This window comes from Eublepharis macularius, chromosome 7, assembly GCF_028583425.1.
Source record: "Eublepharis macularius isolate TG4126 chromosome 7, MPM_Emac_v1.0, whole genome shotgun sequence".
NCBI classification, from domain to species: domain Eukaryota; kingdom Metazoa; phylum Chordata; class Lepidosauria; order Squamata; family Eublepharidae; genus Eublepharis; species Eublepharis macularius.
The window spans coordinates 34,764,462-34,836,550 of record NC_072796.1 but is presented as its reverse complement, the minus strand read 5'-3'; the positions used below and the strand labels follow the sequence as shown (position 1 = coordinate 34,836,550).

The window sequence follows — 72,089 nt, the reverse complement described above, 5'->3', positions numbered from 1 at the left end:
GCAGAAAAATACCACAACATTAAAGCTACTTTCCTGGAAAGTAGGCAAAAAGATGGCAAAATGATTAATCTTATAAGGGACGAAAAGGGCCAACTCCAAACTAGTTCTAAAATAATTATTGAAACCTTTTCTAAATTCTACTCTAAATTATACTCAACAGGTAACCCTCAACCAAATAAAATAAATAAGTTTTTGAGTGGATTCGGCATAAAAAATAAACTATCTCAGGAACATAAAATCTTTATGGATCAACATATATCTCTTCAAGAGACACTCGAAGTAATAAAAAATCTAAAGAACAACAAAACCCCAGGGAAGGATGGACTCCCAGCAGAATTTTATAAAAAATATTCAACTCTGCTAGCCCCAACATTAACCAAAGTTTGTAACCTAATCCTAGATCAAGGAGTCCTACCCCCTACATGGACGGACTCAAACATAGTAGTTATTCCTAAACTTGCCAAAGATACAACAAATCCGGCTTCATACCACCCCATAACTCTCCTAAACCAAGATAACAAAATATTTACTGCAATTCTAACAGCTAGGTTAAACAAAATAATGTCAAATTATATCAATTTAGATCAGTCAGGATTCATTCCAAAGAGACAATTAACGGATAATATAAGAAGAACACTGGACATAATACAACACAGTAGAAAAGCTAAACTATCATCAATTATTTTGGCTCTCGATATAGAAAAAGCTTTTGATCGGGTAGAATTAAATTATATTCAAAAACTATTAGAAAATATGAATTTTGGCAGTAGCTTTCTAAGAGCAATACAAACTATTTATGCAGCTCCCACCACGCAGATCAAAATAAATGGACAAAAATAAAAAAAAATCAAACTATCGAGAGGTACAAGACAGGGTTGCCCTCTCTCCCCGCTCCTGTTTGCCTTAGCTATCGAACCTTTTGCTAATCATATAAGAGAATGTCCTTCCATAAAAGGAATAAAAATTGGTAAAAAAGAACACAAAATCTCATTATTTGCTGATGATATGGTTCTGTATCTGTCAGACCCTAATAACTCAAGGAAAGCATTAGAAGAGCTAACTGTCAAATTTGAAGAAGCATCATGTCTACCTATTAATTATAATAAGAGTGAAATCTACCCAATTTACCTAACTACAGACCAAACTGAAAACATTAAGCAAACCTATCAAAATAGATGGATAAAACAATTTTGGCAGTATTTGGGAGTGAGGATCCCTATCAATCTAGGAGATCTCTTTACCACTAATTATAGTGAAATTACTCAATCCCTTTGCTCACTATTTTCTGATTGGAATAAAGTACAACTTTCATTAACAGAAAGAATAAATTTAATTAGGTCATTTCTTTTCCCAAAATTACTATTTTTATTTAGAGTGTTGCCACTGAATATTGAGTATTGAACCATGTAACAGGAGGTGTACTTTTCTGATCGTTGTATGTAATATACTATGTTGTTAACTGGTTCTTGTTGTTTTAAAAAAATTATTGAAAATGAATAAAATATAATTATAATATTTATTACTGTTTAGTTGTATTATCTTTTCAGTAACTGATACTGTGAACTAGACCCATGCCCCTGAGGAAGTCCGTTGTTGGACGAAATCTGTGTGATCTAATAGCTGGCCCCAGTTTGGGCTTGGAAGATTTTGCCACCATCCACTGGAACATCTGTGAAAAGTATTGAAGAGACAGCATTTAAGAATTGGATACAAGATTTTCTACATTTATAAAGGACTTACCTGCTGGATAACTTCTAGACACTCTTGGAATTGTCACACATTGGGGTGAACTGTGTGATGTTCATTCTTTGTTGAATGTACTGAGATTGTAGGCTTGTACTATGATATATTGTATATAAACGGTTCTAGAAAATTAGCACTTGGGCACTTTAACTTTGATAAATGGTTCTCTTTGTTAACATTATTGAGTAGTGCAATTACATTCCTCCTGGTAAGATTTTCCTTTCCTGTTGCACATAGCTTTCTGCAGCAGGTGCATTTCCCCCTAATCAGACAGATTCTGAGAGGTTCCTGCGTGCTGTGTCCCTGTGTCCTGAGAGGTTCCCTTCCTTTGGATCACAGGTCTTTCATTTTTTAAAAAAGCCTTTAAAATATTTACTTCCACAACTCTAAGTTTCAAATAGCATATATTCCTACATACCAGCATATTTTAACATTTAATTTTAGTAGCTGAACTGCAACTGGTAAAATCGTTAGCATTTCTGTTGATAGAAAGAAGTTTGGCAAGAAGAATGGGCTTTTGATCATAAGCAATCTGATAATGGAGCTCATATGAGCCCCAATCTGACTCTGGAGAGCTTCACCTTAAGTGCTGCCTGTTGACATGCCCTTCCATGGCTGCAGTCATGAGCTTCTCATTTTGCAGGGGGTTTGGTCCTACTTGGAAAGTAAGTTTAAGAAAGTTGTTGTGGGGGGCTGCTGCTTGGCCCCTCGGCCTGTGGCTTGTGGGTTTCTGCAAGGTTCTGTCTTGTCCCCTATGCTTTTTAACATTGCCATGAAACCTTCTCAATTGTGGCACTAAAGTTGTGGAATTCCCTCCCCAAGGAGATTTGTCTGCCCCACTTTATCATTGTCATATGCCACCTTTGTTTCATTGGGTGTCCTCTTATAGACCCTCCTTCCTATTTATAATTGTTATATGCAGTATTGTAAGTTGTTTTTTCAATGTGTTTGAGTGGGTGTCATCTGTACATTATTGACACCTATCCCTAACCCCAAAACTATGGATGAGCTCATTCAGGAGTCAAACCAGCACAGATAGACAGATATTCAGTAATTCTTCAACTCTGTATTGGATCCTTACTAATGCTACGTCTTTGTAAAATCCTATGACATTGTTGTGGAAATGTCCTTAACACTGTATAGAAATGTCCTTGATGCTGTATGGAAATTTTCCTGATACTGATTATACTAATCTCATGCTATGCAATCCACCTGCAGTCTCAGTGAGAAAGGCGGACTATAACAACAACAACAACATTTGATTTATATATCGCCCTTCAGGATGACTTAACACCCACTCAGAGCAGTTTACAAAGTATGTCATTATTATCCCCACAACAGCAAACACTCTGTGAGGTGGGTGGGGCTGAGAGAACTCCTAGAAGCTGTGACTGACCCAAGATTACCCAGCTGGCTTCAAGTGCAGGAGTGGGGAATCAAACCCAGTTCTCCAGATTAGAGTCCTGCGCTCTTAACCACTACACGAAACTGGCTCTCCAATATAAGGAATAGTAGATATATTTGTTTATCCTATTCTGAGAAAGAAATTTTGGGGAAGGAGTAGGGTAGAGATGAAGTAATGTACTAATTTATATCACAAGGCTGAATTGCTTTTTTTAAAAGAGCAAGTAAAATTCTTGTATCCAAACTCTTATTTAAAGACCACCAAGACCAGGATTACCTTCAAATAAAGACATAAATAAATAAAATATTGAAGAGCATTGGAAATAACAGCAGCTTTGGCAGAACAGACCAGGAAATATCCTAAACAGCCAATTCCATATCTCCCATGAGCACCTTTTGCATACGGTCAGTTTATGGGGCTCAAAACTATTAATCATTGTGTCTTCAGATTATAGGTGCTTCAATAAAATGGCATGTCTTATGTAGTGGGTACAACAGTTCAAGGGATTTCCAATAACTCTTTTATTAACAGGAACATCACCACTCAAAGCACAAACATCAAAACAGCAGTTATAGAACACTCAACTCCCCTCCAGAACATGCCCACAATTAAACTAAATCATTTTTAAAAGAATTTTTATTGGATGGGTTTACGAACATAAACATAATAATCATTATCATTTTCCACCCCATTGCATTTTCCCCATCCTTTCCCCCCTCCCTTATCTAATGACTCCCAACAGTTTTCCATGCCCAATTTAACCTAAAGAATATATACTGTAAATTCTTAAAATCTATAATAATATATATAATATATATCTATATAATACATACTAATCTAGGGTTCTTGGGAAGTTTGGGGGGAGGGGGTGTTGGGTTAGCTTAGATTTATTGTTGGTTGTATTTGTTTATGCAATATATGACAAGTTTAGTAAGTGGAACAGACAAACCAAAGCTGATGTTAAAACTAGACAAGGCATATTATCTAAATGCAATAAGGAAAACTGGAAAGGTAACAGTCATACTGGAATGGAGAACATATCCTATTGGTTGTTGAGATACCCTGTTAAATTGATACATCACCCATGGAATGGCAATTAAGGTAATGACGTATAACTGCAGAGGGTTAAATAATAGAATAAAAAACAAAAGGGTTATGACATCTATTTTAAAACATCATCCTGATATTTTATTTTTCCAGGAAATCCACTTAAAATCACAAGATGCACCTGTCTTCAAATCTAAATGGTGGCCACTCCAATTCCAAGCTTCTGGATCCTCTAAGTCTTGGGGGGTGGCTATTTTAATCTCTAATAATGCTAGATTTGTATGTTTAGCCATGGAGCAAGACCCACTAGGAAGATATATATTTCTGAAAGGTAAACTGGATGCAGAGACTGTGACATTGGCATCTATATATGCCCCAAATTATGACCAGGTCAGATACATACAAGAAATTTTAAGTAAGCTACAAACATTCCAAGAAGGCAAAATAATTGTAGGAGCGGATCTTAATATGATAGTAAGCTATGATTTGGATCATTCAGTCTCTAAATTAGAAGTAAAGAAGTGCAAGAGGCCTAAAGTAAACACTGAATTGGCAAGCATCTTAGATCAATTTAGCCTTGTTGATGCTTGGCGACATCTTCACCCTGGGGAGAGGGATTACTCCTTCTTTTCCCCAAGACACAACTCCTTCACTAGGATTGATTATCTATTGACATCTAGAGATCTGATGGAGAATATATCCTCCACTCTCATTGGCCCTCGAATCTGGTCAGATCACTCCTGGATAGAAGGAGATATTGCTTTTACAAACTCAGACAAACCATGCACAAGCTGGAGTTTAAATAAAAATCTTTTATTAGAAATATACAAGAGGTTATAAGGAAGGATCTCCAGCACTATCTCCAAGCAAATGAAAATTGTGGGGTCACTTCAGATTTCATTTGGGATGCCTTGAAGGCAGTTATCAGAGGTTCCTTCATCTCCCTAGGATCAGCCTATAAAAAGAGAAAAGAAAAATTAAGAACTGAGCTGTTGCAAAATATAACAGATCTAGAGCAAAAACACAAACAGTCAGGCTGCAAAAAAATACTCAACCAGCTTACAGTAGAGAGGAAGAAACTAGAAGCACTAGAAGTTGCAAAAATACAAAAAAACATTTTGTACATTAAACAGAGATACTGGACTACTTCCCCAAAGTCCATTAAATTACTATCTTGGAAAGTTAATCAAAAAAAGGCAACTAAATTTATACACTCAGTAAGAGATCCCAGTGGCAAAATCCTTTCTACCTCACAGGGAATTCTCGGGGTATTTGAAAACTTCTACAAGAAACTCTATACCACAAACAATCCCAAAATGCAAGAAATTAACAAATATTTGGCAAAAATGGACACCACTAAAATCACAAATTTGCATAGGGAGTTAATGGAAAAAACGATAAGTGAATTAGAAATCCAAAAGGTGATTAAAGATCTTAAACCTAATAAGACTCCGGGGAGGGATGGTCTACCCGCTGAATTCTACAAAAAATACTCAGATCTCCTAGCACCTGTGGGCCAAGCTACACATGACGAATGGCACTTGAATGGCAAGTGGATTGATTGGAGGGCAAGTGAACAGGGAGAAATACACTTGCTGTTCAAGTGTCATTCGTCATGTGTAGCTTGGCCTCAGTTAGCAAAAACGTGCAACTTCATACTAACTGAAGGTAGGCTCCCCCGATCCTGGGCTTCCTCTGACATTGTCGTTCTCCCTAAACAAGACAAAGATCCTACAAACCCTGCCTCTTATAGGCCGATTGCACTACTAAACCAAGATGCCAAAATTTTTACTGCAGTGTTAACAAATAGGCTGAAAACCTTTATAACCTCCTATATACACAGAGACCAGACGGGCTTCATGCCTAAATGACAAATGGTCGATAATATCTATAAAACCCTAAACATTATAAATTTTGGGAAATCTTTAGACAAAGAGGCAATTATCTTGGCTCTTGATATTGAAAAAGCTTTTGATAGCTTGGAGCCAACATATCTATCCGCACTTCTTGACAAAATGGGATTTGGAGAGAAATTCCTAAGGGTGATACGTACAATATATACTAACCCACAGGCGCAGCTGAAAATTAATGGTCACAGGTCTAATGATATTTTAATGACACGGGGCACAAGACAGGGATGTCCCCTTTCACCCCTGCTATTTGCATTAGCAATTGAGCCTTTGGCTCAAGAAATCAGAAGAGATCAACTTATTAGTGGTGTACAAATAGGTGACTCAATTTACAAAACTAGTATTTTTGCTGATTATATGGTTGTATATTTAACAAATCCAGTAACTTCTTTAGACAACTTGACATCAACCCTCACTAAATTCGGCCAAATATCTGGTTTATCAGTTAATCTAGCAAAAAGTGAAATATGCCCAATCAGAGTTACAGACAACACAATCAAATTACTAAAACCCCACTTTTCCTACAAATGGATCCAGAACACTTGGAAATATCTGGGAGTGCACGTTTCCCTAAACTTAAATGAAATCATGAAGTATAATCATCTAAATTTAGAACGCTCTTTGTCACAACATTTCAAACAGTGGAATGACAAAAACTTTTCTCTCTTGGAAAGGGTTAATATAATCAAAACATTTATACTTCCCAAATTTTTATTTTATTTTAGAGCTTTGCCAATTCATATACCTGTATAACATTTGATACGTTGGCAAAAAAAACTGACAACCTTTGTCTGGGCCAACAAAAAAGCAAGATTTAACAAAGTGATATTAACAAAATTGCCTGAGCAAGGGGGGTTGGCTTTGCCAGATTTGCAAAAATATTACAAAGCGACCCACCTAAATAACGTTCTGATAATGTTGGACCAACAAAATCAAAAGGATTGGAAAGAGGTAATGCAAGTGTATACTTACCCCAAAACATGTTCAGAAGTCTTTTGGAATTCCCCTCCCACCAGGGGAGTGCATCTTAATGATAACCCGTTTTTGAAGGCCATGTTGCAGAACTGCGATAGAACAAAGTTAGGGCTGACACGTACAGTTTCCTTGGTAGCAACATTTACTGGCCAAAACTGGTTTCAGACTGCAGAACACCAACATTCCTTTAAAGCATGGAGGAAAGGAGGGTTAAACAGGTTTATTGATATAACCAAAAATAAATTCTTAATGGGGAAATCTGATTTAGAGGGTAAGGTAAAAGACAAACTACTCTGGTATGAGTATCTACAAGTAAAACACTTACTTGATACTGAGGTTATCCACAAAGCTTTGGCAGAACCCCTAACTGATTTTGAATTGCTAATAAAAAAGGGCACCTCTGGTGCACAGGGTCTTATATCCTCTCTTTATAAAATGTTATCGTCAATTTCTGGATATAAAATATTGCCATATCAAAAGGCGTGGAATAAGGATTGCAATATTGTGGTAACAGAAGATAAGTGGCAACAACTGTGGGGCAATTACATATTCACCACCAATATAATAAGTATTAAGCTACAAACTGTAAAGCTGATGATATGGTACTTGACACCATCTAGGTTGCAGCACATGTCCCATTCGATCTCCCCTTTGTGTTGGAAGGGATGTGGGAGTAGAGGGACATACATGCATTGTTGGTGGGATTGTGTCTATATCAAGCAGTTTTGGAGTGATGTACTTAAATATATAGAGAAAATGACAACGTATCAGTTACCTCTCCAGCCAGAGGTGATACTACTAAATGATTGGCATGATATCCCCATCCCAAAAGAAAGAAAAGCTTTAATAGCTCAATTGTTGGCAGTGGGTAAATCCGTTCTGGCAGCAGCCTGGAAGAGTGAAAACCGCCCAACCATTTCCAACTGGTTGCTGAAAGTCTGGGATCTCTTTATTTTAGCCAAGTTGACTGACTACACCAAACAACGTGAAAACCCAGATTATGAATCACATTTTATTGAATTTTGGTTTCCAGTTCTGGAATTTCTGTCAACAGATAACTATACTAAACAAATTGTTAAACCTAAAGATTGTTTTAATGTTCTACTTAGTTTGTAAGAGCGTCCTTATTCAAACTGTATAAATCTTTATGATGATGGAGTCATAACTTTGTATTTGCATCCATTTAGATTGCCTAAACAAATGTTAATTAGTTTCTCTGTTTCCTTATACATGACGTTGATTGTTCTTGTATCTCCTTATAATTACAATAAATACATTAAAAAAAATGACTTTGGTAATTTCCCTGCCCTTACTTTACTTGATGATGAGCTTTTATCCAACTGTAAATCCACAACTCCATTCATATCTCCAGCTACAATTATATGATCATAAGTCCATTGTTCCATTTGCTCTCTTAAGTCTTTAAAAAATAAATCCTTAGAACCATTCGGTGCATATACTCCAAGTATCAACGTTTTTTTGGCATTACATAAAAATTCCACAGCCAGGTATCTTCCATTTTTATCAGAAACTATTAATTTGGGCTGCAATTCTTCCTTAATATATATAACAATTCCCCTCTTCTTTTGTTTTGTTGCCGAAACAAATTGTTTTCCTAACTTCTTATTAAATAGATATTTAACATCTTGATCTCTAATATGAGTCTCTTGTAAGCAAATTATATTACTTCTTTGTTTAGATAGCCAATGTAACACAACTTTTCATTTGGAGGGTGAATTGAGTCCATTAACATTCCATGAAATTAATTTGTACTCCATAATTATAATCTACTTGAGCTAGGAAAATCTTTTCCATTCTCCATCAGAAAGACGTCCATTGCATATTTTGACTTAATCACTTGTCTCCCTGATTGGAATTCAAAAGTCACTCCTTCCGGCAACTCCCATCTATATCTAATTTCAGCTGCCTTCAGCTTTTGTATCAAATCTCTATATTTTTTCCGATCTTGGAGCACTTTTCTTGGTACTTCTTTCATAATTCGAACCCTCGTCTTTTGTTCTGCATACTTTGAGTTGACTCTGTACATGATATCCAAGTGTATCATCATTTCCACCTCTGTTTGTTCTAAAAATTTTGCCAATATTTCAGCTACTTGTTTCAGAGCAGATCCGCCCATTTTCTCCGGCACACCTCTCATACAAATTTGCCTATCCATTGCTTTACATTCCATCATCACAATTCTTTCACCCATGCCCATAATCTCTGTCTTTATAGCCTCTGTTTTTTTTTCTCCATCCTGCACCATCTGTTGTGTTTCTTGCACTTTTTGTTGGGTATTCTGTAACTCTGTTTTTATTGCCTCCATCCCTTTTTTAACCTCCGTTATTTCCATCTTAATCACTTCTTTAATTTCCATCATTAAATTTTGCTGCAGTTGCTGTACCATCTCCCGAATCTCTTTATTTCCCTCCATTATTTTTTTGTCCAAATTCTCCATAGCAGCTTGCCAGTCCTTTTCTTTTTTTGAAGCCATTGGGCTTACTTTGGGCCCCCACGAATCTGCTCTCTTTCTTAACTCCGTCTTCCTTTTAATTCAAGTCTCAGTTCTTTTATGTCAGAATTTCAGCCATCTGCCCTCAGTTAAAATGGCGGTTAAGGCTTCCCTTACCCTTAAGATGTTGGGCGATGATTTTCTATAGTATAAAATGTCAGGCGATCTTTCTCTATGGTAATGATAACACAATGATCTTCCCTTACTTTCTTTTTTTTAAAAAAAAAATTATTGGATTAGAAACGTAAAATATCAATTACAGTCACGTTCCCTTAAGTTTCCTAATTCTAACCCCCTCCCTTTCCCCTCCCCTTTTGTTGACTTCCAACAGTTTTCCAACCCCTTATCCATTCTCCCTCTACTCATTTCAAACTTACTTTATTTGTTATAATATACTTTCAAACTCTTCTAAGCTTATCTATAATAATAATGCTATCTCTAGTTCCCTTACCATATAAATTATCATATGAATAATACCCTCTTAACCTATCTTCTTCAATAATACTAATAATAATAATCATTTTGATAACCTGTACTCTATCTTACTCTTTCTACTCTCTTCAATATGGGACAGACAATTTGCCCTTCTTTATACATAAATTCAAATACTTCTATAAACATTACGTACATATTATACATACATATTATCGATCAATTTGACTTCTAATCTATATATTGTTCTTTACTTCCTTCTTATCTTATCCCTTTTTAATTAGCTAATTAAAAATGAACAACTCTTATATATGTTATACATTTAACATAAGTCTAACAATTAGACCCACCTTCAGATTTATGTATGTATTCATTCTATATTGTACAGTTATCTCCCCCAAAAATAGATTAATTAGTTTCTATCCCTATAATTCTTGTAATAACAACACTATTATTACCTAATATTATACTTAATAATCATATAGAAATTGCTTAGAATTTTTCCATTAACTCTCCACCCCCCCCCCGGTATAGTCACTTCCCTCTTCATTTGTTATGCTTCAGTAATTTCCAAACTGCCACAGTTCTCCTCCCACCTCCCATTTTTTCACCAGATATTGTTTCAGCTTTCCCCAGTCCGTGTTAAACTGCCCTGGATCAAGGTCTCTCAGTTTTCTTGTCATTTTATCCATCTCCGCCATGTACAGCAATTTGTAAATCCAATCCTCAATAGTTGGCACTTCTTGTACTTTCCACTTCTGCGCATACAAAAGTCTAGCTGCTGCTGTCATGTAAAATATCAATGTCCTATGTTGTGCTGGAATGTCCTCCATTCCCAAGTTCAGTAGCAGGAGTTCTGGGTTCTTATTAACCTGAAATTGTAAAATCTCACTCATTACTCTTATTATTTCCCCCCAGTACTGCCTAGCTACCTCACAAGTCCACCACATATGATACAAAGATGCTTTTTACATTTCCAGCATTTGTTAGACATATTCAGATTCCCTAGCGCAATTTTCTTTGGTGTCAGGTACCAACGGTAAATCATTTTGTAGATGTTCTCTTTAATATTAGTACATGTCGTAGTTTTCAACGTATGTTTCCACAAGTATTCCCATGCCTCCATTGTTATTTCTTTGTTAAAATTTATAGCCCACTTCACCATTTGCACTTTAACTGTCTCATCTTCAGTGTACCATTTTAACAACACTTTATAAACCTTAGAGATTTCCTTTTTATCTTCTTGTAAAATTACTTTCTCTAATTCTGAATTCTCCATTCTTATCCCTCCCTTCGCACAGTCAGAATAATAAAGATCTCTAACTTGTCTATATTGAAACCAGTCGTAGTTTGGAGACAACTCTTGTTGCGTCCTTATTCTTATTTTAGAAAGTTCTATTTGAGTTATCTCCTTATACGTTAAGCACTGTTGTTCATTGTCGACCGTTCTTGGATCTATTACTTCATATGGAACCACCCAGGAGGGAATTCCTTCTTGTAGGTAATCTTTGTACTTCTTCCAAATTGTGAAGAGGCTTCTCCGAATGTAGTGGTGCAAAAACATAGAGTCTGCTTTTACTTTGTCATACCATAGATATGCATGCCATCCAAATAATTTTTTATATCCCTCTCAGGCCAGCAATTTGCGATTTTTCAGCGTCATCCAATCTTTCAGCCATACCAAACATATTGCATCATAATAGAGTCTCAGGTTGGGCAGTTGCATTCCACCTCTTTCTTTTGCATCCTGTAACACTTTCATTTTCACTCGAGGTTTCCTGCCTGCCTGCACAAACTCCGATATTTTCCTCTGCCATTTGTCAAACTGCTTGGAATCCCTAATAATTGGTATTGTCTGTAACAAAAACATCACTCTTGGTAACACATTCATCTTAACTACTGCAATTCTTCCCAACCATGACAAATTCAATCTATTCCATTTAATCAAGTCATGCTCTATTTGAGTCCATAATTTCTCATAGTTATTCTTGAATAGATCTATATTCTTTGCAGTCAACTCAATTCCCAGGTATTTCACCTTACTTGTTACTTCACAATCTGTTACTTGCGTTAATAACTGCTGTTTTTGTTTAGTCATATTTTTACATAATATCTTCGATTTCTTTTTGTTCACATAAAATCCTGCCAGATCTCCAAACTCTTTAATTTTTTCTATTACCTTAGGCATGTTTCCAATTGGAACTTCCACTATTAGCATTATGTCATCTGCAAATGCTCTGACCTTATAGGAAAAGTCCTTTATCTTTATTCCACAGATTGCATTATCTTCTCGAATCTGTATCATCAAAATTTCCAAAACCAAAATGAACAACAATGGAGACAGTGGGCAACCTTGTCTTGTGCCTTTTCCAATAGTCAATTTTTTGGTCAACTCGTCATTCACCACAATTGCTGCACTCTGGTCTCTGTACATTTCTTTCACTGCTCTTATGAATCTTTCCCCCATTTGTAGCTGTTCCATAGTGGCAAACATAAAGTCCCAGTTCAAGTTGTCAAATGCTTTTTCAGCGTCTACAAAGAAGAAACCAACCTCCTTATCACAACGCCTATCATAGTATTCAATAGCATTTATAACTGTCCTTAGGTTGTCTCTAATTTGTCTATTTGGTAAAAAGCCTGCTTGTTCTTCTCCAATAACTTCAGCTAGCCATCCCTTTATTCTCTCCGCCAAAATCTTTGCAAAGATCTTGTAGTCATTATTAAGTAAGGAAATAGGTCTATAATTTTTAACATTGGTCAAGTCCTGTCCTTCTTTGGGGATCAATGATATATTAGCTTCACTCCAGGTAACTGGAATTCTTTGATCCCTCAAAACACCATTGATCACCTCTTTTAGAAACGGTACCAGTTCATTGGCCATTACCTTATAGAATTTAACTGTAAGTCCATCAGGCCCTGGCACTTTTCCCAAATTTGTTGACTGTATTGCCTTCCTTATCTCTTCTTCTGTTACTTCACTATTTAGTTTGACTCTCCAATCCTCTGAAATTACTGGGAGCTTCATTTTCCCCAAATATGCTGCTATTGCATCTTTATTCACTTCTTTTTTATCATACAATTTAGCATAAAATTTATAAAAAGCTCTACTGATAGCAGCCTGTTCCAAATGTACTTTATTATCCTCACATATTTTATTTATTGTCTTTTTCTCCTTTCTCTTCTTCAATTGCCATGCCAAATATTTCCCAGGTTTATTTGTGCCTTCAAATGACTTTTGATTCAATCTCTTAAGATTCCATTCCAGTTCTTTATTATTCATTGCCGTCAGCTGCTCTTGAAGGATTTTAATATCCTGGTAAATTTTCTTTCTCCCTGGTCTTTTCTTTAGTTGTATTTCTTTGGCTTTTATTTTTTCCATAATCTCCTGTATCTTCTCCTCTCTTTTCTTTTGAGCTCTTCCATTTAAGTCCATTAATATACCTCTGATTACTGCTTTGTATGTATCCCGTACCTTGTTGGTTGGTACTTCTTGGTTCATGTTATATTGTATGAAGAACTTACAGCGCAATCCTATGGCCAGCCCCAACACCGGTACAGCTGCACCGGTGGTGTGGCGGCGGCGCCGGGCCGGCTCCTGTGCCAGCAAAGTGTGGCTGCAGCAGTGCCAGCAGTGGCAGAGAGATGCAAATTGGGAGAACCAGAAAGTGTTGTGGGCGGGTCTGATGCACGGCCGCCACCGGGCGCAGCCAAAGGGCGCTGTTCCTGACAAGCGGCAGGAGGAGGGGCCAGGAAAGGTGCAGCCAATGGGCAGCACGCGATCCCAGCCAGGCCCCAGAGCAGCAGGCAAATCGTGCCCATGCCGGCAGACCACCCTGGCTCGTGCGTTGGGCGGGGCTCGCAGTTAGGAAGGAGAGGGGTGGGCATGGTCTGAGGAGCCTCTCCCTTGTTTGCCCAATGCAGCACCAAGTCTGTGGCAGCTGCGTCCAGAGAGGTTGGCATGGGACTGCCAGGCGCCCTGCCATGAGGAATCCAGGGCAGCAGCCAGTCCCGGGAGTAGGGAACAGCCACCAAGTCACACCGAAGGGGAAGGTTGGCCTGAGGCTGCCACCAAGAGGCAGACACAGCGGGCCTGCCCCAGTCCCCATCCCAAGGCAAAGACCACAGACACCCGTTGCACAGAAATCAGTCTTTATTATTATACCATCCCACCTCCCCCAGCAGACTTGAGGAAGGGGAGGCGTGTAGGAGAGGCAGGGTGTCGAGGGCTGGGCAGAGCCCATTTGGAAGGACAGGCAGGCAGGGGCCCGTCGATAGCCCAGGCGCTGCCTCGCCAGCCCCCTCCCCGCTTGCCCCCTGTGCCGTCCAGCGCCTGTGCGAGTGCATGGTCAGAAGCAGCTGCCTCTCCACCCAGCCTTCCCGGCTGCGGCAACCAGGTCACGCGGCCAAGCCCTGCTTCGCTGCCCCCGCCCCCAGGACCCTTCCCCCTTGTCTCCAGCAGCTGTATAAAACCTTTGTCTGCGGCCCCGCCTGTCCAGCAGAACACCCCACCCCCCGGAACGTGGCAGTGGGGCTCACCGGCGAGGCAGGCAGCCAGACCCCCTTGGCCGTCCACGGCCCGGCCTCTTGCATGCAACTGGGCCCGAGGGAGGGGCGCCTCTGGGGCAGGTGGAGCTGCTGCAGACGCAGGGCCGGCGGGTCCAGGATGGTGACGAGCCACCCGAGCAGGGCTTCAGCACGGGCTTGAGAGGCGCGGAGCCCCTCTCCCACCTCCAGTACCACGGCCATAAACTCCCGCCTGCAGTTGTTTGCCTCCTCCCATGCGGCATGCACCTCTAGCCGCTCCCTCCTCCAGTGTGTGGCTAGGATTTGGGAGAGCGGACCGTTTCCCCTGCCATCTCCCGCCCCCCTACAGCAGCACCCCTGGCAACCCTCTCCCTGGCTTATTATCAGGTGCCAGCTGCTCGCCCTACCAGGGACTGATCGCCCTCGATGGCTCCCCCCTCCTCTCTGACATGCCCTTCCCCAACCCTCTACCTGACGTTACTGTGAGGGGAGGGGGGGTGGGGAGGCAGAATGGGGTCTGTCAGATACATTTGTGGTGATGTGGAGGTGGAGATATGTGACAGGAGTGTTGGGGGAGGAGCAGAGGACGAAGTCAGACTTGCAGAAACAGAAGGCAGTTGTTTGACAACTCGTTTTATTGCACTGGAACAAGTGGGCTTGTTTTTAGGCTAGCAAGGGAGCCGGGGAATTTTTCACAGCCCTCCTTCCCACTCAGCGGGGCGGGGCTGGGATGCAGGCCACGGCGCGAAAGTGCTTCCTGGGCTGCAGCCAACCGTCTGTCAGAGATGTTTGGGGAGGGCGGGACGCGGGGGAGCAGCCCTGCCCTGGACGTGCCTGTGGGGGAAAAAGACACATGTGGGCTTTGCCTCGTTCCACTGGTGAGGCAAGCCCCACACTCCGCCATCCAGGAGGATGCATATAGTCGACGCCAGCAGCGACCAGCTGATGCATGACGGTCTGGCGAGGATGCGCTCGGCCTTGGCAAGCCTTTACATTTAAGGGAAGGAATGAGCTGGTCATAACAAACACCTGGTCGCATGTGGTTTTCGGGGTGCCTGCCTCTGAGGCGGCCGGGGAGGCCATGGTTGCCCCCCACCCCTGCTAGGCCTCACCCAAAGCAGCAAGTGAGCAGGTGGGTTCAGGTGAATGGGCGGTTTGCACTAATCTGCGGAACAGCCCCCCGTCCCCTCCCTCCTCCTCACCTGTCAGTGCTCTGTTGGTCATCAAAAGGCAGGAGCGCCAGAGTCAGGGCACCTGCAAGGAAACAGGAGAGGCTGCAGTTAATTTGCCAAGTGTCATTCCCTTCTGCCTCGGAAGGGTTAATTTGTTTGTGCTTAGTTAGAAGCAACGAGCTTGCATGAGTCCAGTTAGATGTTGAGTCATTCTTTCTGTCAGGGTAGAAAGGGAGTTAGGCAGACATTTGCACTTCTTCCCTTTTACTGGACGTTCCTCCACTTTTTCGCAAAGTCCCCCGAGTGCATTCTGTGCCTGCCACCGTGAATGCCCTCACCCCCCTTCGGTATGAAAGGGGCAATGCCACACAGCACACGGACAGAGGGGCAGAGCCTCCGGCCAAGTGCACACTTACCTGGGGTTTGGGCGGCGCTGGCCGGATGTTTTGTAGGGCACGTTCGCAGATGCAGAGAGGGGGGCGTGTCCATTCCGGGCACGCATGCTGATTGGTCCCCGGGATAGTTCTTATCCTATGCTCCTTCAGGCCATGGGGGCGGGGCAGGGCGCTCAGAGAGAGGGTCATTTTTTTGCCGTTCCATGGGCGCCTATGGGCTACGCCTTCTTTTTCCGTGGCGTAGCTTTTTTGCGCCGCTGTGGGTGTTCCCACTTCTGGAGGGGCTTAGGGAGCAGACTAACTCCGGCCCCACCCTCCCCCCACGCCGGTGCAGGGCTCTACACCACTCCTACGCCGCCGCCCGGGCGCCTGAGGCTTGCGCAAGTGCAAGCCCGCTGGCGGGCCAGCGCTGTGTCCCAGCGTGGGCGGAGGGCGACTTACGCGGGAGTAAAGCCCAGATACGCGGCCGCAAGCCTTAGTTCGGTTCCTATTCACTTTCCCCGCCCTTCTTAGGATTGGGCTGCCCGTCTCCCTTCTCAACATCTCCATATTTTCTCCCTCTTGTAACAAGTCCTCATTTATTCTCCATCCTTTCCTCTTGGTTCTTTTTCCGAGCTTCCACATAATTGGATTATGATCTGAGCCTACCATAGGCATTATTTCTACATCCTTAGTCCAAAGTGCTATGTCCTTTGAGGCCCAGATCATATCAATACGTGATAAGGTAGAGTGTCTTGCGGAGAAAAAAGTATATTGTCTACTTGTGGGATTCTGTGTTCTCCATACATCTTCCAAAGTTTCCTGTTGCATTAATGCAAAAAAAGTCTTTGGTAATAGTCCTCTTTTCTTTTGTGCAGTTACTGATTTTTTGTCCTGTTCCAAATTTGTAACTCCATTGAAGTCTCCTGCAAGGATTATCTGATCATAAGAAAGTTCATCTAATTGCTTCTTCAAATCCTCAAAGAAGCTCTCTTTAGCTCCATTAGGTGCATAAATTCCAATCACCAACACTTTCTTTAAATTCCATATACATTCCACTGCTATAAATCTAGCTTCCACATCTCTAATTATTATCTTTGGCTGTAGCTCCTCTCTTATATATAATACCACTCCCTTTTTTTTCTTTTTTGAGGCTGCTACAAAATCAATACCCAATTTACTCACTTTAAGATATTTTACATCCTGATTTCTAATGTGGGTCTCTTGTAAACATACAATGTCACATTTTTGTTTTAATAGCCAGTGGAAAATGCTTTTTCTCTTTTTGGGTGAATTAAGTCCATTTACATTCCAAGATAAAACTTTGCACTCCATATTCACAGCCTTGTTGTTGGTAAGTCCTTTTCAGATCTTCCCTTACTTTCAATGGTGGGCACTTTACTTCCTCTTCCTCTTCCCTTACTTTCAATGGTGGGCACTTCACTCCCTCTTCCAACATTGTTTTCCTTCCGGCCCTTCCAGCTCTTCCTCACCTCTCCCTCCCCGCTCTGTCTCCTCTCCATCTATTATACTCTGCTATAACCACTTCCTGCCTCATGTCGCTTCTTCCGATTCCCACGATCCTCCCTCTGCGTCGCTATCTCCCCAACCACAAGTATGCAAAACAATATTCTTTCTTTGCACTTTTTAGCTCTTTCTCGCTCTCAAACTTCAAATTAACAACTCAGTTCTTTAGTATGCTTTTTCCGCTTAGTATCTCAGTTCTTCATTTTTTAATAAAATCGGTCTTTGTTCAGTAAAACAGTCCATTGGGGGAGATAGTAATCTTTACTTAACACAGACTTCTTGGGTTGTACTCACTGCTTCAAACATCCAATTCTGTCAAATTCTGTTCCTGAGGCTTGGGGTACGACGAGCCTATGCCAATTTAATGACTCCAGAAGCTGCTGCAGAGATTTTAGCCGCCCTTCTCCGAGGAGGATCTCAAGGCTTGGGAGGAAAGCCCTTAATTCAGAGCCTCCCACCTGCTGAGACCCTTCACTCTCGGGGCTTCAAGCGTTCCGGCCTAATTTCTGACTGAAATCAGGGGGCTGTGGGTGATCGGTGCACCCCACCAGCCAAAAACAGCACTTCGGATGGTCTGGAGCTCTGGATCACGACGGTCGCGCTATTACCCCCAACTGGAAGTCCCCCCACAATTAAACTAAATCAATAGCAAACACCCAGGTTCCAGAAACCCTATTCGCTAGTTCATTAGTCTGTAGGGGAATCCTGATTGGCCGGCTCAACAACATGACCAATTGGAATGCAGCTGTATGGAACTTTGCTATGAAAGCCTTTTTGCTTGAAGCTACACTACACCCCTCCCCCCCAAGTCAATGTTGAACCCGGTGACAAATATAGTCCTTTAGATAGTGGGGTGGAGCCAGCTTCCTCTGAGAATGCTGCAGTCCATTTCACCCCATAGGAATGCGTGAATCCGTGGCTGTAGATTGCTGTGGTGTTGGCGCTGCGGCAAGGCTGGAACACAATCCCGGAGACCTCCCCATAGCGTTGTTAGCCTCTGGATGCAGAGTCATTGTCAGATCTGGAATTGGCCATACAGGAGTCCCTTCTGTGCTGGGTGCTGCCATGAATTCTGGAATGCTGGCTGCAGGGATATCTCCATCTACCATTGCTCTTTCTGGCCATCTTCGTCTTAGCTGATCCAGATGGTGAAGCAACTCCCAGCCGTTGGCCATGAGCACCCTATAAGACACCGATCCAGTCGCTCTTTGCACTGATGCTGAAAACCAGGTTGGGCCATCATCGTAGTTCCGGGCATAGACCAAATCTCCTGGTTGGAACGCTCTTCCCCCTCCTGCGGGTTGCTGTGGCTCTTCCGGTAACAGGTCCGGATGCAGTCTGTCAAGTGTGGTAGCGAGCCTAACATACATCAGGAGGTCCACTGGGCTGCACCCTGTGGCAGAGTGGGCCATCACATACTGCCATAGTAAGAACCACAGCCAATCGAGCATGCCAGTCTCCCTGTGCGATCCTGCAGAGGCTGTCCTTTGTCATTCTCACCATTCGTTCTGCCTGCCTATTGGTTGAAGGGTGAAATGGAACAGAGCAGAGCAGCAGGCATGGGAGATGAGTCCAGTTTTCCTGCAGTTCCTACACTGTGCATTCTGGAACCTACATGACCTTGTCTGGTGGGATTCCCCACAGCTAGTGCAAGGGACCCCCTGGAATGACTGCAGCCCCTCTTGCTTCCAGCTGGCCACCTTTGTGTGCAAGACCTCCTCCTTGTCCTTATCCGTAGAGGAGAAGTCCTCCATGCGCTCCTGGAGGACTGCTTTGGTCTTGCAGGAAGGAGGGGGGCTACATGCCTGTCGGACCTCCTTTGTCAACTGCTCTCCAGCTTCTGTGGCAATGGCCTCCTCGTAGGCTGTCTTGAAGTCCAGGTTCCTCTTTGCCAAAAGCCGCCTCTGGAGCTTCTCATCCCGGAGGCCACACACCAAGCAATCACAGAGGGCCTCCTCGATGTCAGAAAATTCACACAGGCGTGCAGCCTTTCTCAGTGCTCTGACAAAGGTGGCAATTGTCTCACCTGGGGCCTGGTCTTGCTTATAGAAAGCATAGCGGCATGCAATTCTGGAAGGCTCTGGTGAGAAGTGCTCTCATAACTTGGCCTTGATCACTGTGAATGACACTGCCTCTAGTTCTTCCGGTGCATGAGAGCATGGGCAATCTTGAAGGTGGATCACCCATAGATGCTGAGGAATGTGGCCTTGGCATGCTCAGCATTGGTGATGTTATTTGCCATAAGGTAAACCTGGAATAGGGAGACATATGCGTCCCAGTCCTCGGCAGCAGTGTCAAATGGTTCAAAATGGCCCTTGGCAGCCATACTGATGGTTACCCTGAGTGCACATATACTGGTTGGCTGAGGTGACAATTCCTCACCAGTAAATGATTCAGCTCTAGTCTTGAGACTTCCTACCTAAGCAGGATCCCATCCTCGTCGCCAGTCTTATGTAGTGGGTACAACAGTTCAAGGGATTTCCAATAACTCTTTTATTAACAGGAACATCACCACCCAAAGCACAAACATCAAAACAGCAGTTATAGAACACTCAACTCCCCTCCAGAACATGCCCACAATTAAACTCAACCAATAGCAAAAACCTGGTATCCAGAAACCCTATCCACTAGTTCATTAGTCTGTAGGGGAATCCTGATTGGCTGGCTCAACAACACGGCCAATCGGAATGCACCTGTATGGAACCTTGCTATGAAAGCCTTTTTGCTTGAAGCTCCCAGTACACTACAGCATGTTCAGCCTTATCAAATGCAGACGGAGAAGCACTCCTCATTTTCTACCATTGCAAATGAAGATTGACACCACCTCCTCTCGAGCTATCAAAGCCAGATAGGCCACATCAGGGTCTGAAGTCAAATTGAGTTGAGTCAAGGGCAAATAATTCATTCAGGAGCCCCTGGAGTTACTCTGCCACCTTTCCAGAGAAAGAGCAATAAGGATCTTCCATTTTCTGGTAGGTTCCAGATCTTTTTCCAAAATGGCATGGCAAGTAAGTGAATAACAGCTGAGGTCTTTGCTATACCCACATCAGGTGCCCAAAAGCCTCCATTGTATGAAAGCATGCTGACATTGCCAGTATAGTGTGCTGAAAGACTCCAAAAATAGATAACAAGGCCTGTGGTGAAAAGGGCCACCTGTCTGTCTTGCACCTTTTATTATATGAGGCCTCCAACATGATAGTGGTGGAAATCTCTCCTGAGCAAAGGCATTGTTCATATGCTCAACAAGTAATGGTAGACTGAGAGTGTCATGAAGCCAAATTGGAGCAGTTTTTGAATATTTCAGACTTTTGTTTAGGATAATGAAATTAGAGAAGAAAAAAACTGAGTTGCTGTTGGAGTGTCTGTAGATGATATTGCTCAACATTATGGTTGCTGTTCCAGCAGTGGGGGTGGGGGATCCCCTGATCTTGGCCTCCTCCCTCTGCCACCACTCACCTGGCCAGCAGGAGAAAAGGCATGGGAACAGGTGACAATGTCATTCCGAGGCCTGAGAATGCTCCTGGGTTTCACATGGGGCCAATTTGACCCATTTCAGGGCCCAAATCAGCTGGGTGCAAAGCCCAGGACCACTCCTGGGGCCTGCATGGTGATGCCACTCCAAGAAGAGGACATTAAAAGGGTAAGTGCTGGGAGGATAGTGGGACCTGGCTCAACACAGCCATCCTGGATGGAGGTCTGCATCAGTATTTGAATAATTAATGTTTGAATTCGCTGTGTTGGAATTTCAAAACAGTTGAGGTGTTTGGGATAACCTGTGGGTGGTGGAATGCAAATTAAAACACGTTCTTGGGAAGGAAGAACCAGTAAGACAGACTTAGATTCATTTTCAAGGAAGAGGGGGGGACCTTGAATATAGCTGGGAATTATATAGAAAATTCTGAGCAGACTGGAGAAAGTTGGTCCATATGGATATGTAAGGAGAAGGCAGTCAACATTAAATACCATTTGCCAGGAAGGTAATGTCGCATGAATTTTGGAAGGCAACAAATTTCAAACGTAAAGTCTGAAAGGAATTTCAGAGAAATATCTGTTTGAATAAGAGAAATTTCAATTTGGTTATCTAGATACAAAAAAAGATTAGAAATCAAAAGCTGGCAAAAGACTTGGTCCAAGTTCAACCTATATAGATCAGGCACAATGTAGGGGGGGAAAGCTTTGTCACCTGTGACTGAATGTATTTGACATTATAGGAAGTCAAGACATTTCAAATTTCCTTTCAGGCACTAAGTGACAATACCCACCACACTTTGAAGTTCAAGAGATGTAAAATAATATAGGGTTGATGCTGTGGACACTAGCACCACACACCTTCTCCTTTCTGGTCACCGCAGCCAGAAGGAAATTTTCCTGGCTCAAAAAGGAGCAGGCATGTGCCAGTGGAGGCAGTGATCCCCATTCTCACCCTACTGTTTTATAGACATGGGAACAGCTTGCAGTTAGAGATGGACATGAACTGAAATACAAACCAAAATTAAGCACGAACCAGGCTGGTTCGTGGTTCGTGAACCGCGGTTCATCAGATCCCATTTCTGACCAACTGCCACGAACTTTAGGCTGGTTTGTTTGGTTCATTTTTTGGTTTGTGACTGCAGACAGCCTGGTACCAATCAATCAGTTTCCTAGGCAACAGGGAATGGATTTCCTGCAGACCTTCTGCTGACCTGAAAATGACCTTCTTCTAGCCCGGAAGTGACCTTCTGCTGACCCAGAAGTGATGATTTTCTGACCCCTTCTCGGTTATATCATGAAGCGAATCGTTCAACAGTCTATAGACTTTGAGCGAGACAGAACAATCCATCATACTAGTTAAGACAGCTTTTAAGTATGTTTGACGTATACCAGCGTACAAATGACAGTGCAAAAGGACATGAGTAACTGACTCAATACATTTTTGTTCACATAAACAGCATCTAGCTGAATAGTCTATCTTGTTAAATCTGCCATGTAGAATGGCTGAAGGCATAGCATTGCACCTGGCCAAAGAAAAAGCTCTACAAAGTTGGGGCACCTGCAGGGAGGATAAATATGGAGCCACCCTCCCTACAGTGAGGGGGACTTCAAAGCTCAGGGAAGAGCAGGTTTTAGTAGCCAGGCTATATAACTTCTGGCACTCAATATCTAGCAACCTACTCTTAATTTGATGAAATGCCGCGTTTGATGTTAACATAGACAGAGAGTCCACAGATATACCCATGCCTTCCATTTTTTCCATGATATACGCTGGCCAGTTTGACACATTGGACTCTGAAAGCATTTGATATATAAAGCTCCCAGGGTCAGAATTATAATGTAACCGTAGCCAGTATTTAAATGTCATAAACCATGCCCTCGTTTCCACTAAAATTAAGCGAGTTTCCAAGCAAATGACTGCATATGGAACACACTTCGGTAGGCCCAGGATTTTTCACAGAAATTTAGATTGGACACGTTCAATGACCTGGTCAAAGGCCCTAATCCAAATTGGAATGCCATACAATAGTTGTGGAATCACTTTGGACTTAAAAATTTTGGAAGCAGCTGGTACAAATTGATTACCTCTGGAGAAAAAAAAAGTGCTATAGCTGAAGTACTAATGTCAGCTGTCTTCGCTGCAGACTTGCGGTGGGTGGACCAAGTCGCATTATATTGAAAATAGATACCTAGGTATTTGTAATATTTAACTTGTTCTATCTCCTTCCCATCCATGGCCCATTTATATGGTCTCCAAGTTTTAGAGAAGACTATGACTTTTGACTTGTCATAGTTCAGCTGAAGCTTGTTTTTAGCAAAGAAGTTGATACAGCGTCAAAGGATATCACAGAGTTAAGCTCTAAATGTATTTTTGTATTTGTAATACAGCATTCTTTTAACTTTGTTTTTTCTTTTTTGTAAGTGGATAACTTGAATTGCTGTTATATGCCAATAAAGGCTAACTTGACTTGACTTGATTTTCTGACCCTGGATGTGACGTTTTCATGAACCAAACGAACCGGTTCGCAAACCAGGGGCAGGTTCATGAAAGTTCATGGGTCGTTGTTCGTGAAATTTGACGAACCACAAACCGCATGGTTCGGGTTTTTTCCGGTTCATGCCCATCTCTACTTGCAGTTACTGAGGCTTGTCATGGTATGACAGTTTGTATTCCCTATGATAATAAAAACTGAGAATCAGAATTTTATCAGATGCTTTGTTTATTGAGATCTTGTGCAGTTACAGTTCAAGTCAGAAAGAAAGAAGCTTAATATATTTCAGAGAAAAGCTATACTCTCGCAAGCAACTTAGAACACATTTGCTTTTTTTAAAAAAGAACAGCCTATAAAGTAACAGACTGTAGGTTACCCTCAATGCTGACTTCAGGAAACTTGATACAGCAGGATCCATACAAATTTATTGCGGCTACTCAGGCAGACTTTATCATGAAGCAACACAAACAGCAGATTTCAGAGGAGGTAACCTTTCCCTGTTTTAGACCCCGTCCCTCTGTGTAATTTTCAGAACTAAACTCTTGATGGACTTTTGGGACTTTTCCCCTCAGTTGTAAAAATGACTCAACCAAGCACTGTGAGATTGTTCCAGAGATCAGGAAGAATGCTATTTTTTTAAAAAGGTGACCTGAAGCAAAATTGTGAGAGAACATAGGATTAATCTACTTTAAAATCAGTAACTCAAATTAAACCCATCACCTCATACAGGTTTTCTTTGCCCAAATTAATCCAATGATTGGCATCACAGAATCTGAGGCAAATAGAGGGGGGAGCAAAAGAATGAATTTTTCTAAAATGATTTCCCATCATTGTTGACTTTGAATTCCATGGATCAAAATTGTCTTTTTACTCTGGTTTCGAGAATCTACCAAAGACAATGACACTTTGGGTGTATTTGTGCAGAACATAAAAGAGAAAAGGATGGTCAGCCACGAAATGCATCGGTCCATGACGCAGACGCCTGAAGACATGGGCCTCCTTTGTCTCTGGTTCTTTACCACCCTCTTCATCAACTTCAAAGAAAGTATCATGGACCAGCTGAGTCACAGCCACCCCATGTGTGATGGTTGCTCCAGAGAAATCAGCTTTTTCAGCATTGGTTATTTGTGACAGATTTAAGTATTTGTCGGCTTCAGCCATCTTTTCTATGCTGAACTTGGGAATGGCCACCTCCAGTTCCTCAGGTTTCAGATCACTGGACCAGTCCAGCAACTCAGCATGGGTAAGTGCGTCTTCCAGCTAAATGGCCAAACAGAAATGCAACAATGTAGTTTCAGTTAAAGAAGAACTAAGATTCTAATATTGTTTTTATTTATTTAGAAAATGTAGAAAAATTATATGCTGCTTCTCTAGAGACCAGCTTATGGTGACTTTACAAAGAAAGTGCAGCTATGATAAGTAAAAAACTAATGATAACCAATAAGACTTCTGTAACCAACATTGTCAATTAGTTGGATAGAGATGGGTATAGAGACAACAAAGTTCATACAAGAATTGCCACAACTCCTTGAATTCCTTGAATATTATTAAGAAAAAAAAGGTTTTATCACCTGTAGAAGGGATTTAGCACTATAGTCTTTTGGTAGCAGTATGAACATGCTCATCTCATGGTTTTTGTAGGGAATCTCCAGAACTTGCACCTCAACATTGTTTAGTTGAACTGTGCCTGTGTTGAAGGTACCTCTAGTATGCATCAGCTGCACAGTGTGAAAGGCCTTCTGCAAGGAAGAGAAAGGCAAATGTTGAAAGAAATGAGAAACAAAATTTCTTTAGCTTTTGGAAACACTTTTCTGTTTTGATGTCGTGGACATGTACAATGGGCACAATCCATCATTAATGTCTGTTAAAGCCCTACTGAAAGAAGTGAAAGATTGTGCAAGAAGATCAAGGCCTGGTCATGATGATTCTGGATTAGAAAATCTGGGGGAAAGTATAATGCTCTGGAATTTCCATGGGGAGCTTTTTGCACTTTGCATTATTCTGTATTGCTGAAACTGCCTTGAGAAAGAGGGGCCCAACAAAGCAAAGTTGGTCCTGCTAAATGTGACAACTTCAGTCTACTTAAGTCTAATGAAATCAATGAAGATAGCTAAACCCCTTTGATTTTCCATTTAGACTGTCTTCATGAGCATTCATATCTGACCAGAAAGAATTATTGGTCAGCAGCAGCAGCAGAGTCTATGGATCCTTGCTGAACATTTGCCTGAGATGCCTGCATGAAGACACCATTGGAGCCACAGAACTCTTGCACTCTTCCCATATATGCTTGAAAGGTACAATGAACCCAGTTTTTCTATTTGGGCTTTGCAAACGTACAGACATGTAACCTACCTCACTTGTGTGAAATGGGGCCTCTTCTGTGAGTTCTTTGTTAAACTGAATTTCCCAGAGTCCTTTGAAGTAGATGGTATTCACCATCAGGAGCTGAGTCAGATGATCCAAGCTGCCCTTGAGGAGAAGGTCCTTGATTTCACCTTACAGAGAAATAGAAGAAATTGATTGAGCATTTTTCAACCACATTGTATCTTATGATTATTATGGAAGCAAGCAATTCACCACTGTTTCTTTGAGGACGTGAAATGGAGAAGCTATAATGTAGAAAGTGGTCGCTTAAATCTCATAGCAATTTTTTGTTTATTTTCAAGGTTGTTTGGGTCTTCCTCTTTATAGCAGTATATTTTTAATGTATTTGTTTGCCATGAAAAGCCTTTGTTTTCTCTTCACTGGCTAATCCATCAAACATTAAGTTGGCTGTTGATTTCTAGAGCACTCCATCAAGGAGCAAAGATGGCAAATCTTCCTGTCATTCAAGTTTTACTAACAACCAGGCAGAAACAGTTAATGGTAATGCGCTTACCATGTGACCGGACTTCAACCCACATGTTTATTAGTCTCCTCACTTCTTCAGGGACATTATGAAAATCAGCTCTACCAACTTCAGTCAGGTACATTTTCAGAGCACAGAAAAGGAATTTCTGAACAGCAAAAGAAACAATGGGATCCATCAACAACAAAAACAATAAAGAAGTATAATATGCAGAATCCACTCTGTGACTCTGGACAGAAAAACAATTTATTCAGTTTAAGGATTCTGCAAAATAGAAATAGACATTTGAAATTAAAAGCCGAGAGAGAGAGAGAGAGAGAGAGAGAGAGAGAGAGAGATAGAGAGAGAGAGAGAGAGAGAGAGTCTTGGCAGAGTTCCATGGAACTCTTTGGCAGAATTCCATGGAATGATGATTGAAAGGTCCTTGCTTTTTATAACCAACTGATTCTGTGACTATCTTCTTTTGCTGAACAAGAAGTACAAGAATAAATATTTTTGCTGTTGGATGAGTTCCTGGCCCTAGGACTCAAAAAGTTATGCCCACATCTTTTGGACCAGGAGAGGAATTCATTCAACTTGAATCTGATCTAAAATTTTGCACCACAAATTTAGCTCCAAATTTTTTTCTTCGGCTGATTCCGCACATGTTGGATAATGCACTTCCAATCCTCTTTATAGATCATTTGGAACAGATTTTTTTGTGTGTGGATCAAAAACTCCACCTCAAACGATGGATAAAGTGCATTGAAAGTGCATTATCCAATATGTGTGGAATCAGCCTTCTTTAAATTCCATTTTTACTGATCTTTTGTACTGAAATTCAGTTGAGCCTGTATAGTGAATACTTTTATCTTTGCAATGCAGCAGGCCAATTGTGTTGGTCAAACCCTGAGTTACCTGGATGAAGGCAATGACATAGTCTCCAGAGAGCTTGTTGGCAAAACTCAGGAAATGGTTGGTGCTGGGCCTGTTAAGCTCTGTAAGGATTTTGCTGAATGCTGTATGGACTCCTTCAGGATTTTCACATTCATAATCTGGAGCACACTAATAATGCAAAGGAATGTTAATTCTAGCGACACTTGGTTGAGAGTCAATAACTTTTCCTCAGAGCAATAACTATCTGAGCTCTTTACTTTCTTTCTTTCTTTCTTTCTTTCTTTCTTTCTTTCTTTCTTTCTTTCTTTCTTTCTTTCTTTCTTTCTTTCTTTCTTTCTTTCTTTCTTTCTTTCTTTCTTTCTTTCATGGTCAAGCATTCAGTCATAGAGTTTTAAACATAAATGAGGACTCTGTCTTCATCCTTCATAAAAGACTAATTCCCTTCCAGTAATATCATCATCTTTTTTCTCTTTTTTAAAATTGTTTCCTTTACTAATGTTTTTTCTGCACCAGTTCAAGCAGTGCCAACCATTCCAGCCTAGCAAATCTTTAATTATGTCACAATTGAGGAGACGGTGATGGTTTTAGTATTCCTTTTCTAATCCATTTTTGTGTTCTTCAGATTCTCAGTTGTTAAATAGGTGCTATGAGCACAGAATTAAAGACATACAACTTATTCAAAACTCACTTCTGAATAACCATGTATTGATCTATTTACTACATTTTTATCACATCCTTTCCCCAAGGAGCTCAGGTTGATATTCATAGGAGTTCCCCATTTTATCAGCCTAATGATCCTGTAACATAGGTAGTCTGAGTGGCAGTGAATGGCCAAAAGTCACCCAGTGAGCTTAATAGATGATTAAGGATTTGAAACTAGGGCTGTTTTCACATGCCTGTTAATGCCTCTGGAAAATGGAGCAAAACTTGTGGCACGGCAGCATCTTCATAGCACGATTTCTCATTTAATGGCATGATCATGTCAGAAATCGCACCATTAAACAGGAAATCGTGCTATGAAGACACCATTGAGCCATGAGTTTTGTGCTATTTTCCGGAGGTTTTAGCCGTGTGAAAACAGCCTAGGGATGTTTGATCCAAGTCCAACATTCCATGCGCTATACAGTATGTGGATCACTACCACCCTCATCTTAGTCATCTATTCAGTATGTCCTATAATTAAGATCCATACAGCATCAAGTTAAACTGTTGTTGATTGATAAAGTGGGTCATGGTGGCTCATCTCGAAATGTCATGGAAAACAAAAAACATAGTGATTAACTCATTCAGCAATACTGGTTCAATCATGTTTTGCACTGGTAAAACTGAAACTGAATGTAGTTGTTACTGTTTTGGTGTGTTATTATTTGGGTTTGGGGCATAATTGGTAAGCATGGAGCCTATAGTTTTTTTGGGAAGAAATGCATACCCTCTATTGAAATTATTTTGACTTTATCTCAAAGTGCAACAATTTTTAGACGCAATTCCTCACAACTTAATGCTTGCACAGAATTTTTAACAGGAAGTCTTGTTTTCCTCCACCCCCTCCTACTTTTCATTGAATCTTGTAATAAATTCTGTTAACCCATTAAATATATGTACTGATATTTCCCAAACATTAACATTTTAATGGAGATCAAACTCTCCAAATGTTTCACAACTTACTTTTTGAGGACAAGCTGGTGCCTCAGGCTCAGAGTGGCCAAGTGGATGTTGAGGAGCTTGTTGTCTATCATCACGCGGTTTAGGATGTTGTGGTTCAGGGGCCTGTTGTTTACTGTCATAGGTTTTAACATGCTGTGGTTCATGCGCTTGTCGTCTATCATCATAAGATTTAGCTTGTGGCTCAGGATGCAGTCTGGGTCTGGTCCAGATCTTGTCTTTTTCTTGAAACTACAATGAAATTATAAAACTTTTGTATACTTCATATACGGCTCATTTAAATTTTTTAAGCAAAGGAATGGGCCGGTAGATTCCCCTCTCCCGTTCATAACATGCATCAGTCAACCCAACAAACCTTGTAACAAAAAGGATACACTTCACAATGCAGCCACAAATATTCAGATTAGGCTTGTTAGAAAAATGAGGGAAGAAAGAAAAGTCAATATAATATCTGAATCTTTCATTGGATGTGAATTCATGGCATCTACGTTCACAGTTTCATGCAAATGTTTTAATGAAAACTTGGAGCCTTGTCCTTACTTGTTTCTTTCCAATTGTCCTAGAGGTTGGTTCTGAGGTAGCTGGAAATAGTACCAATAGGCAAGCTGGAGTTCGAAAAAAAACACACAGAAACTTATTGATAGCTTTTTTTTGTGCATACCTTTGCAGGTGAAGTGCTTGTTTTTATCCGGGTTACCAAATACCGTTTGTTTCTGAATTTCTCATCCTCTTTCAGTTCATCCCAGTGCAATACCTTGAATGATTATAACATTGCATTAGTCACAAACTACTTGATATTAAAAAATGTACACATTTCATTAAAAAAATAATGCATCAAGATGAGCCAAAAATAGGTGTCAAGAATGGGCTGAATGCATACATAAAAGATCAAGGATTTTTGAAGTGAGAAAGCATAGAGATCACAAATATCAAGAATGAAAGCTATTTCTAAACCCAATCTAATGCAAGTATCCATGTGACACATAGAAGAATGGAGCAAAATGTCAATAAAAGCTCACACACGAGAATGAGCCATACGAGACGAATAGAGGCCTAGATTCTCAACAGAGGTGAGAGGTCTGAAATGGCATGTTTCTGATATAGGAACAAAGCATCAAGGCTCATGGCTTAAAGCCTTAAAATTGCAAGTTCTGCAGATCTCACACCTAAATTTAATAGAGTGTGTTTTGTTCCAGAAGAAAATAGTTTGATTTAATAAAATTGGTAGGAGCAATGGTTGTAACAGTTTTGCGAATGAATCCAGCTTTTAAGATGTTTGACTACACCCACCTTTTCAAGCTCAACTGCAGTATTATATCCTGACCCATAAAGAAGCAGGCCCAGGGCACCAGTGAGATTCACAGGAGAGAACAAGAGATTATCGGATGGGTGCTCTTTACTCAGTCGACAGAAAAAGTCAAGGGCAAATTTGGCATTGGCTTCTGGCAGGGTGGTCATGGTGGAATGTAGAAATTCTAGGGGAAGAATAATACCAATAAGTACGTCATGATTTTGCAGAATGCTTCTGGGGTTTTTGTCCTACCTGAATAGTTAAGAAACTTTAGGGACATTTTTGCAATCTACGTTCACACTCTGTTCATAAGTATGCTGTCCCACTTCCACAGGATAGTACGGTCAGGTGTTTGCAGGGATCTCAGCATAGGTAAAGGTTCCAGCCATCCAACAATGCCATTTGCACACAGTGCTGAAGAAGACTGGAGGTGATACTGGAACACAGACGCTCTTTCAGAACTAACCTGCCTATTTCTAACATAGACGGAGTTTTGAAAATCGAGATAGAAGCTAAATATCACTGGAACACCAAAGATACCAAAATAGTCAATAAGAAAGTACTTTACCTTGACTTGCACAGTGATGATCAGAGGAAGCCAGCTGAGTGTGATGCTCTCCTCTGTGGGTTGCCTGTATTTATACTGAACTTCTTACACTCCCACCACCATTAAACAGATTCCCATTCCTAACAACGCCATCCTAAGCAGAGTTACACCCTTCTCTGCCAATGTATTTCAGTTGACTTAAACGGGTGTAACTCTGCTTAGGATTTCAGTACCCATCCAAAACAATTTGAATGCAATTTACATAAAGAAAACAATATAAAGCATAAACTGGACGTTAGCAATAATAAAAAATGATCATGGTGGCTGTTTTAGCATATGCTGTAGACAGCATGTGGATTACACAGCAACAGCACAGACAATGTTTTTTGTGTTACCAAATTATCCCACACCCAGCTAATAATGGCCATTTAAAATTGTTCTGCTGCAGTAAATCTCCCAAAGCAGGAGTAGACAACTTTCTCCAGCCAAAATGCCAAACATACCCAGCATCTACCTGTGAAGAGGTTGGTGTTCCAGCAAAACAAATAGGCTTGTACTTGACTGGACGCTCTTGGAGCAAGCTGAGTCCAAGTGGTGCTGGCAAGATTGGTCTTGGACTTGCAGGTCTAGGAAGCAACAGTCTGAGAAACCATGGTGTAGGTCTGGGAGGCATAAGCCAGGTCTGTTGCCTTCTCCAACATTTTATTCTGTGCTGGTTAGACCCCACCTGGAGTACTGTGTTCAGTTTTGGGCACCACAGTTTAAACAGGATATTGACAAGCTGGAACATGTCCAGATGAGGGCAAAGAAGATGGAGACCAAGTCCTATGAGGAAAGGCTGAAGGAGCTCAGTATGTTTAGCTTGGAAAGGAGATGACTGAGAGGTGATATGACAACCATCTTCAAGTACTTGAAGGGCTGTCATATAGGGGATGGCACAGAGTTGTTTTCGTCTGCCCCAGAAAGTCAGACCAGAACCAATGGGTTGAAATTAAATCAAAAGAGTTTTCGGCTAAACATTAGGAAGAATTTCCTGACAGTTAGAGCAGTCCCTCAGTGGAACAGGCTTCCTCAGGAGGTGGTGGGCTCTCCTTCTCTGGAGGTTCTTAAACAGAGGCTAGATAGCCATCTGACAACAATGCTTATTCTATGAACCGAGGCAGATCATGAGCGGGAGGGCAGGAAGGGTTACGTCAGTGCTTGGTTCCTGTGGCCCTTCTTACATGCCCAGGGTAAGGCTGATTGACACCTTGGGGTCAGGTAGCAATTTCCCCCAGGCCAGTTTGACTTGGATCCTGACAGTGTTTTGCCATCTTCTGGGCATGGATCAAGGATCACTGGGGGGGCGGGGGGGAGGTAGTTGTGAATTTCCTGCATTGTGCAGGGGGTTGGACTTGATGACCCTAGAAGTCCCCTCCAACCCTCTGTTTTCAGGTACATAAACAGAGCACAGCAAGAAACGAAATGCTTAACTCAACTGAAGTGGCAGCCTGAATTTCATCATGCTTGAAATATTCCTTATTGTGCACCTTGTGAGGACTGCTGAATAATATCCACCTTCTTAAATGAAAACATATGCGCTTTTGTATGTCCAGAAATTGCCACAGGAGATACACAAGCCTATTTCATAATCTAAGACTTTATATAAGGTGTAGAGTGAAGTCGACTTTCAGAAAAACATTCTACCCAGACAAATTAGAGACATCTAGATAAGCACATTCATTGTATTGGTGTGAAAGGCATCAGCAGAAAACAGCACAAATGTGATGCCATCTTAGCAACCGTGTCTCGCAGATGAAGGGACAACTAAACCTGGGGCGGGCGAAAGTGATGCCTTGGCAGATACCCAATACTCCGATGCATTCGCTCCTGGATTTTAGAAGACTTCAGGGCATGTGACTCTGTGTTTAATTGCAGCGGGTACCAGTAAAGTTTGCCATGCCGTGGTCTTCTTTTTAAAAAAAAATAAAATTCATGCTTCTAGAAGATATAAAGAGCATAAGTTGTACTATATAATTACTGTCTTGGGAGATATAATTGATACTATTGCCCTGCCCAGATATCTGCATTTCAGTGCTCATATGAGCTGAAATGACTGGCTGCATTGTTTGATCTAGAGTAGGATAAGCATCCCCACCTGAGACCACTAATTGTTGCACGTAGTTGACTCAAGGTTCTATCCCTGTATTTGTCTGGAGTACAATGAGCACTCCTTTCTGGCATTGATTGAAAAACCTCATAGGCTGTTTCCGCATAGACATTTTACTCCACCTTTACTTCCAAACTGAAGAGCTTACTTTTAGCATCTACATGACGTCATACTCAATCCACTTTCCAGGTTTCCCTCTGCTTTGCTCCAAATTTTCCCAAACCTGCATAGTTAGGATCTTTTTAGAATGCATGCAGTCCAAGCATGTTTCCATGCCATCTGGATGGGAAGGTGTGCTTTTTCAAAAGTCTTGCCCACATCAGCACTACTCTCCTTCAGCCCTTTTGGTCACCATTTTTCCCACTGCATCACCAGAGGGCATTTAAAAAATTGGTAACTGCTTTTGAGCTATAGCACAATGTTATAACAATCTAGTTTGACATGATCTACTAGTTCCTCTGAATTCCCATATTTCATATGTTTTAAAATTATATCTGTTCCTTTACATTGAGGAGATATAAGGGGAAAGATACAAGTTATTTTGGTCCAGATTTCCTGGAAAGAAATTGGGAGGGGAAGCTACAGTGAAGCTGAAACAATTAGCTGCACAATGACTTCTCACCAATCCCACCCCACCTCATCCCAAATGCTTCTCAGTTCACAGGAAACAACATGGAGAATAATTGCTGTATGGATACAGCCATGATATATCTGATGTGCTTAGATTCTTCCATTCTTCAGTTGTAGCATTCAACATTAAAATTCAGGAACAGCCTTTTAAAGCCCCACCTCCACAAATGTCTACACTGCCTTACATTGAATCAGACCACTGGTACGTCAGGGTTAGTGTTATCTACTCTGACTGGCAGCAGCTCTCCAGGGTCTCAGGCTGAGGTCTTTCACATCACCTACTCCTGATCCTTCTTACTGGAGATGCCAGGCATTGAACTTGGGACCTTCTACATACCGAGCAGATGCTCTTCTACCAAGCCACAAACTCCTCCCTGGATGTGTTACTGTTAGGAGTTTTCCAAAACACAGAACATTTTTCTGATAAAGGAAAGTTGCATGTTTCCCCATTGTTTGTGAAATAGGAGCACAATTCTGCAAGGCTTTGTGGTTATAGTGGCAGACGGAGACTGGGAAAACCCAGGTTCAAGTCTCCAATCAACCCTTAACCTGACGGGATGAATTTGGGGCAATCTCTCTAAGCCAAATCCAACCACAGGGTTGTTGAGAGGATAAAATGGAAGACAGTAGAACAGCATAAGCCACCATGAGCTCCTTGGAGGAAGGGAGGGTTAAGAATGTAAGAGATGGATTGTAAAATGATAGCAGCTTATAGAAATCTGCAGTGCTGGCAGATGTCTACAACTAGTGCCTCAATGCCAGTTTGATGTAGTGGTTAAGAGCGGCAGGACTCTAGTCTGGAGAGCCAGGTTTGATTCCCCACTCCTCTGCTTGTAGCCAGCTGGGTAACCTTGGGTCAGTCACAGCTTCTAGGAGCTCTCTCAGCCCCACCCACCTCACAGGGTGTTTTGTTGTGGGGATAATAATGGCATACTTTATAAACCGTTCTGAGTGGATGTTAAGTCATCCTGAAGGGTGGTATATAAATCGAATGTTGTTGTTGTTGCTGTTGTTGTTGTTGTTATTAGTGGTGGTGGTGCAGAAGTGGCTGACAGTGCTCCTGGGCTGATGATACTTCCCCCATGACCATGCTGGGGTATTGCTGGCCAGGGGCAGAGAAGTGGCTGAGCTGGTAACAGTTTCTTACATAATAGTCCCCTGTACATCAGCACAGTTCTGCATTTTCATTTTGAATGAGGGCATGAAGCTAACACAGTACTTAGAAGGGTGCAACTGTGCAGAGTTATGCCCTTCTAAGCCCATTGCCTTCAGTAGTCTTAGATGGGTGCAACTCTGCTTAGGATGGTACTGTCACTGTCAGTGGAGTATGTTGTGCACTTGGGATGTATGACTATGTCCTTTCCCATTTTGCTTATGTCTGCCCATTTTCATTATCCAGAAAAATGAAAATAAATCTGTGCCATAGCAAGGTAAACCCCCTGCATTTATTGCAGCAGCCTAATACCAGTGAATCATGAATTATAAAGGTTGTAGATCTTCATTAGAGATTACCCAGAGACCCCTTCTCCTGGCTATAATATGAGGTTGAATACAGAGTTCCTACTTGGGAAAAGGGATGTCAAAAGGAAGGACAGGAAGCAGCCAGTCACCTCTCTGTCCTTGTCCTGGGTTGATTGTAGATCAATGATGATGTGCTGGAGTAGTTTTAGCTGCCTTCATAGCTACTTGGGCAATACCGTCAAATGACTTCTGGCCCCACACAGTGGCTATGTAAGACTGTTTTGTTATAGACAGGGGAGAAGAATTCCGCCAAAACCATCGTCATGTGTCTGCTCCCACTAGTTCAGCTGGCGTGATGACTTCTCAGATCGAAATGGATCTTTTAAATTGAATCCAATGGGTTGGATGCTGCCAGGTGTTTCACTGCCAGATGTTGGATGCTGCCAGGTGTTTCGTATCTAATTCTCCTCCTTATTACAAGCCCAGCCCCACAGAGATAGCTGGCCATTAAAAATCACTGATAAAAGTCCTGGTGTGCCAATGGCCTGAGGGGCCACCTCTCTCCCCATGGGGTGGCCCTTTCCTCATGAGAGGCAGGCACACAGCTACCATGGTGAGTAAGCTGGTGGCCCTCAACCTGTGCAGGGCTGGCAAGCAGCCACTGTGAGAGTGAATGAGCTGACTGCCTGAGCTGTGTGGGCCAGCCACAGCAGCCACCAGGATGAACAAGTGAGTTAGCTGCCTGAGATGCTTAGGTGAGTGACATCCATGGCAAACAATCTGGCTGCCTGAATTGCATGGGCCAGCCATGGTGAGTGAGCAAGAAAGTTTCCCAAGTTGTTCAGCCGCTGCCACAGCCAGCTGACCGCCCAAGTTGCTTGGGCACATTATAGTCATGGTGAGCAAGCCAGACGCCCAAGGTGCAAAAGTCAGCAGCTGCTATGGAAAGTGAGCAAGCTGGCTTCCAAGATGTGCAGGAGTTGTGGTGAGCAAGCAAGTTGGCTGCCCAAACCATATGGATGAGCAGCTGCCACCTCCCATGAGCAGCTGTCATGGTGAGCAATCCTGCTTTTCCTCCTTTACCCCCTCTGTTGGGAGGGTAGAAAGGCCTCCCACTTTGCCTCTGCTGCCTCACATAGCTATTTTCGGGGAAGATCCCATGATTCCCAGCCTTGCTGCTTGAATGTTCAAAGGGACTCCTCACCTCCTTTTTTCACCAGTGGAAAAGCTCATTACATTTTATAAATATTGTGGGCCAGTTGAAAAATAGGATAGAAATGCTGAATCCTAGATAAAAAAGATGAGGAAACCACAGTATAATCAATGGAGCTAGCACCATTAGAGGTTAAAAAGGCATAAAACCCACTAGAGTTGTCACATTCAGTGTCACAAAGGCTATACAAACCAAATCTAAAAGTCGGGCTCAAAACATAAACACCACTCTTGTTCAAAACCCTATCCGAAGATGATCACAGAAGATATCATAAGTCCTCCAGGTTGATTTGCTCCTTTCTAATAAAGCTGTTGATATCTTACCCCATTCTGGCATTAAAGTATCCCACTAATAGGATATCAGCACTGGGGAAGCTTTTCTCTGCTTTCTCCAGTATCCATTGTAGAGCAGACCAAACTTGATTCCATAAGAGAGAGTTCTTACATGGAGGTATGTAAATATTGATGCAGAAGATAGATCCCAGTTGTTTACTAAAAATGTAGATGACTTGGAGATTCTTACAATCAGACCAAAGCAATGGCGGGATCTCCCCCTCTACATCAGCAGATATGAAGGTCACTAGATCCCCACGGGCCCTCCCAAATGAGCCATATTTAATAGCTGATAAGACAAAAGTGGGAAAGCCCTGTAAAGAAGATAACAAAGGGTCCAGATACCATGTTTCCTGAAGGAAGAAAACATTAAATTTTCTTAAATATTGTTCACAGCTGTTGTCCACAAATTTAGAATGCCATCCAGCTGTATTCCAAGAGATAACCCTAACACTTCTAGACCCTTTTAATAGTCAGTTAATAGAATTTAAGGTGACTGGTGTAGATATCTTACCCATGAGATCACATTTTCCTGTACTGAACAGCAATAAGGCGTGGTCCATCGCTGGATGGAATTTTATATTCAATTGTTCAGGCCCTTCCTATGTGTCAGCAACTACTACTGGATGGTTTATAGTATCGTTGATGAATGAGCAGGATGGTTCAGTATCACAGTTTAGAAGCTTGTGGTATAACATGGGTTCACAGTTTTTTATGGGAATAGCTGGGGGCTCAGTTAATCCATAGCTCAGTGGCCTTTCTACTTCAATTGTTACTAATAGAGAACATAACGTAAGCAATTTAACTGACATACATAGGCAAGTTATATTCTGAAGTTCATCCAACTTGCAGATAATTTCATCTGAATCATTACTAATCGAAATCCCGAGAGTGGGAGAAGAGGAGTTACATTTATCATCAAATAAGAAGTTTTGATAACTAGCGGGACCAATTGGCTTCTTTATAGAGTTAAGAATTGGCTTCCTTGAAGGCCATTCACTTCTATTACATATTGCAAGGGGCTGATGTACACTTCTTCTTGCAAAAAATGTCTGGATGATCATATTACGAAACACCCAAACATGAGTAATTTAGTGCAACTATAGAAAGTTTTTCATTTTTTAACAGCATAGTAGGTTGTTTAAAAGTCAAAAGCACCCTTTTGATTGCTGGCAATGTTGGCAGCCAATTAATGGTACTTAAATCAACTCGTTGAGGGTCTATTTGTAGAAGTTTACTCAGGGAGTTGATAGCAATTCTAGGGGGATTCCAGCATTCAGCAGCATTCAGGCCAACACAAAGTGTGATCTGATTTAGCTGCAATATCTAATTGCAACTTTGAGAAAGATAAATCATCAGCCTCAGCAACTGTTTGGCAATGTTTTAAGGGCACAATCGAATGCTTTTGCAAATTAACTGAACGAATGTCTTCTCCCAGATGTGGCACTATGGCATAGTGGCCAGGAAGTTGGTTGTAGAAACAGGCCTCTCCAGAAGTTTTCCTAAAAAAGATTCAAAAGAAGTTTGCAGACATTTAACTTTGTTGGACACCAAGGCGAGTTGTTCATAGATACCATCAGTAGATATTGCTTAACCACAAATTCCATGACAGTAGACGGTTGTGTTTCATTGCCATCATTCTTTAACGTCCTGTCAAACACAGAAGTTTCTCCCTTTGAGAGATTCTTCTTTTTCAAGCGTAGCATGTCTGTTACTTAAAGGGACCACAACAAATCTCTCAAGTCCTCCCTCAAAGAATAAATTTCATCAGTCTTTAGTTGTTTGACAGTTTTTGTTGCAGGAGGCAACCCAGAGCTTGTGCAGCACCCTTTTTTGCATGCCATAGTAAGTGATGAGGATAAATAAAAAAGGAGGCTCTCATCATCCCATAGCCAACGCCTTGCACCTGGCCCGTGAATGCCAAAATGCTGAAATGCCAAGAATCTCTCAGCCTGCCAAGTCATCTCTACGCTTTCATTATAATACTTTGCTTCAAGGCTGAACAAACATCCCACAGTGAGCGGGAATCACTGAACAACAGTCCATGATGGCTTGGTAAGTTCTAGAAAATGCCTTATCTTTGACTCACCAATCACCCACAACCATGAGAATGATTTGGTTTGGAGTTTCACAGGCAGTTATGGGCAGTCACACAACACACCATCTGCCTAACTTCTATTTATCAAGTAGAGAGTCCTGACTCCTGATCCAAATCCACACTGGGTCCTCTCTCTCATCTTCCCAGAGGCTCAGCCAGACAAGCATCCAGTTCGTTATATTTACTTACCCTTATTCAGCTACCACCCAGGGCTATTGCGGAAACAGAACGCGGCATTTACTCTTCTATATGCTGCCACCATTTAGTTAAATTAGGCCTATTGGTTGTGACTAGAATACTTGTGCGTGTTTTATTTCCCCTCAACCAACAACTTCAAACCAGCCAGGGTAAAAACAGATGACAATGACAAAAACATTTCAAAGCAATCTGCATTTCAAAGCACACATTCTCTATATTATTCACCTTAGCTGTGGGAGACAAAAGCCAGAGGGGGTTCCACTGCCGTCTAGAGGGCAGATTAAGAAATGTACACTAGGAAATTTCCCATGGTCAGGGAACTTTTAATGGAACCATAAGTGAGCAATCGACCACTGACCAACACATGCAGTTCCAACCTCACATCAGACAACCAAAACTCATTCATCAGAGACAGAGACAGAAGAAAGAATTTGCTTCCAGGATGGAACTGGGAAAGGATAAGAAAAAATTGGTTGTGCTGGTGTGGTTCTGAAGGACTGAAAGGAGCAGACACATCTGAAACAGGAGATAACTAGAAACCGAAGAGAGCTCTGAACCTTTCCTACACAACTTTCAACAAGTTCATGTTGACTAGAAAGTCTTTCCAGAGTTATACGTGGAGAAACTGAGTCAAGTCTTTAACTCCATGTTTGGGCAAATGGAAGGGGAAGAAAGAATTAATTACAAACGGTTTAAGCAAAAAATCCAACAGTGGGTGAGGTTTCCAAACAAGTGACTTGAAAGTGATTTAGAGGCATTAAGAACAAAGAATTCTACCCACAGCTGATGTATAGGTTAATGAAAGCCTATAAACTGTGGCTTGAAGCAGTGGGAGGAAAATAACCAGCTGACATACAAGCTCTGGTGTGCATCAGCTCGTTCTTTTGCCTCATCCCTAAGCATGTTAGGCACCCCCTCATTGCCAAAAGCCCTTCAACCATTCAGGAAGTCAAGCAGTGAGCAGAACAGCTGCATGACATTAGCAGCAGTTTTGACCGGTGCCTGAGGGACTCCCAGTAGCTATGTAGACAGGAGCAACCTGCACCCAGCCCTGACATCCTTCCCTACTCCTTCAGTCATCAGTTGCCGCTGACTTATAGCAACCCCATGGGGTTTTCAAGGCAAAAGGTAGTTCGCCATTGCCTGTCTCTGCCTAGCAACCCTAGTCTTCCTTGGTGGTTTCCCACCCAAATATTGACCAGAGCCAATATTTGGGTGCTTAGTTTCTGAGAGCTGACAAGAATGGGTTACCTGGCCAATAATAAAATTTACTGTTTTACTCATTTGAAATGACTGAATTTAGAAGGCACTTGACGCCAATCTGTCAGGCAGAGGTTGAGGTAGAGATCACACCAGTCCAACTTCCTATTATGCTACCCATAGAGAGCCAGTTTAGTGTAGCGGTTAAGAACAGCAGGACAAGCTAGCCAAGGAAGGGGTGATGGGGGAGTGAGGTGGAGCAACAAAAGGAAGGGTGAGCCAAAAACAGAGCAAAAAACAAGAAAGAATTGGTGCAGTGGGAGAAATCATTGTAATTCAACTCTGAGACCTCTATGCATTTTGTATGTCCTTCATGAGGAGGATTTATAAAAATATCATAGTCTGAACAGTTCCCACAACAACAGGAACAGTTCAGACAAAATATTTTATGGATCCCCTTGATGAAGCACATGTGAAACGCATAGCAGTCTCGGAGCTGAATTAATATTAATTCGTCCACTGCACTTATCTCTTATTTTTTGCTCCAGAGTGAGGTGGAGCCATTTTTCTCTCTCCAAGCCCCTTTCCTATTGTCAACAGTTGAATTTACAAATATACAAGAGGATCATAGGAGGCAAAGAAGCAGTTTTACAGAACAGTAAATCGCTGCCCCGCATCATTTCACCAGAGAAATACTCATGATGAACCCTCGAGGAGCTTCAGCAGACACGTGGGAGTATATGGCTGATTCCGCACACATTAGATAATGCACTTTCAATGCACTTTATCAATTGTTTGAGGTGGATTTTTTGTTCCACATACAAAAAAATCCATTCCAAATGATCTATAAAGAGGATTGGAAGTACATTATCCAACATGTGCAGAATCACTCTGTTTCCTCTTTGTATCTCTTGTTGAATCTAAAACTGCTGCTGCTTTAAACACACTCCACACATCCACCCTCTCATTTTGTGTGTGTGTGTGTGAGCTCCCCCAGGTATTGATGAGTTCTTTGATAGATTCATACCCTACCATTAAACCAACTGAGGAGTAATTTAAACATCACAACTATTTTTTTATCATAGGCTTTGTCCTTTCTTGACCAAACCTATTGGAGAGATCCATTTGCAATAACCAAATCCCCAGCTCACAGCAATATGTACTGTGAATTCCCCTGTCCTTTACATAGATTATTAATACTGGAAATCATCTATATTTTGCAAGTTTTAGAATTCCCCAAGATGTCACCCATGGGCACTTTACAGTGTTTTCCTCGTCTTTCAGACAAGGAAAATTATCAATTGACATTATGATACAAATCTTGCTTGGTTTCTTCAACATCTCTGCAGACATCTGTGCTCTTGTTTCATCATTCTCCAGTTTGTTTTCCTCCTCAGTAATTCTGTGGGATGGCACAAATTATCCAACTCTGAATACAAGGAAAGGAACAGCCTGTAGCTAGTGGTATACAATAATGAAATAGTCGTATATAGTCCTAGAGCTCAATTACTGTTTAATCTCTCTTTTTCCTCTCACTTCTTCTCTGTTGTATCCTCACAACAACCTTGTCAATTATGTTAAGGCTAAGAGTGTGTGACTGGCCCAAGGTCAGCCAGTGAGCTTCCATGGCAGAGTATGAATATGAACCTGGGTCTTCCAGATCCTAGTCTAACATTCTAACCAACTACACCTCTCTCTCGCCCTCCTTCCCTCTCTCCCTCTCCCTCTCTCCGTTTTTCTCTCTCAGGCAACTCCTATAGGTTGATGTGGCTACACTTGGGAAACATTAAATTGGTGTTACCTTTCCTTTAGGGAGGCTTGCAGTTACAGTATCTGAGAAGATCTACTCCCTGGGATAATGAAAACGAAGAACCACAGTTTTATTAAATGCTTTGTTTATTGCAATCTTGTGCAGTTACAGTTCAAGTCAGACGGAAAGAAGCTTAATATCTTTCAGAGAAAAGTTCTAGCCTTACAAGCTACTAAGAAAAGTTTTCATTGTCCATCTTTGATTTTTAAAAAAGAACAGCCAGACTTTAGGTACCCCCAGGGGTCATTTCATAGAAAAAGAGCTGGAGGAACTCATTAGCATAACTCATTAGCATAACTCATTGGCGTATGACACGCCCTCTGCCATCACTGGAAGTGTGTCATTAGCATAACTGATTTGCGTATGCCACACACCCTGACATCACTTATCCTGGCTGTTTTGGACCCAATCCTGGCCATTCAGGGCCAAAATTGAGCCCAAAATGGCAAAAAGGGGCTGAAAATGGCCGAAAAGGGGCCCCAAATGGTCAGGATAGGGCTGCTGCTGAGTGGGAGAGTGATCCACCACCTGTCAGAGGCCCGATCTGGGCCGTTTCGGCCCCAATCCAGGCTGAAACGGGCCCAAAATGGCTGAGAGTCAGGTAGGCGGGGCCACCTGACATATGACCTCTTTGGGGAACTGCCAGAACTGCATTCCTGCGTGTTCCCCCTCAAAACGAACCCTGGGTACCCCTCAATGCTAACTTTAGGCAATATGATATAACAGAACCCATACAAATGGATCATTTTCAAGCAGGTCTTATTATGAAGCAATGTAAAGAGCAGGTTCCAGAGATGATCATATTTTTTCTGCCTTAAGACTCCATCTCATGTGTCTTTTTCAAAACAGAGCCAAAGGACTTCATGCTGACCTTTCACTTTGGGTGTAAAAATGTCTAAAGCAAGCACTGTTCTTGTCTCATTACAATGAAAGGAGGAACATTGAAAAAGGCAAAAAATATTATGTGATAATGAGAATCAGGTCCTGGGTTTATAACAAGTAATCATGTAAATATTGTTTATAGTTGAGGTGAACAAAAAGTCTGATATTTACCACTGCATTTTTTCCAGAGTGCCATATCTCAAAAGAGAAACAGAAACCAGCAGAAGGAAGACATTTAACTTCCCCCACACAACAGTGCTGAAGAGGGTTCAAAGTCTACACTATCTGAAGGTCACTCGGTCCACATATCTCAAAGGGGTCTAAACTATTTTTCTTTTTAGAATATGCCATTTACGTGTAGTTGACTGTAATGTGAAGACCTAGATTCAAGAGTTGAGACAATATCCAGAGCCCAGGAGGAAGCCTATTCTTTAAATAAGGTGACATGAAGCAAAACTATGTGAGAAGACAGAACAACAAAACTCTTTTACAATGCAAATTATACCCATCACCAAATATAAGTTTCCTTTGCCCAGATCAGTCCAATTATTGGAATCATAAAGCATGAAGCTAAGTAAAAAAAAAATGCAAAAGAATGGATTTTCCTAAAATCGTTTCCCGAAGTCGTTTTCCATTGATTTCATGTTCTGTGAATCACAATCATTCTTTTACTCTGGCTTAGAGAATCTACCAAAGACAAGAATGCTTTTGGTGCAATTGTGCCTAACATAGTAAAGGAAGGGATGATCAGCTATGAAAGGCACAGGTCCACAACGCTGACGCCGAGAGACTTGGGGGTCCTTTGTTGCAGGTTCTTCACCACCCTCTTCATCAATCTCAAAGAAGGTATCATGGACCAGCTGAGACAAAGCCACCCCATGAGTGGTTGTTGCTCCAGAGAAATCAGCTTTTCCAGCATCATTTAGATTTGACAGGTTTAAGTACTTGTCGGCTTCAATTGTCTTTTCCATGCTGAACTTAGGAATGGCCACCTCCACCACTTCAAGCTTCAAATCATTAGACCAGTCAAGCAAATCCTCATGTGTAAGTGCATCTTCCAGCTAAAGGAACACACAGAAATCACAATATCATTCTGGACAAAGAAAAGCCAAGACATCAATGCAAAGAAGGTGTGGATACATTAAATTAAAAGCTAATGATATCCAATAAAACTTCTGCCGCCAACATGATCAGATTTGATGGCCAGAAATGGGTATTATGATTAAGTTCATGTAACAGTTATAGAGACAAACACCACGGTGTAGTAGTTAAAGTGTTGGCTGAGTATCGGGACCCAGGTCGAAATCTCATCTCTGCCTTGGAGGCTCACTAGGTGACCTTGGTCTGATCATTCTCTGATCACAGGGATTTTGTGCGGATAAAAACAGGAGAGAACAATGATGAAAGCCACTTCAGGTCTCCACTGGGGTGAAAAGTGAAGTACAAGTATATAGATAAAGAATTAATATATATTACCTGTAGAAGAGTTTGAGAACTTTCATCTGTTGGTAGCAGTATAAAAAGACTCGATTCATGGTTTTTGTAGGGAATCTCCAGAACTTGCACCTCAACATTGTTTAGAAGAACTGTGCCTGTGTTGAAGGTACCTCTAGTATGCATCAGCTGCACAGTGTGAAAGGCCTTCTGCAAGGAAGGGAAAGGCAAATATTGAAAGGAATTAGAAACAAGTCTTATTTAATTGTTTATTCATTTGAACTTTTATATCCTGCCTTTCCTCGTGGTTCAGTGTAGCTTTTCTTTTGCTTTCGGAAGCGTTTTTATAATTTTCTTATTGTGGACCTGATGGCTCAAAACTAGATGATCCATAACAACAAACTGGAAACAGCAGGGGCAATCCATCATGAACATCTTTTGTGGAAGCCCCAACAAGTAGAACAGGAAAAACTGTGCAGAATGGAACAAGGGCTGGTGATGATTCTGGATTAGTAAATTTGGAGAAAGTATGATGCTCGGGATTTCCCCTGAATTTCCAGGGAGAGGCTTTTTTGCCTCTACATTATTCTGCATTACTAGAAACTTCTAAAGAAAAAGGGGGCAGAGAAATTTGTCAACCAGTTCAGGTAAAGGTACTCACACTGAATCTAATTGAAATCAATGTGGTGGAAAGTGCATCAAATTGCAGCGGGTTTATGTCAACCCTGTAGAGTTTTCAAGGCAAGAGACATGATGGAGATAGCTAAATTCCTTTGATTTCCATTTAATCTTTATGGGCCTTCATCGCTGACCAGAAGGGCTGACTGGTTAGACAAAGAAGCAGAGTCTATGCCTTTTTTGTTCCACATTGCCTGAGATGCCTGCATGAAGACACCATTGGAGCAACAGAACTCTCACACGCTTCCAATACATGCTTGAAATGTACAGTGGCCTCAGTTCCACCATTTAGCCCTGCAAAAAATACAAAGGAGCAAGGAGGCACACATATAGCCTACCGAATCTACGAAAAATGGGGCTTCTTCTGTGAGCTCTTTCTTAAACTCAACTTCCCAGAGTCCTTTGAAGTACAGGGTATTCACCAACAGCAGTTCAGTCAAACAATCCAAGCTGTCCTTGGGCAAAAGATCCTTGATTTTACCTTACAAAAAATGCAAGAAATAGAGCTTTATAGGATTTTTAAAACTCCTTTGTATCTTATTTGATCATTACAAATATATGCAATTCATTATTCTCTATTTGAAAAAGCTGAAACGGAGCAGCTATGCTGCTGTTGATGGCAATACAACACCTATAATGATTATTTTTCTTGAGGCTTCTTCTCCATATAGAAGAATATATCTGTGGATACAGTGTCTTGATGAGCCATTCTGGTCCAACAAAACCTTAGTCGGCAATTAATTTCTAGAGCAATCTGCCAAGGAGCAAATGTTAGAGATTAAAGTTTTACTAACTATCACGTAGAACTGGATGAGATGCTCTTACCATGTGACTGGATTTCAACCCACAGATTGAGCAATCTCCTCACTTCCTCAGAGGCACAATGAAAATCTACTCCCTCCACTTCTGTCAAGTACAGTTTCAGGGCACAGTAAAGGAATTTCTGAACAAAAGAAAAAAATGGAAAATAGTAACAGTGTAATATATAGTCAGCTCTCTGATTTAACCTAGCCCCCTGAAAGAATTTGCAGAATAGAAGCATGGTGTGCCTCTTTTAGCAGAGTTCCACAGAAACAGGGGTGACCACTGAAAAGGCCCTGCTTCTTGGAAAAATCTTAGATTCTATCCCTGTCTATAGTTTTGCTGGTGGAATCTTTACACAACAGGCCATGATTACAATCACATTTATTGAAGGGATGCATAGCATCCTGATCCCAGACTCAAATATTTATCAGCTGGGAGTGGAAGTGCATTTCAGTTGCATTACAGATTTGCAGTGAAATTCTAAGCAGAGTTACTCTAAGTTTAGGATTTCACTGCTAGTCTGGCAACGTGCACCACACATTTTGCTCTGGTGGCCTTCTTACTTTAAGATGCCATGTTTTGTGCCAATAGAACATTTGACCACTTATATTGAAACTGAAATGAGCCCATATCATCAATGTTTTTCAACTGCACAACACAGTTTACCACTAACGTTGACTGAACTCTGAGTTACCTGAATGAAGGCAACAGCATAGTCTCCATAGAGCTTATTGGCAGTACTCAGAACATAATTGGTGCTAGGCCTGTTAAGTCGTTTAAGAATTTTGCTGAATGCAGTATGGACCCCTTCAGGATTCTCGCACTCATCATCTGAAACAGACTAATAATACAAAGAGATGTTAGTCCTAGTGACACTTGGTTGAGATGCAACACTCTTTTCTCCAAGCAATAGCTACTGGAGATAACTAGTACTTCCTCTTGTTTTATGTGGTAAAGCATTACATCCTACAGACCTAGAAGCAGGGTCGTAAAAGCAAATGGAGATTTTTGTCCTCATGCACAATTCATCCCCAGTTCCCTCCCAGTATTGTCCCCCCTTCGCTCCTAAGCTTATTACTATTATTTCTCATGTCAGTGCCTTTCCTGTACCAACTGAACCTGTGCTATCTTGAGGTCCAACCATATGAACCCCCTTAACTATGTTACAGTCCAGGACTTCTTTTCTAATTTGCCTTTCTGTTCCTCGGTTTCCCCATTTTTAAACAGGTGGTGACAGAGAAGAATTAGACATGCTACTTGATGAATTTAAAAAAACCAAATTTGGGGAAAATCAGAGATCTCCCATGGCAAGAGGGAATTGGTAGAAATCACCTCAGCTTCACCCATGGAAAAGTATAGGTGGGAGCCAATGTCATGTTTCCTGTATATCCCATTGAACATAGTGGAACTCACTTCTCAATAATCATCTATTGATTGATTCAGTACAATTTTTATCACATCCTTCTTTCAAGGAGCAAATGGTGACGTTCATGGGGGTTCCCTTTTATTATCCTAACAATCCTGTGACATAGGATAGTCTAAGTGATAGATATCGGCCCAAGACCACCCAGTGAACTTCACAGATGAGCAAGGATATAACACCAGGTCCCCCTTGGTCCAGGTCCAGAATTCTATCCACTATAATCTATTGCTTCCTCATTTCCCCATCTGTTCTGTGTGCACTAGGATTAAAATCCGTGCAAGAAGCAATTTAAACTATTTATTGATAAAGAAGGCCATGGTGGTTTGGCTGGAAATGATAAGAAATCCAAAAAAAACCCCATCGTAATTACATCATTTTTTAACTTTATCCCAAGATGTCAACAATTTTTTGAAGCACATCATATTAATTAGATCATCACAAATGTTTTCACAGAAATTTTAACTAGGAATCTGGGATTCCTTGCTACTTTTCACTGCACCTCAACATAAATTCTGTTAACATAATTCTGTTAATCCGGGGATTCGAGGGACGACCTTGCAGTGGCTTGTCTCCTTTCTCCACGGTCGGGGACAGAGGGTAGTGCTGGGGGAGAGGGTGTCCACACACCAGTCATTGATGTGTGGCATCCCGCAGGGGGCAATACTCTCCCCTGTTGTTCAACCTTTATATGCGCCCCCTCGCCCAGCTGGTGCGAAGTTTTGGACTGGGCTGTCACCAGTATGCGGATGACACCCAGTTGTAACTGTTGATGAGTGGCCGACCTGACTCTGCCCCAGATGCCCTTTGGAGAGATCTAGAGGCTGTGTCAGATTAGGTGAAGCAGAGCAGACTAAAGCTGAACCCTGTGAAGATGGAGGTCCTGTACTTGGGCCGTGGGCTGCTGGATGCGGGGATCTCTCCCCCAGCCTTTGAGGGGGCCCCATTGGTCCCCTTCTCATCGGTCAGGAGTCTGGGTGTAATCCTGGATTCCTCCCTGTCTGTGGAGGCCCAGGTCATGGCTGTTGCCTGGAATGCTTTTTTCCATCTGCGGCAAGGCAGGCTGTCTCTCAGCCCAGGGCCTAGTGACAGTGATCCATGCAATGGTCACCTCCAGGTTGGACTACTGTGACTTGCTCTACACAGAGCTCCCCTTGGGGCTGATCCGGAGATTACAGCGGGTCCAGAACGCTGCTGCTTGTGTCCTGATGGGTGTTCCATACAGGGCACATATTACACCAGTTTTATAGTAGCTTCACTGTCTTCCAGATCCATTTCAAGGTGTTGATTTTGACCTTTAAAGCCCTAAACAGACTGCGGCCAGCATACCTGAGGGACCGTCTCTCCCCATATATGCTCCGGAGAGTGCTTTGTTCAATGGGTAAGAACTTACTGGTGATCCCTAGCCCTAGGGAGGCTCACCTGGCCTCGACCAGGGCCAGGGCCTTTTTGGTCCTGGCTCCAACCTGGTGGAACTCTCTGTCTGATGACACCCAGGCCCGCCAAGATCTTATATCATTTTGGCAGGCCTGCAAGACAGAGATGTTCTGCCAGGCATGTGGTTGAGGTCGGCACTAGGACCATCCTTGAGCCTCCCACCGGCCCCCTGCAAAGTGTGGGACTATTTAGGACTGTTATGAGTTGTCCCACATATGTATTCTGATTACATCTCACCTGTCTGTTTCCCTCCCTCTTTGTATATTGAAGCGGCCATCTATGATTCTGTGTACATAATTTTAATTGGTGTTTTTTTCTGTTTTATTGTTTTGTATTTATCCTGTTGTGGAATTGTATTTTAAGATGGTTATACCCCATCCTGAGCCCACTTGTGGCGAGGGAGGGCTAAACACTGAAGAAACTAAACTAAACTAAGAAAGAATTCCTGAACTTCAAATTCTCAGGTGAAATCAAACACTCCAAAGATTTCACAACTTACCTTTTCAGGAGATGCTTCTTTTTCAGGTGCCAACGGCTTAGGGCAGGGACATGGATGCTGGGGGGATTGTTGTTTATCATCTTTAGGTTTGGTGTGTTGTGGTTCTTGGTCCGGATGTCTGTCATCACTAGGCTTAGTATGTTGTGGTTCCTGGGCTTGATGCCTCTCATCACTAGGTTTAGCATGTTGGCGTTCAGGGGCTTGTCGTCTAGTGTCACTAGGTTTAGTGTGTTGTGGTTCTTGGGCCTGATGTCTGTCATCTCTAGGCTTAGCGTGTTGTGGTTCTTGGGCCTGATGTCTATCATGGCTAGGTTTGGTATCCTGGTGTTCTTGGGCCTGATGTCTAGCATCACTAGGCTTAGTATGTTCTCGCTGAGGAGCTTGCCGTCTAGTATCATGAGGTTTAGTGTGTTCTGGTTCTTGGGCTGGATGTCTGTCATCACTAGGCTTAGCATGTTGTGGTTCTTGGGCCTGATGTCTATCATCGCTAGGCTTAGTGTGTTGTGGCTCTTCAGCTTGATGTCTTTCATCACTAGGTTTAGTGTGTCGGCGTTGAGGGGCTTGTCGTCTAGTATCAGTAGGCTTAGTGAGTTGTGGTTCTTGGGCCTGATGTCTATCCTGGCTAGGCTTGGTATCCTGGTGTTCTTGAGCCTGATGTCTATCATCACTAGGCTTAGTGTGTTGTGGCTCTTGGGCTTGATGTCTTTCATCACTAGGTTTAGCATGTCGGCGCTGAGGGGCTTGTCGTCTAGTATCAGTAGGCTTAGTGAGTTGTGGTTCTTGGGCCTGATGTCTATCCTGGTGTTCTTGGGCCTGATGTCTATCCTGGTGTTCTTGGGCCTGACGTCTATCATGGTGTTCTTGTGCCTGATGTCTATCATGGTGTTCTTGATGTCTATCCTGGTGTTCTTGGGCCTGACGTCTATCATGATGTTCTTGGGCCTGATGTCTATCATCACTAGGTTTAGCATGTTGGCGCTGGGGGGCTTGTCGTCTAGTATCACTAGGTTTAGTGTGTTGTGGTTCTTGGGCCTGATGTCTGTCATCGCTAGGCTTAGTGTGTTGTGGTTCTTGGGCCTGATGTCTGTCATCACTAGGCTTAGTGTGTTGTGGTTCTTGGGCCTGATGTCTATCATGACTAGGTTTGGTATCCTGGTGTTCATGGGCCTGATGTCTATCATCACTAGGTTTAGTGTGTTGTGAATCATGGCCCTGATGCCTCTCATCCCAGGGTTTAACAGGTTGTGGTTCCTCACTCTGTTGTTTGTCATCAGAAGGTTTAGCTGCTTGTGGTTCAGGATGGGGTTTGAAAGGGATCTTGTCTTGTGACTGCAATGGAATAAAAAATACTTCTATACATTTCATAAATAGCTCAATTTTTTAGTAAAAGAGGAAAGGACTAAGAGATGCCCTACCTCCTCTGTATATTCCACATTAGTATAGAAGAAGTTCAGTTAAAACTTATTTCAATGTATTGACAAAAAGACACTTTTGTCTTTGTCACCACATAATAGCAACAAGCAAGTTGGAATTTGGGGAAAACTTAATCAGTTTGTTTTGAGCTTTTTTGTACATACCTTTGCAGCTGAATCATCACTGCTGCTTAGGTTGGTTGTCCAATACTCCTTAAGCTCCTTCAGTTCATCCCAGTGCAGTACCTTGAATTATTATAATATAGTTTAAGTGCTTGATATAAAATCCATGTACACAGTTTTCAGAGGGGAATAGTTTAAATATAAAATAGGTAAACTGAGAAATTGTAATAACTGGTTGAAAACAGGAACATCAATGAGAGCAACTTGAACTACACCCACCTTTTCAAGCTCAGCTGCAGTATTACATCCAGACCCCAAAAGAAGCAGGCCTAGGCCACTGGTGAGGTTCATAGGCGAGAACAAGAGATTATCAGATGGGTGCTCTTCACTCAGCAAATGGAACATGTCAAGGGCAAATCTGGCATTGACTTCGGACAGGGAGGACATCGTGAAATTCAGATGTTCTACAGGAAGAAAAAGACAAGTGGGCACTTTGTGATTTTTCCAAATGTTTTTTGTTTCGTTCCTACATGAATAGTTAAGATGAACCTCTCAGTGATATTTTTGCACATTGGCACTGGTGTATATTGACCAATAGCAATCATCTAAAATATTAAAAATCAGTCTTCCTGGATATTGTGTGTGAGGAAAGATTGAACCCTTCTAACATCTATGTAAAAAAATTCCCTAACAGGAGCTCTCTCGATTCCAGTTTTTCACTCACTACTTCCCAAGTGCTACACAATAGCCTCATCTTTCAGGCATTGCATTTGAAGTAAGCTCCTTGAAATTAGTGGGACTTGGTACCACATAATGGGTTGAATCTCACCAGTTTTTCCTTTGGTTAAAAAAAGGGATGAGGAGGTCCCATTTGACCATCAAATGGACAAAAGCCACATGGGATGTGGGCTGTAATTAGGAGAGCAATTGAATAAGGCTAAATAAAAACCTAGCTGAAAACAACCCAATGTGTTAAGGATCTGGATACCATAAGAAACTATTCTTCAGTCCATATATTTTATTATATCCATCATTTGAGTCCATATGGGAGAACAGAAAACAGAAGCCACAGGTATTGTTGACCTACTTTTTATTTAATTTTCCAAATATTTATACAAACAACAATTTGAACAATACAATAATTAGCCATAATAAATACAATATTCATTAAACTATTGGAGAAGTACAGAGCTGAATTACACCTTATTAGTAAAGTACCAAGTCTGAGTATTTTTTTGGTAAAGAAATATATGATGATGCATAACTAGTTACGTGATCAAAAAAAGGGAGCCATTTTTCCAAGAAACAAGGTTGGAAGTTGAAGTTGTCATTCAATATTAGCTGTTTAGATATCTTATCCATTATCATTACATCCCATATTTTTTGTATCCACTGTGTAATTGAGGGAACTTTATCAGATTTCCAGCTCTGTGCAATTAAAGATTTGGCTGCATATAGTAGTCATGAAATGAGATTTCTTCTCAGTGGTGGGGACAGGAAAAATGTTCCAAAGATTTGATAAAATGAGTTCTAGCTTTATGGCTATGTTATATCTTATTTTTTTCAATGTTATTTGCAACCTTTCTCCAGTAGGCTTGTATTTTACAACAGGACCACCAGCAGTGTATAAAGGAGCCATTCTCCTTACAGCCTTTCCAACATTTGGGGTGATTGTTGGATTTGTAATGATAGAAGTTCAGAGGTGTTACATACCATCTGTTTACTAGGTTAAAGTTTGGTATTCTAATGTTTAGTGACTTGGATGTGGTTTTATAAGGCAATCATAAGTAGAGTGCACCCTTCTAGGCTCTTTGACTTTGGTGGACTTGTAAAGGCTGCTTAGCACAGCATTTATGACATGCCAGTCCTCTGACTCTATAAGACCAATCTTAAACATTTTTCAAGGCACCTTGTATTATTATTATTTTATTTCTTTAAATTGGTAAATTTATACATTTTAAAGTTAAGTACAGTGTAAACATTTCAAAAAAGTTTTGTCACTTTGTTTGCGGTACTGAACACTATAATTTTTAAGTTGCAAGAAAAACGAGCCTCTGATAGGCCAAATTGGAATGTGAAATCATTATCTGAACATGCTCGGCATAATGTCCTTTCACAGACAGGGCTTAGATTCAAGTCTGCAGCAGTCACTTTTCTTTGATTAAAAAAAAAAGGTGCCCCTGAGCAAGCACCGAGTCATTACTGACCCATGGGGGGATGTCGCATCACAACGTTTTCTTGGCAGACTTTTTACGGGGTGGTTTGCCATTGCCTTCCCCAGTCATCTACGCTTTACCCCCAGGAAACTGGGTACTCATTTTACTGACCATGGAAGGCTGAGTCAACCTTGAGCAGGCTACCTGAACCTGGCTTCCACCAGGATCGAACTCAGGTCGTGAGCAGAGCTTGGGCTGCAGTACTGCAGCTTACCACTCTGCGCCACGGGGCAAAGTGCTGTGACTCAATGCTCGCTTTCTTTGATTACAAAGGGGGGAAAGTATCCAATGATAAAAAAATAGCATAGGCAAGCAGATATTTACATTTTTACTGTTCACCTTTCTAGTCAGAAAACAGGGCCACTTCCAGAGAATGGTAAGGATTGCTGCTGGGACCCTAGCATCAGTAAAAGCTCCAGTCCAGCCGGGATATTTCTTTCCACATAAAGCCCAGGAAGCTAAGAGGGACTCTTTCCACACTTGCACACCCCAAATCTTCCAAGATTAAGGAAAGAAGAACCTTGCAACTGAGCCCCCAAATCCAGACATCATTACTTAACAATTCTTGACTGAATTTTCTAGAACATGATAGAGGGGGAAATCCCATAAAGAAACACATCACTAAAGACCAGTATACCTAAACAGTCAACAGGAAAACTCTTTACCTTGATTTGAGAAGCGATGATCAGTGGATGCCAATTGAATGTGACGCTGTATTCTGTGACATGCTGGTATTTATACTGAACTTCTTACACTCCCACCACCATTAAACAAGTTTGCATTTCTATCTCTGCAACAATTTGATTAAATGTTATTTGCATAATGAAAGCAGTGTAATACATAAACTGGACGTTTGTAATAATCAAATGTAATTATCATGGATGTTTAGCATATATTGTAGACAGCATGTAGATTATGACACCAACAGCACTGACAATGTTTTGTGTGTTGGTAAGGTGTCCTACACATAACAAATAATGCCCATTTAGAATCTCCCTATAATAACACGATCCCCTAAAGCAAAGATTTTTTTTCTAAAGGCTGTGATTAAAAAAGATGTATACAAAAGTAATAAGGGGTTGTCAGGATGTTCTTCTAACAGTCTAACAGTCATATTTACTACCATTGGAATAGCTCACTTATAACGCGGTGTTGTGAGAAATATATGGCAATTAATACTATATTTTATTGACCAGATAAAATGGAACCACCCAAGCCCAGCAAAATATGGGTAAAACATGTTGCATTTGACCCATTTGTAAGATTTCCAGAAGCATCTGGCTGGCCACTATGGGAAACAGAATTCTGGACTAGATGGATATGTGATTCTGTCCAGCAGTTTCTGTGTCTTTATGTTAACATTTGGAGTTATTTTGACAATCACTTGCTATGTGCTTGTACTAAGATTTTTGAACACGTGAATGTACCATTGGGTAGCTTAATGATCTCCTAGCCTACAGGAGATGTTACCCATTGAATCATAGAGCAACTGTCCAAAAAACTGTTGAAATATTCAATAGCCCCTAAAATATAGTGTTATCTTCAGGCTCATCAGATATCTGTCATGGATTTGTCCAGATACTTGATTCTCTGTGAATTAATAAATAAACACAAGGCTCTTAGGTTGAGACACAAAGTACCAAAAGCGGAGCAAAGTTCATAGAGTAGAACTTATGTATCTCCCTCCTCACCATGCAGTCCTTTAAAGCCCTTCCTCCATTCTGTTATTGGGGAATCAGCTAACCCTCACAAACAGCACGGTGGGCAAAGTAGGGGTCTGCAGTGGGAGGGGAGAATTGATAAGCTCCACTTCTTGTCCTGGCACCCTAGGGTTGCCAGGCCCTCTCAACCTCCCGGGGGTGGACTGACTCCAGGCACTTACCTGCGGTTGGAGGGGGGTGCATGCGCGCAAAGTGTGTGCATGCGCTCCCACAAGCGTGATGATGTCACTTTCAGGACCACAGATTGGGCCCATTTTGAGGCACTGCGGAGCCCATTTTGAGGTGCTTCTGCACTCCACAGCAGCTCAAAATGGGCCTGATCAGTGGCAAAATGGGCCCGTTTTGAGGTGCTATGGAGCATGAGAATGCGCCTGCTCTCCACAGCACCCAAAATGGGCTTGTTTTGCCATGGATCAGGCCTGTTTTGAGCCACTGCAGAGCGCGAGCGTGCTCCTCTGCTCTGCAGTGACCCATAACAGGTCCTATCCACACCAAAACGGTCCTGTTTCATGCCGTTGCAGAGCACAGGAGCACTCCATCGCTCTGCAGCGCCTCAAAACGGGCCTGATCCATGGCAAAACGGGCCCAAACCAGGTGGCTGCTGCACATGGGAGTGCGTAGTGCCACAGGGGAGTGCGCACAGAAGGTGTGTGCCCCCACCTGCTGGCCAGGTAAGTGGGGTCTGGCATCCCTGTGGCACCCTCAAATACAACATGAGTCAATGAAGACAAAAACAAATGAATGTGGGCTCAATTAGTTTTGCTTATTATTTATTTGAATTCATTTAAATGGCTGGTCTATGTCACTGCTTATTTAAATAAGTCATCCATTTTAAGGGCGGGTTACACTAGGCAACTGCTTGGGGCACCCACTGGGCAGGTCCACCTGGGCTCCACCCTGGCCAGCGATTATCACCAGCCTTGTTTATCCCAGCCTGCACAGCCATTCTGTGACAAGAATTTCTCAGCTTCATCTGCTTTGCCTAATGGGCCGCAAGGCACCTACCAGGTTCAAGAGATACCACTCAGCCCCCAGGGCACTCCTTCACAGTGCCACCCAGCCTCATAGCAAGTGATGGCCTTTTCCAGGTACACACACACCCATCATCGTGATGCCTAGGGTATTTGCTGACTAACCCTACCTATCCTGAGCAACCCGCCCTGTTCCTGCCATAGCTTAACCTAGCCTAGGTTAACACCCCTTGCTCCACCTGCTGACCTTAATATTGTGCAGGGCTTGATGAAGATCAGCCAGGTCAACATCAACCCTCCCCCCCCCCAACAGTTAGACCTCATCATTCCCATTCAGGTGCAGCATATCTCTTTGAATCAAGAGAAGAAAGACAGAACTGTGATTCTCGAAAGCTTATGCTACAATAAAATTGGTTAGTCTTAAAGGTGCTACTGGACTCTTTTTGACTTGGCAACTTAGGCAGGGATTGTCTGAACTCTGTCTGAACTCCTGCTGTTGCCCTGGAAACCCCAATCTAAGCCCAATTTAGCTTGATAGGTAGGTCTTCCCTCCAAGTGTGGAGGTCCAAATTTGTTACAACAAGAGAGCAAAGACCAGGGGGAAGGGGGGCTCCCAGCTCTGACTTTGCAGACAGTGGAGAGGGAGAAAGAAAGTTGCTGTTGGCATTTTGATAGAGAGAATGCATTGGAGCTTGAATTTTCTTCATGTGTGGTGGGATAGGGATCTACTCCTTCAAGTTCCAGGGCTGCTGCCAGTCTCTGAGCCAAGCTATTATTTATTATTGGTACCTTTCCTGCTGCCTGCTCAGGTAAGGTTTCTGGGAGTGGTGCGGTAGGGATCTCCCCCTTCAAGTTCCAGGGCTGCTGCCAGGCTCTGGGGCCAAGCTATTATTTATTATTGGTACCTTTCCTGATGCCTGCTCAGGTCAGGTTTCTGAGATTGGTGCAGTAGGGATCTTGACTTGGATGACAGCTGGAGGAGAGCCTGCTGTCCCCCATGAACAGCCAACCACGAACATGTTTGTGAACAGGGCCATGTTTGTGGTGGTTTGTGAGACCCTGTTTGTAGATGGCAATGAACAATGAACATCATGTTCATTTTTTTTTCTGTTCATGCTCATCTCTACTCATGATCCAGATACTATTCAATTGGGAGGAGACCCTGGGTACAATTTTTGTACTGGCCTTTAGAAAGTCCTCTTCACAGACATGTAAGCTAATGTATCATGGACAGCTTCTCCAGCAACAGGTACAAGCCTGATAGCTCTTGGAGTACCAAGTAAAACAACTGATTTCCCACCAGCACCATTTTTTACATGATAAATGTGCTACCAAGTCAAGATCACCAGGTGAAAGCTTTGTCATGCATTTGTGTGTTACTATGTATGGGGACTCTGCTGAGCCAGCCTGTGAAGGAAGGAAGCACATTAAATATTTTTATTATGCTCTTGTGGAATGGATGAATGTGCATGATATGGGACCTTAAGATAATTGTACAAAGTTCTGATTTTCAGAGTCAGTAAAGATTGTCTTCTTTTTAAATAGCACATTAAATTTTTCAGACACAAAAACGGGCCGCAAAATGAAACAAATTGCTTAATATATACAAAATATACCATCCCTGTTGCCCAACAGACGATGGCAACCTGAGCTTAATTATGCCTGAACTCTTCCTTATTGTGCATCTTATGAGGAGCTGCTGAATAATAGCCTTGTTTTTAAATGAGGACGTGTGCCCTTTTGTATATGCTGTAATTGCAACTGAAGATACACAAGCCAGTCCCTGTTTCATAATTTAAGACTTTATGTAAGGTGTAGAGATGAGTCGTCTTGCAGGAAAATATTCTGCCTAGACAAGCTGGAGACATCTAGATAAGCACGATCCCCGCATTAGAAGTGAAAGGCATCAGCAGAAAACAGCATGAATAGGATGTTAAATGTGATATCATCTTAGCAACTATGTCTGGCCGATAAAGAAATTATCAAAGTCTGGAGGGATGGATGAAAATGATCCATGGCAGAAGCCCAATATCAGACACACTCGCTCATTGATTTTAAAGGGCTGGAATACTCTGTTTAATTAGGGCCAGTACCAGTTAGGACTCTCAGCTGAAGTATTCTGACTGTTTTTTCCTTTTTAAAAAAGTGAAATAGATAATGTTTTGGGAATGCATGTAATAAACATAATTTCTTCTAGTTATGGTCAGCCACTCACAAGTGTGGCACATGTCCAACACACTTGGCATACTCAGGTTGCTGTTTGATTGCTAAGCTGTTCAAACACATGATAATTAATTCAGTTTTGTCTGTTTGCATGATTGGACTGTAATTTTGAAAGTAGGAATAGACTGCTTTCTAGCAGCGATCCCCTCATCAGCCACGATCACTCTCTCCAACTGATAAAAGGCAAATAATGAAAGGGGGTTGTTTGAAATATTTTAAATTGAGACTTGCCGCTCAGATTTGCTGTATGCCTTCAGTTCTGTCAGTCCATGAACCTATTTTTATTTATTTTTATTTATGTCATTTATAGTCCATCTTTCTCACTTTCCCACTCAAGGCGGATTACATAGTACAAGAGTAGTATAATCAGTATCAAGTACATTTTCATACAGTGTCAAGGGCATTTCCATAAACAATGCCATAGGGTAAATAGATACAGGTTTAAAAAAACATAGCGTTAGCAAGAATCCAATACAAAGTAGAAGAAAATACTGCAACAGAACATAATCACTTCTAGGATTGACATTAGACAACATAAAGCGCAGGTAGTACATAGGAGTACATATTTAAAGCAACACATAATATGTAAGGCAACATAGTGGTGAAGTCTATGGTCCCTAACTCATTAGCGAAGCATCTGAGACCCCATCCCTACAATACAGCCCTCCCATTTGACTAAAAAGCCTTTCTGAATAATTCAGTTTTGCATCATTTGCGGAAAGCCACTCAGCTCTTACAACCACTTCACAAATAGGTGCTGTGGACTGCACTGGTGCAAAAAGCAGTCAATGCAAATGTATCCACTGTCAGTCATGTAAAGGTTGCATCCAGCTACACAAGCAGAAAGAAGGGAGGAACGCCACACAATTCCATGCTTGACAAGCAGGTCACTTCAATAATCCTACCATGACCACAGAAGATACACACCTCCAGTAACTGAGAAAATTCAGTCAAGATATATATATTTTTTTACTTACAGCTGTAACTAGGTACGCCTTGACCTGAATGGTCCAGGATAGCCTGATCTCATCAGATCTTGCAAACTAAGCAGGGACGGCCTTGGTTAGTACTTGGATGAGAGACCACCAAGGAAGTCCAGGGTAATTAGACAGATGCAGGTAATGGTAAACCACCTCTGTTCATCCCTTGCCTTGAAAACCCTACTGGATTGCCATAAGTCAGCTGTGACTTGACAGCCCCTTACACACACATAAGGGATGCCTCAAAGTTTGCCGTGAATGTGTTTGATAGGTAAACCCTGTTTGTCAGTCATAATCACATGTGAGCCAGACTTTGATCTGTTTGCCATCTGCCTCAAATGGCTGTTGAACAGCTTTGCAGCTACACACTTGCCTGTGGGAGTAAAGTTTCATTTGTTCCTTTCAGTGCCTTTTGCATCTGCGCTGTAAGTGAGATGATTCTGCCCAGATGGTCAGATAATTAAATGATGTGAGGGAGAAACTACACCTCCCAGAAGGCTTTGCAAAGACAAGAATGTGCAAAATAATGTCACTAACACACAAACTTACACAAACACCAAATGGTAAGGTTTTTCTAAAAATATAGTGTTTATAATCATTGGCTGACTGACTGATTTGCTACACTGTTGGGCCAACAACCACAAGAGCTGCTCCGGAGGTACAGAACTAATACAAACAAACTAGCTATCTGGAGTAAACAATGTATTACAAATGTATAACCATTTTAATAAGTATAAAGTGCAAAAGTGATAAATGAAAATAGTCAATATCACAAGTCAGTACAATTGTAAACATATCCAACTGGTGGGAAAATACAATGTCAATTACATACAGTCGCTAGAATGCATGCAGGCATTCAGAAGTAATTCATTTGAAGAATTATAGAAAACAGTCTCTGTAGCATATGCCTGCAGAAGTCAGCATTTAGACAAGCCACGCCTACGGGTTTTGCCAGCATAGAATCTCCACCCCGTTTCATTCAGTCACTTCTTCATAGGCAATATTAATCTGTCAAATAACATGTCTAAGTATTTATCACTCAAAATTCCCATAAGAAAGCTCTTAGACAGCCATACTTACTCATAGCATTTCATTCACAAGTACACCACCATGTTGGTTAGCTCAGGACGGTCTGATGCCATGAACGGTATTCCTTTCACATACCATTTTTAACCAACTCATTTAAAGAGACAGGATGACAGTTCCGACTCATAGAAAGCAGCTGAACTCCAAAGTATTATTCAAGCCATAAGGCATCAGACTATTGAGTCAAAATATCCATTTTGATTCTAGTTGTAACAATTTGTGCTGGGTATCCATACCGCATTTTGGGTCTAATGCCTGTAGTACCGAAACCTTAAACTCCCCCTTCGAACGATGATATTGAGTGAAATGTTCTACCATCGGTGCATCCATTACCCTGTGTCGAATTTGAGACAGGTGTTCCTGGATACGTAATTTAAGTGGACGTGTTGTACTGCCCACATAAATTAAAGGGTACTTACACTGAACTAAATAGATAACATACGGTGTTTTGCATGTGGAAAATGAATTGGAGTACAAAGGTCTATTTGTGACCGAATTGATGATATCTATAATCTTTGCAGTCTGACCATGGCAGAATTCACCAGCCTGTGCATTCTGAGATACCAGGTTGGATACCAGGTTTCTCATTCTCATGCCATCAATAAGGTATAGAAGAACAAGAAACCTGAAAGACAGGCTGGTGCATTCTGCCATGGTCAGACAAATAGAAGGTGATGGTTTGTCAAAGGGACACTTCCATTGTGGAAATTGTAATATTTGTCCCCTCACTGCATTTCACATTTCACTCAATATCATGGTTCGAAGGGCCATAAACTGCCACAGTTGTGTTGGCTCTTTGATTTTGTGCACAAGACACAGTGAAGCTGAGAATGCTCCTGCAGTGACTACACTTCCACTGTTACAGTGTTGATTCAAGATGGGCACAAAACGAACTACGGAACAAAATTCCATACAGAACAGTTGGTTCATAGTCAAAGAACCACGTGTTCCATGGAACCGCGTTTTTCCAAACCAAATGAACTTTTCTTACCATGTGAGGCAGCTTTTTCTGCCAGCCAGAGTGCTCCTGTGTTGTTCAATCTCTTGGCTTTTTCCATAAATAGGGGAAGCCGTGTGATTCCTGGTTTCAGTTTCTCTAGAGTGGGAGAGGAAGGAGGGCTTGGTGGTTGGCTGTGGTGTTGGGATTGGGATTGGGACTTGGATCTTTGGTCTGCACTTCTGGCTGCTGGAAAAAGGGCTGAAAAGCCTCTTTTCTCTTGCTTTCTTGTTTTTCTTACTGACTGGGGACTGGGGAGGTGTTTGTGGAAAGGGTGTTTTTTTCTCTGAGCATGAAGGGGGCCATCCTGTGCCCCCCTGAGCCCCGAACCTCAAACCGGTTTGGAAATTGGGTGAGTTCATTAAGTTTGTGTTCCGTGTTCCGTGGAAATTAATGAACCACGAACTGAGCGGTTCATTTTTTTCGTTCCATGCCCATCTCTAGTATTGATACATTACCGATGGTGGCCAGGAACAAATACATGGATGAACTAGTAACAGCCTTCCTTCCTTTCCTTTAATAGTACAGCTTTATTGGCTGTAGCCGTAAGCCTAACTGCACTGATTTAATAAAAAAAAGAATCATGACCCTTATAAACCCACTCTAATAACAGAAGCCTTTTAATTTTTATTTTATGCTGAATAGCTAGCAAATAAGAAGCCACAGACATTGTAATATTCGGGTCATTATCATGCAGAAGGAAAAAAAACTTTGATCATTCTTTTATAAGAATGAAATTATCCATCTCTCTATCCATCTCTCTCTGTCTTCACTCACACCCTTCTAAATCACAAATTGGTACTTCTGAAATGAATCTCTAATAAACGCTGGCACCAGACTCATCTGGGATCTGGTTGCAGCCTGCAGGGTGGGAATGGAGGGCGCAGTACATGGCGGCTGCCATCTTCAAAGCCCAACAGCACCCAACAGCCCTCCAGCAGAGCAGTGCATGCTGCCTGATATTCAAATCCTGGCCAGCCAATCAGAACTCGCAGACTACGCTGCTGTGGATGTGGGTCAAGTAATGGACCTGGTTAGCGCGGTTTCCCATCAGGTCCACCACCAGAGGATTTACAGAGGAGCTGACTGCTCACAGTGTCACTTAGTTCACAGTGTGCAAATTCTTGCCAAATAGCTATACCTGATACACATTTAAGTAATCTAGTTATTTTTCCTCAAGAATTTTAAGATACAAAAATCAGTATCTTTTGAAATACCTTCAATCCAGACTCCTGTACCGTAAAGAATAATTTCCTTAATTTTTCCTAAAAAGGTTCTAATGATCTTCCTCCTACTGTATGAAAAACCCAAGACAAGGCATTTAAATACAGTGATATCTTTGGAGAAATAAAGTTAAATTGGGCTTTTGAAGATAAATCTTGAGAGAATAGCAATCCTAAATATCAGGAATCTAGTTACTTGTTTAGTATTGATCTTTGTTGTTCTTCATTCTTTTTCCTCCTGCCGGCTACTGGAGTTCCCGTGGGCAATGCCTACTGGAGGTGGGAGATTGCCCTCATTTTGTTTTACTGAGTAAATATTATAGGGGAGGGGGGAGGAGGAGATAGGGGCCTATATTTTCAGTAGTAACCATGTATCAGCCATAATATGCAGTTCCAGTCTTGTTTGCTTAGCAAAAAGGTGATCAAAATATCAAACATGACATTGCTGAGTGTAAGCCTTCCATAACTGGTAACAGCTTCACACACCCTCACCCATATATGACTTCAGTTTCACACTGCTGTTTTCTAAGAGGACAGCTTTTCATGTGCCATTAACACCCTGAAGATACTCATTAAATGTGTGCTGAACTAGGGATGTACAAATATCTTTCCCCCTCCCTCCATTTTCATTATGTCCTTTGCTATCATGAGCTTTTGTGTTTTGCCGTCTTTGTTTCTGGAATCTCCAATTCATTGTTTTCTTTAATGACATTTTTATGCCAGCTTGCACGATCAATCCAAACACAGTGTTAAAAATAACTGGATACGGGGGGTGGAGCAACACTGCTGAAAATGGCGGGCGCTTCAGGGATTCGGTTTCGTTTTCCTGGCCATGTCGGATGTTCCTCTCCGCAGGCTCGGGGGGAACTGTCTGAGCAGGCTGACTGGGCGGTTGACCTGCGAGGGTTAACCTCCAGGACTCCCAGGGAGGGAGCCTGGATCTGGGGCGCTGCGGGAAGAACCCTCTGGAAGCAATGCAGGGGGTAAATTGCCCGTTTGCCCCAACGGAGGCCGGCAGACTTGCGCAGCACCGCGTGTGCGGCCGGGCCATGGAGAATGGCAATAAGCAGATTTAAGGTGAAGACCTGTAAGTAAGCGAATCCCTTCTGATTTTTAAGCGTATGCGAAGGATCGGTGGGAATTGAAGCTAAAAGGCGCAGACTTCTTCCCCTGCACCGAGTTTCGGAACTAAGTTGTCGCCCCCCCTCCCCTAAGATGGCGATGAGAAAGCAGAGCCCAGCAATGAGTAAATCGGTGACGGCAACGCTACAAGGGAAGGGGGAAACGCTGGAAGAGCTGGTGAGACGAGCAGTTTTCGATGCTGTGCAGCCTTTTGTAGCGAAACTGAATGAAATGGGGCAAAAGGTTGATTCTGTGGAGAGCGAGGTGAAAGCCATTAAAGAAACAGCGACCGGAGCAGAGCAGTCTGCACACGAGAACGCAGTACTCATGAAAGCAACAAGTAAGGAAGTGAAGCTTTTGGAGAATCAAATAATAGGATTACAAGTGGACTGTGCCCAAACAGTATTGCGCCTTCAAAATGTAAAAGAAGAGCAAAGTGAAAATTTAAAAGATTTGGTGTCTGGACTTTTGGCGCCATTCGCAAAGGCAACTAAAGAAGAGATTAAAAACGATATCTTGGAAGTCCGGCGGACATCTTCAAAGTATGCAATGAAGCGGCAGCTGCCTCACGAGATTATTATTGACTTTTCATCTAAGAAGACTCGGGACACCATCTTATATAATTCGTATAATGTGGACTTGGACTATTTGGGCAATAAGGTTAAAATATTGAAGGATGTTCCATTTTTGACTCATAAAAGGAGATTCAAGTACAAGGGACTTGCGGCTTCCTTGAGGAAATGCGATATAAAATATAAATGGCTGTTTCCAGAAGGCGTCTGGTTCAGATATAAAGATCAAACCTACAAGATTACATCGGACGTGACTTCCGGTTTGGGATTCATGGAGGTCTAACGCAGCTCCACTTGCGGAGCTGACCGGACTGCCGTTTTAACCGGCTGGTGGGGTGAAAATAGCTCGCGGCCGACTGCTCTCAGGCGGGGAGCAGGCAAAGAATGCTCAAGACCCTAGGGTGAGATAGATCTCGGATGAGGGGGGGCTCTACACAACGGGTCCTGTCCCGATCCTTGAGGTCCCACCTTGCGACGGGTCGGCTATAATCTCTGCGGCAGTTTTGGGGCCAATTCGGCTGGCATAAGACCTACATACCCAAGCTTCGATTGGGGGAAGAAGCTGAGAGGAGAACTTAAAATCGAAACAGCGATTACAACCCGAGAAAAGTGAAGAGAAGGTAAAGATCATTATCTTCCGATACGGGACAGATTGATAAAAACAGAGAAGGAAAAAAGTAGATTTTTAAACTGCAACAGACTAGTGAAAAGGAGGGGAAGACTCGGCAGGAATTGTATTTGAAAAGAGACTAAGCTTAAAGAAGTTATTAAAGAAATTGGACTATTGTTTTGAATACCTGTGGCTTCAGAGCTGTGAGAAAAAGATACCATCGCAAGATCTGCTGTGGGAAGACGGGAGACAGGAAGTGCGTAATAACAATAGAGTGGCTGGAGAGAAGCGGCCCTTGCTGGAGGGCAGGAAGTAGGGAATCGCCATTTTTGAAAGGGGAAGGGTCGCGGCTTCAGCGGAAGAGGAAGTAGGCCATCTTGGATTACAAAATCATAGAGAAACCATAGAGAAAAGACGCCCGACATTTTGGACTCTTTAAAATTTAATTTTTAAAAGAAGATTGGGACATTTAAAACAGAAAAACGTTAAATTTTACGCCACGGAGTTAAGGAAGAGAGCGGATTCGTGGGAGCGAGCTAAAGCAAGCCCCACGATGTCAAAAAAAGAGTGGCAATCGGCAATAGAAAACCTGGATAAAAATTTGGATAAAAAACTTTTAGATATGATTAAAGAACTTAAAGACACGAAATTGGAGTTGATAAAAGAGGTCAAAGAGGTTACACAGACAGTAAAATCGGAGCTGTCAGAAGTGGAAAAAGGCATGGAAACAATACGAAGTGAATTACAAGGAACGCAGCAGAGAGTTAAAACAGTAGAAGACGCGATGGAGAATTTAGCAGACACGCAACAAACAGAGATGAGATTGGTGAAGGGGAGAATGTCAGTTGCAGAAACTAAACACATGGAGAAGCAGCTACGTTTTCGCGGCTTGCCAGAAGTGGAAGGGAAGTCAGCGCAAGAACAGATGACTGAGGTGTTGGCTGAATACCTGGGGAAGGAGGAGGAGGAAGTTGTGGCTATCCTAGACGTGGCATATCGGGTGAACTCGAGAATTGCAACCCAGAGGAAATTACCAAGAGATGTGATTGTGCAGTTTACAACACGAAATATGAAAGAGAGGATTGTGACAAAACAGTTTCAAGATCCATTGGAGATTGATGGCAAGACGATTATTATAATGAACGAACTGCCCAGATCAGTGTTATTGGACCGGAAAAAATATAAAGTGCTAATTCAGATTTTGAAGGACATGAAAATCAGGTACAGATGGGAGTTACCGGAAGGAGTGTCCTTTGAGTTTGGAGGGGCAAAAAAACGCATCAGATCTGAGCGAGAGATGGAGCGATTTATTAAGGACAATGAAAAAGACTTACCATCAAGACTATGAATATGGAGTGTAAAGTATTATCTTGGAATGTAAATGGACTAAACTCACCGAATAAGAGGAAAAATATTTTTCACTGGCTACTAAAACAAAAATGTGATATTGTTTGTTTGCAAGAGACCCATATTAGAAAACAGGATGTAAAATATTTAAAATCTGGAAAATTGGGCAAAGAATTTGTAGCGGCCTCCAACAAGAAAAAAAGAGGAGTGGTGTTGTACATAAAAGAGGAGCTACAGCCAAAATTTGTTATGAGAGATGTGGAAGCTAGATTTGTAGCAGTGGAATGCATTTGGAATTTAAAGAGAGTGTTGGTAGTCGGACTTTACGCACCTAACGGTGCAAAAGAAAGCTTCTTTGAGGATTTAAGGAAGCATCTAGACGATCTTGCATATGACCAGATAATTCTTGCTGGAGACTTCAATGGAGTGACAGACTTGGAACTAGACAAAAAGACTACAACGGCACAAAAGAAAAGAGGACTATTGCCAAAGCTTTTTTTTGAGTTGATTCAACAAGAGACTCTCGAAGATGTATGGAGGAGAGAATACCCTAAAAGTAGACAGTTTACTTTCTATTCTGCAAGGCATTCTACATTATCAAGAATTGATATGATCTGGGCCTCAAAAGACTTAGCGCTATGGACTAAGGAGGTAGAAATAATGCCGATGGTAGGCTCAGATCACAACCCAATTATGTGGAAATTTGGAAAAAGGAGAAAAAGGAAAGCATGGAGAATAAATGAGGACTTGTTACAGGAAAGAGAGAATATGGAAACATTGAGAAGAGAGACAAAGTTTTTTATACAATACAACGTGAATAAAGAAGTACCAACCAATAAAGTTTGGGATGCTTACAAGGCGGTTGTAAGGGGCATACTAATGGACTTAAATGGTAGAGCAAGAAAGAAGAAAGAGGAGAAAAGACAAGAGATTGAGGAGAAAATAAAAGCCAAAGAAATACAGCTAAAAAGAGACCAGGGAAAAAGAAGGTATACCAGGAAATTAAAATACTTCAAGAACAGTTAACAGCAATGAGCAATAAAGAATTGGAGTGGAATCTTAAAAGACTGAATCAAAAAGCGTTTGAGGGTGCTAATAAACCTGGAAAGTATCTGGCATGGCAATTGAAGAAGAAAAGGGAAAAGAAAATAATAAATAAAATTTGTGAAGACAACAAAACGTATTTGGAGCAGACTACCATTAGTAGGGCCTTTTATAAATTCTACGCTAAGCTGTATAATAAAAAAGAAGTAAACAAAGAATCAATAGCGTCATATTTGGAGAAAACCAAACTTCCAGAGATCTCGGAAGCTTGGAGAAATAAGTTGAACAGTGAAGTAACTGACGAGGAAATAAGTAAGGCAATACAATCTGCAAATCTAGGAAAGGCGCCAGGGCCAGATGGACTTACGGCTAAATTTTATAAGACAATGGCTAATGAACTGGCACCATTCCTAAAAGAGGTGATGAATGGGGTTTTAAGGGATCAAAGGATTCCAGACACTTGGAGTGAAGCGAACATATCATTGATCCCAAAAGAGGGCCAAGACCTGACTAATGTGAAAAATTATAGACCTATATCGTTACTCAATAATGACTATAAAATTTTTGCGAAGATATTGGCGGAGAGATTGAAGGGGTGGCTCTCGGAAGTCATAGAGGAGGAACAAGCAGGCTTTTTGCCAGACAGACAAATAAGAGACAATTTAAGGACAGTGATCAATGCTATTGAATATTATGACAAGCGTTGTGACAAAGAGGTTGGTTTCTTCTTTGTAGACGCTGAAAAAGCGTTTGACAATTTAAACTGGGACTTTATGTTTGCCACTATGGAAAAGCTACAATTGGGAGAAAGATTCATCAGAGCAATTAAGGAAATTTACAGAGACCAGACTGCAGCAATCGTGGTGAATGATGAATTGACCAAGAAATTGACGATAAGTAAAGGAACAAGACAAGGTTGCCCGTTATCTCCATTGTTGTTCATTCTAGTATTGGAGATTCTGATGATACAAATACGTCAAGATGAGGAAATTCGTGGAATAAAAATAAAGGATTATTCATATAAGGTCAGAGCATTTGCGGATGACATAATGTTAATTGTAGAGGACCCATTGGAGAACATGCCAAGAGTGATAGATAAGATCAAGGAGTTTGGAGACTTGGCAGGTTTCTTCATTAACAAAAAGAAGTCAAAGATACTATGCAAAAACATGACTAAGCAGAAACAACAATTGTTAATGGAAACAACGGATTGTGAAGTAACAAGTAAAGTGAAATATTTGGGAATCGAATTAACTGCAAAGAACATAGATCTATTTAAAAACAATTATGAAAAACTATGGACTCAGATAGAGAGAGACTTGATTAAATGGAATAGACTGAATTTGTCATGGTTGGGCAGGATTGCAGCAGTTAAGATGAATGTGTTACCAAGAGTAATGTTTTTGCTACAGACAATACCAATCATCAGAGACTCTAAACAATTTGAAAAATGGCAGAGGAAAATATCAGATTTTGTTTGGGCAGGCAAGAAGCCTCGAGTGAAAGTGAAAGTTTTACAAGATGCAAAGGAAAGAGGCGGAATGCAACTGCCCAATCTGAGACTTTATCATGATGCAATCTGCCTAGTTTGGTTGAAAGAATGGATGACATTAAAGAACAAGAAATTACTAGCCCTAGAGGGATATAAAAAAATATTTGGATGGCACGCATATTTATGGCATGACAAAGTAAAGGTCAACTCGATGTTCCTGCATCACTTTGTTTGGAGAAGTCTATATATAATCTGGAAGAAGTACAGAATTTATTTACAAGAAGGAACTCCTTTGTGGGTGGTTCCGTATGAGGTGATAGACCCGAGAGCTGTTGATAATGAACAACAATGTTTAACGTACAAAGAAATAACTAAAACTGAAGCATCCAAACTCAGAATAAAGACACAAGAGGAACTATCACCTAACTACGACTGGTTCCAGTATAGACAGATCAGAGACTTATATAATTCGGACTCTGTAAAGGGAGGTATACGAATAGAGAATTCGGAACTAGAGCAGACCCTTCTTAAAGAAGATAAGAAAAGAATATCCAAGGTATACCAAGTACTGTTGAAATGGTATACCGAGGATGAGATAGTTAAAATGCAAATGGTGAAATGGGCTATAAACTTTAATAAAGAAATAACAATGGAGGCATGGGAATACTTGTGGAAAACTACAATGAAGACGACATGTACTAATATCAAAGAGAACATTTACAAAATGATTTATCGTTGGTACATGACACCAAAGAAGATTGCGCTAGGGAATTTGAATACTTCTAATAAATGCTGGAAATGTAAGAAGCATGAGGGCTCCCTCTATCATATGTGGTGGTCGTGTGAGGTAGCCAGGCAGTACTGGGGGGAAATAATAAGAGAAATGAGTGAAATTTTACAATTTCAAATTAATAAGAACCCAGAACTCCTGCTACTGAACTTGGGAATGGAGGGAATTCCAGCCCAATATAGGACGTTGATATTTTATATGACAGCAGCAGCTAGACTTCTGTATGCGCAAAAATGGAAAGTACAAGAAGTGCCAACTATTGAAGATTGGATTTACAAATTGCTGTATATGGCTGAAATGGATAAGATGACAAGAAAACTGAGAGATCTGGACTCAGGGCAGTTCAACACAGACTGGGAGAAGCTGAAACAATACCTGGAGAAGAAATGGGAGGTGGGAGGAAAACTGTGGCAGTTTGAGAACTACTGAAGCACTGAAGTAGAGGGGGGAGACTTTACCGGGGGGAGAAGAGATAAATGTGAATTAATAAGCAGTCAGATTAATAGATTGATATATATATAGATATATATAGGTTAATAAACAGAACATAGAGAAAATAATTAACTATAAGGTTTAAATATAAGGATTAACCAACAATATTTTCTTTCTTTTTGGTAAGTTTTGTACCAAACTGAATGTCTGAAGATATAGATGGGTCAAATTGATTGACTACGTGATGAGAGATATATAGAATTATTATAAAAAGATAGAATGAGTAATATATAGAGAATAAGTCAAATTGTTTGACTTAAATTAAATGAATGTATGATCTATATGGTTTATGATATATAGAAATATTTGAAATTGAAAAATGGGATAAATTGTTTATCTAAGATGGAAACAAAGACTTACAGTTTGGGCATACAATGTTAAAAATAGTCAAGGATGTACTGCTTAGAATAATGGAGAATACATATTTGTTTTAGATAGAGGAAGCTAATAAAAATAAGGGAAAGGGGACAAAGGGTGGGAAAGCTGTTGGAAGTCAACAAAAAGGGGGGGAAAGGGAGGGGGTTAGAGATGAAAAAATTGGGGAAAATTGAATGTAAATGTAAAAATAATGTTCTAACCCAATAAATATTTTTTTCAAAAAAAAAAAAGATTACATCGGACGTGCAGCTGACAGAGTTTTTGTTTAACCATCAGGAGTTTCAGCAGGAAGAAAGTTCGAAGTCTGAAGGGGAAAGTGGGGGGGAGGAGAGAGCGGGCGCAGCTGCTCCAGCTGCGCAGAGAGAACTGAGACCGAGACGCAAAGGGGGGGGGGAGAGGTGCTGATCCTGATTATAATTTGTATTGTATAAGACCTACCAATCTGATAGCATATTAGAAAGTTAACTCTTAAGAAAAATTGCAGTATGAAGGGAATACAAGACATGTAGAGTAGTGTCTGTTGTTTGTATGTTGATTTGTCCTTTTCCCAGTTTTCCCTTCCCCCTTTTTTTTCTTTCCCTTCCCCTTTATACTTTTGTAGTTTTCTGTAGTTTTTTATGTTAGATATTGAAAAAATAAAAAACTTTATATAAAAAAAATTTTAAAAAAAGAAAATGGCGGGCGCTTCCTTCTAGAGCTCCGAGCCCGGCCCACACAGACAGTGATCACACAGCCTTTCAAACCCCCAAAAGCGATGGGAAAAACAGGGGTGGGCAAAACAACCTCCCCCAACACAACCAGCTTCTGTTAAAAGCTACTTTACAGGAGAAGACTCAAAAACAGCCGACGAAACTTCCACCGGTAAGGATAATAAAATGGCGCAAGGCACAACAATGAGTACCTAACAAAGCAAGACCTTTCCGCTTCATTAAAAACCTTAGAAAACAACATTACCTCTGCAATCTCAGCGACCTTGGTTGAAAAAGTAAACAATTGCCTTGAACCCATCTCTAAGCGACTTAAAGAAATCCAGGACTCAATCTCAGCAGTAACACAGACTGCTGAGAAAGCTATGGAGCTAGGGCTCTCTGTCCAAGAAGAAACAAAGCAGATGTTAATAGTGGAAGACCTACTTTCTGCAAAAATATTGGACCTTGAAACAAAACTTAAAGCAAAGAATTTGAAGATTAGGGGTCTCCCCGAAAAGGAAGAAGCTAATGTGGACCTTGCCATTTTTGTTTCTACATGGCTGGCAGAAGTACTTCAGCTTGAAGACAGTGACACCAAGCATTGATTTGGCATACAGAGTTGGCTCATATGCTCCAGCTAAAGACCGTCTTCCCAGAGACATTTTAGTTACTTTCAGAGACTTTAGAACTAAAGAAAGAATTCTGCAGGAAACCCACAGAAAAGGACACCTGCCTTATAAGAGTGGAGAAATTCAAATATTTCAAGATTCACCAGCTGAAATATTAAAGATGTGCTTGAATATGAAACCAGTCACAAGTGCCCTGTCAAAAGCCAACATTCGCTATAGATGGGCAGGACCCATGGCCAAGCTCTTTGTGCTCCACAATGACACTGTCATCTATGCTAAAGACCCAGAAGAAGGCCAAATCCTGCTGGAAACTATGAACTTAACAACAACATCTGAGCCCGGCATCAAAGTACAAGTAAAGGACACGAAAATCCCTAAAATAATGGACAGATGGCAGAGAATTCCTAAGAAGACATGAGAAAAATATGGAAGTTAACCTCTCCTTATTGACTTTAAGAAGGGGAGTACTGTCGCTTTATACTTTGATCAATCATTGTCGTGTAGTGGGCCGTGAGTCTGAGGTACTCAGAAGACCCCCACTGTTTGGTTAAGTTGCCCTCCAGGCATAGAGGCTATGCCCTCTACTTATTCATCCTTTAGTGAAGGGGTGAGTCCAGGAGGACATGTATTTTGTTTTCAATGATGTTATTTTTTTTTCTCTCTTTCCTTGGCATATCTAACAGCAAACCTTTTACTCCCCCTAGGGGATACAAATGAAGGGAAAAGTCTTAGAGAATGGAAAGAAATGGGTGAAAGGGAAAAGAGAAGTAACTGTGTAAATAGTTTTGCTTTAGTAGTAAAAGGGAGTCATAGTAGGTGGGTAGCAGTTGTTGGGAGTTGTGTTATTTATGTGTCATTTTTTGTCAGGTCACTACATTCTCTGAATAGACTCTCCAAGATTGGGACAAAAATTGAAGAA

The 72,089-nt window shown here is 41.6% G+C and overlaps 1 protein-coding gene across 1 annotated transcript; it reads right to left on the bottom strand.

The window, feature by feature from the left end:
• Positions 1-42,409: 42,409 nt before the first annotated feature.
• LOC129333904 (glutamic acid-rich protein-like) lies at positions 42,410-53,489 on the bottom strand. Its single transcript, XM_054985843.1, has 9 exons — positions 53,470-53,489; positions 50,868-51,052; positions 50,631-50,711; positions 49,054-50,382; positions 46,392-46,538; positions 45,719-45,836; positions 45,232-45,374; positions 44,258-44,425; positions 42,410-43,842 (listed from the first exon to the last, which is right to left on the bottom strand). Exons 2-9 carry the CDS (start codon positions 51,033-51,035, stop codon positions 43,450-43,452), a joined length of 2,547 nt encoding a protein of 848 aa, XP_054841818.1. The 5' UTR covers positions 51,036-51,052; positions 53,470-53,489; the 3' UTR covers positions 42,410-43,449.
• Between the last annotated feature and the right edge of the window lie 18,600 nt (positions 53,490-72,089).

Bases quoted from the DNA above. Each gene is read 5' to 3' on its own strand.
- LOC129333904 (XM_054985843.1), bottom strand. From the start codon at position 51,035: ATGTCCTCCCTGTCCGAAGTCAATGCCAGATTTGCCCTTGACATGTTC. The intron at 45,837-46,391 runs GTAACTCAGAGT...TCTTTTGTTCAG, and splicing joins ATGCTGTTGCCTTCATTCAG to AAATTCCTTTACTGTGCCCT. The intron at 44,426-45,231 runs GTAGGCTATATG...CCTTCCTTGCAG, and splicing joins CCCCATTTTTCGTAGATTCG to AAGGCCTTTCACACTGTGCA.